At 44.4% G+C, this 71790-nt stretch overlaps 1 protein-coding gene across 1 annotated transcript; it reads left to right on the top strand.

The window, feature by feature from the left end:
- The first annotated feature begins 39580 nt into the window (after positions 1–39580).
- On the top strand, positions 39581–59005 carry GATA6 (GATA binding protein 6). The gene is made up of 7 exons (XM_027731246.2): positions 39581–39635; positions 40952–41880; positions 45235–45401; positions 48682–48807; positions 50197–50284; positions 50420–50526; positions 58611–59005. Exons 2-7 carry the CDS (start codon positions 40971–40973, stop codon positions 58776–58778), a joined length of 1566 nt encoding a protein of 521 aa, XP_027587047.1. The 5' UTR covers positions 39581–39635; positions 40952–40970; the 3' UTR covers positions 58779–59005.
- Positions 59006–71790: the final 12785 nt, after the last annotated feature.

The raw sequence follows: 71790 nt of genomic DNA, 5'->3' as shown, positions 1-71790 counted from the left end.
GAAGAGGAAATAAACAGATTCAGTCGATTTGCAATATAATCATCATCTACATGATGATGCCTCTGTTTTGTGTTTTATGACTGCCAGCTCTGTAACTTCCCCCTTTCAAAAAAACAGAGATGGAGCAACAAGAGCTTCCCCAAGAGAAGTTCATTAAACAAAGCAGGCTGGAGAGCCGTCTGCCCCTGGCACTGCTGGGAGCCCTCAGGGTGTCCCTCTCCTGGCTAGGGCTGCCTGCCACCTGATGAGAGTGGCATCTTTCATGTTGTCTAGGGCAGCAGTCATACCCAATTGCATAATCAAGGTCACTGGAAAATTACACAAAACTTTGCCCAGGTCTATTGGGGAAAAAAAAAAAAAAGTAAAGCACTTGCAAAAAAAAAGAAGCCCAAGCACCCAAACTTCTGCTCATGCTGCCAACTTGCTACTCCGTGTGAATGGCATGTACAGTGCCAAGCTGCCGCCTTATACTTTCCCGGAAACCTCGATGACAAAATAATATTATCCACATAAAGGCAATTGAAAATTTTCTCTGGTAGCCACATGAAATCAGCCCTGTGGTTTTCCCTGTCTCTCCTTCAGCTACAGTTTCAAGTAGATAACAATGATGTGCAAATACAAGAAGTAATAGTCTCATGCTTTGCATCGCTGAGTGCTGCCCTTCTGAGGACTTTAAGTGTCAGGACAGTGAGTTTGGTTTCACATGCCCTTAGGAGTTATCAAGTCTTTCCAAGGCTACTTTACAGATATAGAAAACAGTCAGCTTGAAAATCTGTATATGAAAATAAAGAGAAGAAATTTCAGAATTTTTCTTCAGAAAAAAGAATTCTTGGAGAATTTTCTGTTATTCCTCTGACATTTTTATACTTCGAATTGTGAGAAAAAGAGAGTCATGGACAAAGTCTTCTTCAAGAAGAACTTGTAGAGTGAAAGAAGCCAGGGCTAGAAAGTGAAGCAAGGAAAAAGTCCTGAAAAATTGAAACATTTTCTTTTTTTCTAAGAAAAAACTGAAAAAGGAGCCTCTGAATGCCTTGATGGGCAGGTTCTGGGTGGCAGGGAGGGTACAGGTCCAGCCCTGTTTTCCCAGCTGGACTAGCCAGGGCCATGTTTCCCAGCTGCCCCCGAGCATTACTGCCCCCTGCTTATTCAGTGGGGACATCCTCCCATCAGGACAGGGCTTTCTGCAACACCCAGCTCTCTGTATTGCTTTGTTGGAGAGGGTACCCCATACACTGCTGGTTTTACACCACCAAAATCTACATGCTGCAAAGGTCCAGGTGGTGGTGTGCAAGGCATCAAATCGACCCTTTGAAAATCTCATGCCTTTAACCCTGAATTTACATTTCTGACTAGCCCCTCTTGCAGCCAAGTAATTTCTGGGTAATTTGAGCATGTCTCCTTCCAATTTCTGCCCTGTATAAGCTCTTCTTCTTACAGCCTTTCCCAGCTTCCTGGGGGTGGTTTGATAACTGTCGGTATTTCTGGTCATGAGAATATTGTTGGCAGAACTTTTAAGCTTCTCTTTCCATAGACCCTGGTAAACTAATAGTTCAAAATCTCCATTGCTTCATAATTCCTAGAGTTCAGGTGTGCTAGAAACAAAGCCATCTTTCTCCCCAGAGTGGAAGGGCTCTCTCTTTCCATTCTTCACATCATACATGGAAAAATGGGTTGTGTCTGTCTTCTTAACTTTAGAAGCTTGGAAGTTTAATGAACACTTTTCCCCATTTTTATTTGCGAGGAAGCTGTTAATAAACACTCCCATCACTTTCCTAGACAATGTTACGTCACCTAAAAGACAAACTGACCCCTTTAATCACATCCTTATACCAGAGGATTTAAGTGCAGTATAGGAATTGAAGTGAGGGCATGGTTCATCCTACTGAGTCTGCTTTTTGCTTTTGTTTTGCTTTTTAAATTGACATAGTGGATATAGATCCTTATGCTCAGGACACTGAAATTAATAGGGTCGTACTGCTTATATAATCTCTGATGGACACTTTGTTGTGTCTTCAGGTTGTTTAAATTGCCATCATCTAATTGCATGCTGCAGAAAAAAAAGATCCATCTGAGAGAGCTCCAAAATGCCTGTGGGCACCTTCCCACAGCTGGCAGGTGAGAAGTCGGGTATTCCACTTGATGTCAGCTACCAGTGCTTCTGTCATCACAATAGAGTCACTTTCCAGTTTATTAAGGAATAAAACCTCCATTACGATGTAGTAGGTCAGTCTCTCCAAGAACTTACTGTTCCTCACTCAACAGTTTGATCCAAGTTAAAGCTAGGAGTGGAAAGCCGATAGGAGCTAGCATATGGAGATCTTCTTCTCTTTTTATTAAGAGAAGCTGCAGCAGGCCCAAGGAAGTGCCTTGCTTAGCATTTGTTTCCTTCAAGGGCTGTTTCTTGTGGTTTAGGTCTTGAAGGCTTTCCTCTGCCCTCATGAGAAGGGGTGGTTTTGGTGGTGGGTAGCTGGGAGCTACACAGAGCCAGCCATGCCTCCCTGTTCCCGTTCCAGCCACAGAGTGCCTTTTCGGTGGGAATTTGCAGGAATATGGCAAAACCCCCACCTGGCCCACTGGGGTAGTGGGGCGGCCCTGGGGCCATGGGCAGGGCAGGGGCCTAGAAAGCCAAAAAATTCAGGAACTCTGCTTGTTTGGCTGCTTTGTGTGGAGATAGAACAGTACCAGCTGGGATATACCCCTCTCACACATACCTCGAGCGTTTACTGTCACCCTCACAACATTTCCTGGATTAGCAGAATGGCTCTTCAGCTATAATTTTTGTTGAAATATCTTGCTTTAGACCTAGAGAGCACCAATGAAGGCCTGAAATCTGTAAATCAGCTGCCCCTTGGAAAACAAATCATTGTGGTGGAGTTTTGCCAAGCTGATTTTCTGTGCTCATTCATTTTTAGTTTTCACTTTATGACCTGATTTAAACTGACTATGCTCCAACTGTACCAGTTGCATCCAAGATATGAGCCTGATTTACACTTTGAAAATGCGAACTGCTCCCTGGATGCATTTCCAGGAGGAAGAAATGCTACAAACAGGTTGTTCGGCAGCACCCATAGACCCCATAGACCAGAGCTTGCAGGTTGCCTCTGCTTACCTGCTTGAGCTGGTGGGATGCTATTACTGAAGGAAAAGCTGTGATCTTCCCATGAGATACAGTAAAAGTGGTGTCTTCCAGGGAGAAAATTACTTGACAGCTCCAACTATGATTGCCCAGTGGCAAACTAGAAGATTAGAAGATAGGGTGGAATAAGAGTCTACAAAGGTAAAGAGGCACTTGGAAGAACGGGTAACAGAGGAGACATGATGGAGAGGTGACATTAACATCTACAGTCGGTGAAATGGCACAGGTGGAGAGACAGCATCTATGGCTTGTGAGAAGAATGAGAAGAAAACAACGGAAAATTTGATAATTATTTAATTGCCCATGTAGAACTCACCTCAACAAAATTGTGCCTTCACCCAGGACATCTGCAGGGCCAGTGTGGGATCATGTGGTTATTATAATGATGTTATATTTTCATGTTAAAAAATATCTCTAATTTTTAAGAACACACAATTATTTACATATATCATAAAGCTTATTTTTAAAGAAGAGCTTTTCTTCAAAGGGAAAATGAGCTGCCTTGTTATTAATATTGCAGTGTCCTTGTTTGCCAAACTTGGTGAACAAACAATATCACCATAGAGGGAATAGTCTTATGTACGGAAATACAAAATCCAGGACTGATATATGTGCATGACTGAAAAAAAAAGAAGCTGGGTTTGTAAAATTCTCTGATTTCACATTTGTCCAGTCATAGGATTAAGGAGACTTAAAACAGACAAAAAAATTCACATAAGAACAATTGTTATAGCTTCTATTAGAATGGTATCATTGATATCCTCTTTAAAATGGTTTATATTGCCAAAAGCAGAATGAAGAAGCCTTTGTGTAAAATTGCATTGAGTCACCTGTGCTAAGACTGTGTAAAGTGCTTGGAAGGGCCGCTGCTGGAGTTAATGGGACCCTGTGTATTCCAGCTTCAGTGAAATTCCAGGTACATTTCTCCAACGGTGAATAGCAAGAATGGACCCCCTTTGCAAGCTCTTTTATGTGGATAACAGTCAGTAATGGCAATTATCCCACTTGTTAATCTGAGTAATAATCACATTGGCCCATCTCTGATGTTCCTACTAGTACTGCAGTTCCCATTCATGTAGTCAGAAGCAGAGGTGATCACAATCCCCAGTTTGGGTATGTCCTTCCTCCAGGTGGATCCCTGGAGAGATTGTTATCTGCATTTCAATGCCTCTTTCCTCCTTGCAGCTGTAAGCATCTCGAGCCACATCTTCCTAGCTTCTTCCTTGCCTTTGCTGTTTCCAAGAAGTCATCCTGCTGAGATATCCAGGAACTGAATGTGGTGCCAGGAGTGTTGTGAGTTCCCCAATAAGACGAGGGACTGCATTTTACAAGGGAACGGTTGTGCAAGGACGGGCAAGACAGATGGCTGAACTTGCAGAACGAGTTTCAGCCATAAATGCTCTGAACACCATAAACGTTCCGAGGCTTTTTTTTTTTTTTTTCTTTTTGAAAGCTGAAATATATTTGGGAAGTACTTGTTCAAACTACAGACTCAGTCAAATATTAACAAGTGGAAACTAGGGGGGGGTTGGGGGGGAAGATACTTTGAAGCGCTCAAGCATGTGTGGGTTCTTGCTGTATTTGCCTAACTGTAATCACTGGGGCCACACTTGCGACAGGCTAAAATGTTGCTGTGAATAGAAAGTATACCATAAGGGTTCTCAAATATGAAAGTGGGGCTGGAACAAAGAGCAGGCACCAGACAGACTTCCCCTGTTAACGATTACTGGCCGGTCGCCCTGGTGCCAGCAGTCTCAGAAATCCCGTCAGGAGCAGGCAGCACTATCTCGCCCAATGTGATGGCGCTGCTTTGAAACCCTGCCCACAGCCTTACCGTATTCCTCGCTACTGCCTTATTGTGGGGTAATGAACTTTATCGCTTCGATTTTGAGAGTGTTTGCTTTAAAGATGATTTACCACACTTGACAATTACCAAATTTCCTAAATTCAGCCTGAGGCATTGTTGTTGTTGTGTATCTTGTGCCATGCAAAGCAGTACCTTGGCCGCAGCTTGCAGAAGGTTGCAATCTCTCAGTGTGCAGGAGGTTGCTCTCAACACATGCTGAAGGTCCTCCAATGATGAAAGTCCTTCAGTGCTGCTCCAACCCTCTACAGTCCTGTGGCTTGGCATGTCAGTGGAGACATGAAAACCTTCTGACTGAAGGGTGGAAGAAAACAAAGCTGTAACCCAATCTTGCAGAAACGTCAGTACACTATTGGGTTAGAACTCTTCTTGCTGTCTGTGTGTGAAGGACATGAGCTGCAGGGCTGGTGTAGCAGGGACAAACACACAGCTGAAAATCCTCCAGATGGAGCTTTCAAGGTTTTTTTTAATTTCTTTTTTTTTCTTTTTAAACCGTATTTTGATCCTGTTAATCAAGGACTTATTGTTTCATTTATATTTTGTTGGGAGAACTACCAAAACCTTTATATTAGAATATTTGACAACAATGTCAACAACATTTCCCTGGACTGCTGCTTAATGTGCTTTTATTATTTATTTTCTATGCGTTAATTCTTTTAATATGTTCTTATTAAAGTCTTCCATGTTTCAGTAATATTGTCATTGTGTTTCTTTTGAAGGAGGCAAGTGTGTGTACTGAAAGATTAGATTATCCTGTTTAAAAAAAAGAGAGAAAAGGGAAAAATGTCTTCAAAATGAAGTACATCAAAAGTAAAAGTAGGTGACAAATGTTAATATTTGCAAAGTGCTTCTGCTTTGATCCTGCATTTCTATTTTTTTAAGAGTTTGACAAATGTGTCCTGTGGTTTGGCTCAAACCTCTTTGCCTAGTGCTTTACTTGACCCACAATCCATTTGATCTTCCACTTGTTTTTCCTTCTGTCCAGGAGACCTCTGGACTTGATAAAGGCTAGTTCTTATCTTCCATTTGCTGCTGTTGAGAGGCATCATTTTTTATTTTTGATTGGATTAGGTTATTGTGCCTGTTTGCTTAAACAGATTCTAAAGAGATATTCATTTTGCTGTTATTGTTTGGTATGGTTCCCTTCCCATTTCCATGCCAGCTATAGCAGATCAAAATCAGGTTTGGCTGATTGATTCTGGCACTAGATGAGAGGAAGACATAGATGCTGAAGTGGCTGACTTGGATGGCAGGCTGCCACTTCATTTCTATAGTACAATTTCCAGGCATGCTTCATCCAGTACCTGAGCTTACAAGTATTTAGTATATCAGACACTTTCAGGGGCTCTGGGAAGGATTCCCCTGTATAAGGATCCTGTTATGGTCTTTGTTTTTCCCAAAGCTACTGAGCATTGCTTCGGGTTCCCTCACCTGCAACCCAGTAGTTAAAGCTGGAGATTGACAACTGGCCACAGATAACTAAAATGCAAGTGCTTCTACAGCCCCCAAACACCCATCTTAGTCTACCCACTGTGATTCCAACCACAGTATTGCCTGTAATGTGTCAGATCTTCCACTTTCACTATGCTGCTTGCACGATCCCACTATTGCCCAGCTCAGTAAGAGCCATCCCATTATGCAACAGCCTGGGCAATCTGGAATATGCTCCTACAAATACTCATGTTGGCCATAAAAGTTGACATTTGACTTTATGGTCTGTTTTACACCATCAGCTCCCTTGTCTCCATCGAGAGGCCCTCCTCCCAAGAAACCATAAACCACAATTGAGGGAAATTTTGAGCTGCCATTTCATCCAAGTAGCCATAAGATCCCCTATGGACCACTCCTCCAGCTCCAGGCATGGGAGCACCTGTCCATGTCTCATCCCCAGGAGCCTCCCACTGTCTTTAAAGAAATGGAGAATAAAGAATAAACTGGAGTAGATAATGCCCTCTTACGTGTCAGCATCCCCCTGCAATCGAATGTGTTCCCATGACAGTGTTGCTGCAGGACTTTGGGTGCTGACAGTGAAGTCAGTGTTATTTATGCTGCTCCCAGGTTTCAGGACAGAGTACATCTGTCAGGGCTTCCATGTGCTGTGCATTTGTTTTCTGGAGACATGTTTAGGGTATCATTTGCATTGCAGATATGTCTACTCTGCATTGCACTCGACTTCTGCCCCCAGAAAAAGGTGAGATCAATTCCTCTACCACTGCAAGAGGCATGTATGTTTTGAGTAAGTGTGAATACGAGAAAAGAAGGGGAGCTCATTTTTAGGAGCAACACTTACAGTGCTTTGGTTAACTGCAGTGGTTAGGCAGGAGGTTATAACAGTTAAAAGACCTTTGCAGCTATATTTCTTGTCTTTAATGGTGTCTTTAACACCTGCCAGCTCTCCATCTGTTTCTTTCTCCCGTAGAATACATGCCATCAAGTGAGTGAAGAAGAAAAGGTATGCAGCAGAGCAGATCAGGGTTCAGGTTTTCATGGGTACAACTGTCTGTCAATTAAAAAAAAAAGTAAAAAAAAACCCACATAAAAAATTCTGGGAATGAGGAAAACTGTGATGATGGCACTCAGAGATTCAGAAAGAGCCTAGCTAGGTAAACACTTCAACATCATAGTGGCCTCCTTTGTGTTTGTCTCTCCCTTTCCATTCCCTCATTTTTCATGCAGAGCTATTTCCTTTTGCTCTTACAAGTACATGAATCCTTCTCCTGTCACCTTTGTATCTTCTAACACTTTACCCATAATAAGGCACTCTGACTTTGAGGGGTGGCAGAATACTTTTCTTCTGGTGAGAACTATTTTGTTTTCTTTAAAAAAAATTTAAAAAAAGGCACCAGGATTTTGCACCTTTCTTATTTCAGGGAATATCTGCAGCCAGATCAGCTATTCCTTTCCAAAACTGTTTTCACAGGCATTTCCTGAAGACACTCTATCAGATAAAATGCTGACTTTAGCCTTTTCTTTGTCCTCTGCATAGAGCTTTTGCAGTTTCTTTCTGGGTTTTACTGAAAGCACTTTTGCCAGTGCATAAGGAGATTCAGTGCCACTGTCAAAGAAGCTGTGCGTGTCTCTGCTGCACAGATGTCTAAACTCACTTTATGAACAATAGCCAAACTAAGTTAAACAACTAATCACAATCAAGGAATTAATTAGATGATTTTTTTTTCTAAAAAGGCAGTCTTTGCAAGGATTCTTCAGCTCGAGGGATGCCTCTGATGGACAAAGGCTGCTGTAATGTCATTTATTTCACCTCTCAGTCTGCAGGAGTCCAAGTGGAAAGTAGAAATAACTAATGCTTGGGGCTGTGCTTAGATCCTCTCCACTGGCTTGCCAGCCTCAGAATGCCAGAAATATTGTCAATCTACCTCTGAACAGGTCCAGTCAATCTTTAACTATTCAGTTGCTTCTGAGGCTGGAAGTCTGCAGCTTTTCCATAATGGTTATCAGCAACTGAATGCAAGATACACTAAGTTACTGCTTAAGTACAGTGCTTTTTTGTGGGGAATAAAACACCCAACAAAATGGCCCAAACCATGCAAAATGGAGGATGTAGAATAACATATAATCATATTAAATATTTTTTAAAAAATACAGTTTCTCACCTCCCTGTATGCTTTCTCCACACACTGTTATCTGACTATACCAATTTCCTCACATTTCCTGAGGTTAAGACAAGGCATAACCTTCATGCCTGGACACTGGTGTGCTCAGGAGTAACTGCCTGATTTGCATGAAGGTATCATTGCTAAAGGGAAGGGTGTACATGGGGTGGAGAGTCCTAAAAGGCAGCCCCACCAAGGATCTCCTCTTTTTCTTGGACAAATGACCTGCTTCATTGTATGTCTGAATGCTGAAGCTAATGGGAAACACATCTTGTAGAAAATGAGAAATTTTGAGTAATATCTAAGCATCTGCATCCCAAGGGAGGAAATAATCCCACTTACTTGAAAGTTAGATGTTCTGTTTCAGCTAATTGTCCTGATTAATTGATGGTCATAGAGATTTATTTGCAAAGAGTGATTTAACCTAGTTTAGTCTGGACACTTATGCTAGGCAGAAAAGGACAGTGAGGAAGGCAGTGAGAAGAAGAATATCTGACATCTCCCTGAAGAGCACTCCAGAGAGCTGTGCATGCCTGTACCACTGCTTCTACTTAGCACTGACATTTTGTTATCACCTCTGACTTTTTTACCTGCTGCAACCAAACTGGCATCCCAATAGTTCAAACTCTCTGTTATCTGCCCAGAGTCTATTGTGGTGCTGGTTTCCTAGTTCTGGTTATAATGTTGTCAGTATAAGTAAGTTCTGTAAGTGCACATGTGGGTTGACTGGACAAGGACTAACTATTTGGTGTTTGAGAAGCTGTCCTGTGTCTCTGCATGGTTATTTTTTACCTCTGGGTCTCCTCTTTCAGTCCAAGCATGGCCCTGCTTGGTGAGGGGTTTCCCAGCATCATCCCTCAGACAATGCCTGACCCACGAGGGGCAATGCCAGCTGTGGCTATCACAGAAGACCCCTGAGGTTGCTCTCATGTGCAGTGGCTCTTCTTGGCACTGAACAACATGGGGAAAGTCTGTCCTTTGCTTTTGTACTTGTAGAAGTGTGAGTGGCTTTTTGCCTTGGCACAAGCAGAGCCAAGAAACCTCCAGGGAGGGTGGAACAGAAAGAAGAAAAGTATGCATAGCAGATTGTAGAATGGAAACTTTTATAAGCTGAGGTAGTTCGGCGTTGTTATAACACCTGTCAAGGGTAGGAAATAATACCTTGACCCTTCCCTGGTGCTGCCCAGTCAGGTGCTGATACAGTGATGGATGTTACTTACATAGGGATAAGGGGGAGGAAGGAGGAGGGGTTCATTCTTTCCAGAGAAATAAGTCAGGTAAAAGGGACAGATTTAGCCGGTTTGGAAAAGCTGGGCAAGAGCAGGAAAGGATAAGCATGTCAGAAATCATGTTAAGAGGAGGCAAATGAATATAGCTTAAAAATAAGTAAGTAAGCAAAGTTAATTTAAAAACCCATTGAAACTTGGAGTTTGAATGTGCATAGATACCTTACATGAGCTATTTTCCATTTTAATGGAAATGCTGTGTCTGACCAGAATTAGCTTGCAAGGTGTAGCGCCATTAAATGTTCAAGCAAGATTTGTAGCCTGCCTCAAGACAGGAAATACTGGAAATCACATGAGAACTTGTGATTTTTAGTTTCATTTAGTTCCCTTTGAGAAACACAAGAGATTTGATCTTGATCCAGCAAGACAAGTAGCTGTGTCTGACTTTTAAGAGTGTGAGTAGCTCCTTTATTTTGTGCGACTAATGCAGAGGATCAGTGTTACAAGGTAGAGAGATACGCTGCAAAATTCTTCTTTTAAGAGATCTTCTTAAGTATCCAGATGTTTGTGAAACATCCAGAATGAGGTGAATGCCACCATGTTGTCAAGTTTGTCCTCATCTCAAGTTGCCTGGGTTCACCCTTTTGCCCAATAAGATGTCACTAATATAAGTTATGCAAGTAAAACTAGTAATTTTACTTTAATATCAACCTCTCATGAATAGCATGTTATTGCCTTCCTACAATTAATTGGTAATCATTGGTACTATCTGAACCTTGTGCATTATTTGAGGTACCTGCATGTTAGTGTTAATCATTGACTGATCAAGGAAAATCTTAAAAAGGATGGGGAAAGGGATGATCTTCTGCCTGCCCCTTCTGATATTAGAGTTTGTCTTTCTGCTTGATGTCAAAAACAGCAGGTTTGCTTTTTGTTGTTCTTTTCTGCAGATGACTGACGTAAGAAGGGTCCATCACCAGCTTGGCCACCTTTTATGCTCTTACCCTTCCTAGAATTTGCCAAAGTGGTGGCATATAGGGCAGGAAGCCTGCTCTTGTTTTCACAGAGTGGAGCCATGGGATGTTATACTTCTCTGAGCCCCAGCCTTCCTCCTTGCTCCCTCATCTTCCCTTTGCTGCCTCCTGTTGCATTTGGAGCCAAGAAGCTCAAATTACTTTAATTTCCCCAGTTTGAGTTGTATCACTTTCCTCTTCCAGTTGACTGCCTCCTCAGAAATGGGCAAGCCAGTTCTGCCAAAGACCAAGTGGTGGAGGCTGTGAGGGTCCTGGGTAATTCGTGTCTTTTATTCAAGGCTTCCATAACTCCCTCAGGAAATGGCCTTTATTTTGATCATTAGTGCAGCCATAGCCAACACCCAATTTGCCATAGGTCTTTCTGCTTTGTGCATGAGAGCTCTGGGAGTTTGATATTCCTCCTTGCTTGCTTCTCCCATGATCTTAAACAACAACATAAGATTTCAAGAAATAAAATGAGGTTTTTCTTTTTTCCCCGAATAAATGGTCTTCCATGAAATGTATCTGAAAATTTCCAGGAGGCCCTCTTGATTTTAATCCATGACAAACCCTATAGACCCAGTGTTTTTTTATTGAGAGCAACTGAGGAGATCCTGTCTGCTTTGCTACTTTCTTGCCTTACCCCACATCCTCCATTTTCCCTCTTGTATTATTACCTTAAACAATGTCTTTTTGGAAAGCATACTCTTTCTAAAGGTGCTTTGTTAAAAAGCAAAACAAAAACACAAAACCAACAGCAAATAACAAACTTCCCCGAAATTCCCACAGAAACAAATAAGACAGCTTTGAAATTGGAAAGCACTGGCACACGGTGCCACTAAGCCCAGATGTTACAGCCCTGGGAAACCACAGTTGCCCTCCAGTTGTTCTGCTGACCTATTTTTCACCTTCCATTTGATGTTCTTCCATTGAGCCCCAAGGTTTCCAGGCTCAAACAGCAACATCCACAGAGACCCGCTAATTGGCAACGGAAGACTGGAGTGTGTACAGAAGTAATGTTCCCTCTGCTTCCTCTCCGTGTCGTGTATCTGAAAGGGCTCCCAAGGAAGGTGGCTATAATGAGAAAGGTGCATTAGGCACTATATGCTGATAAGTGTGTAGACAAAGGAACGCTGAGAAAGGCCCCGCTGAACTGGAGCAATTGGCATGTACAAGGATGAGGGGTTTTTTTCCCCAAGACCAGGAGCTGCTTTTCCTTGTCCCTCAGCTCTCATGACCTTTCTGGGAAGAGAAAAAGTAGGTGCCCCATGTACATAGTTCCACATACCCTTAGCTAACCCTCAAACTGTTTTGCAGGCAGAGGACAGCTGAGCTCTCCTGTTCCAGCAAAGACCCTGAAACTACCTCTTTCTCTGCATCTTGACTCTCGGTGGGTGCCATCAAAGTAACCATGCCATGAGAATGTGTCCTCTTTGCGCTGCTCAGTGTTCATGAAGGACAGAGAGATGGGGATCAAGGGGGAAAGAAAAATGTAGTCCTTTCTCATTTCTTTTTAAAGCTATACATGACTCTTAATGTTACAGTCTTACCAAGTATTTGGAGAATGTGTTTATTGTCTTATCTTTGGAAGGGCCTTAGGCCTACTGGATTTATTATATCGTTGTTTCTAGAGGAATTTCTGTATTTTAAACTACCCTCTGGGCCCAGGGCTGTATCAAGTGTTCAGACACTTTCATTGTGTTCTGGTTATTATTAATATGTATTAATTTTTTTTAATGTCCTGCCACATCTTTGTTGTTGATATCACAGAACTGATTTATCCTGTCAGATACTCCTGGGTAAAGCAGCTCATGTGAGTATCTTGCAGCATATACAATTTGTGTGAAAGCAATTGTATATGACCTTCTTTGCATTGTCCTACCAATGACCCCTGCTGTAATCAGGCAGAAATCATGTTCCTGAAGAGTGGGAGGTATTACTGCTTCCATGCTGGCCTGTTCCTGGGCCCCTGCTGCACAGACATTGTCAACAGTAACAAATTGCTCTGAGTTATGTGCAGCAGTTTAGTGATGTGGATCAGTTATTTATTAGAGAGGGAGCTGAGACATCAGCAAAGGGCCAAAGTGTGAATAAAAGAAAAATTCTTGATCAAATGAAACGAAGCTGCGTCATCCAGCAGGCTTCTTGCAAACCTGATCTCTCTTCTGGATCTCACTTTGTTTATCTAATAGGGGATCACATGCAGAGTTCTGAAAGTAAACCCCTTACAAATAAAGAAATATCCCCAAGGGCTGTGCATAAATGCGACACAGTTGAAGTAAATTGTATTTCCAGAGGTGGAAAATCGGTGATTTATTGTTTTGCTAGTCACAGTTTCCTAAGTTCAAACCTGGATGTGATAGTGATTGCCTTGCTCAGAGGCACCTTTCAATTCCAAGATATATGATAAAAATAAGGGACCTCCTCCCATGCACTTGGAAGGACAAGGCAGCTCCAGAAGAGCAAGGGCTTTGTCTGGTAAAAGCCAGGTCAGTGGAGGTCACTGAAGCAACCTTGATTGCCAAGATCAGAAAGCCCTGTGTTTGCTTTGACTTGGAAAGGAAACTTCTAAGTTTAACACTGTGCATCTATGATGTGGACATTTCAAAAATGGGAGAAGAGCTCTTTATGGTGACCCTTTAATAGTAGTATTGATGTGCAAAAGTGATGCCAGTAGACAACTGGTCTGCAAACATAATGAAGTTTCACCCTCCTTGATTCAGTTCAGTTTGCCCAGAATAAGCTTCTTCTTGGTCTCTTTCTTCCCTTCAGCGGTCACCCACAATAATGCTCAGTGCATTTGCCTGATGCAGAATCCTGAGGGGCTGGAGATGCTCTGGAGAGGACACTGTCAGCTCCTGGAGAGCAAAGGGCTTCACAGGTAGATTGAGATGTGACAGTAATGTGACTCAGACCTGAAAAGATCTGAAACAGAAGAGTGGGTGGGAAGAGGTGTTGATGCAAACTCCAGTGCAAAAAGCAGGCTATGCTGAATAAGTGCTTCTCTTTCCTGAGCCCCTGACTGGGCACCAGAGAGACTTGTGCTTGTGTGATGCACCACAGTCAGATGGTTTTCAATTGGATCAGCAACTCTGGCACATGACTCTGGGAACAAAAACCCAAGGAACTGGTGCTGAGCTCTTTGCTTAAGTTATGACTCCAAAATCCCACAGCACACTGGGGAAGTGACTTCCATTAAGATGGATAAATAAAGTAGACTGTCACATTTATAAATAGATGTTGGTCTGTGAATTCCGTTGGGAAAAAAAATCAATGTGACCTTAATAGTGGCTACAAACTGCATTTGGATCTACCTAACAACTGTGGGGATTGTGTCTTCAGCATAAAGGTTTAAAATAAAAAAGGAGACTGGCTTGGTTCAAATTGAATCAGCTCCTCCCCAACAAAAACACTACCAAGACCCTGGGCATCAGTGAGGTTTTTGGTTATCAGCTTTGGAGGGGCTGAGAGGCTGAGGCACCTGCAGGGACTTGTTGCTGAGGCTTCACACCCATACGTTGCTCACCTGTTGGCCACCTGTATGCAAGGCAGGGGCTGTGCGTGCCTTCCATGGAGACAGCCTCTAGCAGACCTCTTACTTGTGAAATTGTTCATTCTGTAAAAATAAATTTTAAAAAAATTGCTTTTTTAATTATGAAATTTTTAAATACTGGATTATCTTTCTTTTTCTCTTTCTCTTCCCCTCCCCCCCTATTATTTTTTTTATTGAGTAGTTTAATAAGTGAACTCTTTCAATTTCCCTCCTTTTGCCTTTCCCTGATGTTTCAACATTTCCTCAGCTTTGGAGGTGCACCAACCAGTTAAAGCAAAAATAGGTGGATCCTGGATATGTTTCAGTCACCAGAAAAGAAAAGTCTGTGGAGGAGGGCAGAAAATTTCCAAGTGTTTTATAACTACAGCTCCCAAAATCAGATGAAAAGAAAATCTGGTGAGATCTGAAAACTAGAAATAATGTTGAAAGTCCAACTCACCTCTGAAATAGTACTTCTTTTATTTGGACACTGTGAGCAGCAACACATAACATGCTTCTCACCAACTTGTGAGCATGTAGTGAAAATTTATGGGAAGCTGCAGCATTTCCAGTCCAATATAATGGACTCTAATGCTTTTTTTATAGACATCAATAACAATGTGTCTAGATCCACCCAAAACCCTAAAGTCAAATAAGCTTTGAGATGGAAAAGAGGAATTTCGTTTTTCCTCACTTTCACTGCTGGGACAGACAGCCTCCCTCCTTTTGAGGTAATTTAATTTTCACATTATGCTTTATGGGATATCCTTTATTTACCTAATGTTTTCCTGTCAAGTCTTTTCAGACTATGAATCTTGTATATTTTATATACACAAAGGTGACTTTTCCTTCCTTTAATGACCGCAGCTTATCAGTGCAGGCAACCGATACTGGACTCATAAATATGTCACTCTTGGGTTTGCGGCAGCCCCTTCTCCTTCATAAGACTACTCCTTGCTGCTTGCTCCTCCCTTTAGTTCACTGCATATCCATGGTCTGCTCGTCCCCTTGATGGTGTTGGATTCATCATTGGCTGGTATAAATAAAACACTGATTTAAGCTATAGGTGAAAATCATTGTGAAAGGAGCACACAGAGGAATGTAATACAAGGTCGGTGGAGCCAGCGCCTTCCGACTCCAATTAAATATTTCCTGTAAGTCGGTGCCAATTGTGCATCTTGTAAGAACATTTGAAAGCGGGAGCTTGAACTCTAAGGGACCCTCTCGCCTCGAAACCTGTTTCCTGTTTAACAAGATTTAACAAGTACAACCAAACATGTGCCATCAGCAACAAAAGTCATTGTAAACGGCTCCAGTGTGCAAAGGTGCTGGGTTTCCTCTCGGCCTCAAACACCTACCGACCCCATCAGGCTGTCACAGAGCAGCTGCAGCAGAGTGGCACAGTGTCCTGATGCCCAGGACTGGCACAGGCTCAGAGTTTTGCTAAGGGAGGGGGAAGAAAAGAGGGAGAAGGCAGCCTTTTTCAAGGCGGTCAAAGCTTGTTGGGTGAAAGCTTCAAGACTTGGCCTTACTCTCCCAGGAGTTTTCTGCAGAGGATGCAACAACATCCACTCTATTCTGTCTGCCTCTTCAGCTTGAAGCACAGCCTTCCTGCTACAAGATGGCTCAAAGACATCATTGTAATCAAAGACATCAGTGTGGTACTTTGAACAGGCTGTAGCTCAGGCTGAGCTCCCTGTCCAGGCAGAAAAGATGGCCAAAGCAGAGATCAGCCAAAGCCAGCTGTTGATTGTGCAATCAGATATGGGGAAACTGGTCATGAGAGCCCCAAAGTTTAGGGGGTCCTCCTGATTGTGAATGCAGTGGGGACACTGAAGACATGTTCACTGTGGCCAGGCACTGAGAACACAGTCCTGCTTCCTAGAGAGCTGTAAGTGATAGGAGATGTCTATACATGTGTGTGTGTGTGTGTGTGTGAGTATATATATATATATACAAACACACTCATATGTAAGATAAATACACGTGCAAAAAATGTGCATGCTTATATATTTACATACATCTAACTGGTACAAATTTCTCTGCACTATGTATATATCTCCTACCAGAAGCTTTTGTAGCATACTCTCTCTACCTCTCTCCCTAATTCAAAAGGTCTGGTACTTGGGATGAATCTTCTGGTTCTCCTGAGTAACAGCAATAGCAATGACGGGAGCAACAATCCCGTAAGTTTGCTGAAAACCACAGAGGCATTCATACAATGAAAGATACATGTTTGACCAAATTTTCCAAGTGCATAGCCCACACCTTGCCTCTCATCTGCAATCAGCTACTCTTTCCACCTCTGCCATCCTTACAGTAGCCAACAACCAGGGCAAGGTCTGCAAGCAAAGGGAGGACAGGGATGGAAAAGAGCAGAAGAAACTAGGTAAAGTGGAGCCTAATGTGATTGAGACAGCTATGTCCTTAAAACTGCTCACACACTGATAAAAGTATTTCAGCCATGGATGTTAAAATGAGAATAATTTTCTTTAAGGAGGTCATGAACCTGATATATAAGAGATATTAAAAGTTATTTTCTCATTGTCAGGGAGGAGGAAAAGCCTGGGAATTTGATGCAGACTCCTCAGCTATCTAAGTGGGCCATCCTTTATTTGAAATTATGGGATATCGTTCAAGTTCAGAGAGGACAGCACTCTTCTGAAAGAAGTCCTCTAGGTCTTCTCCCAGATTGCTTGGGTCATGCTCAGACAGGAGCCAACTCTGTCCTCTCTGTCTCTGCGATGAACGGTGTCAAAACAATGGGCCCATGCCTTCTTTGGTGCCTATGAGGTGTCTAGCTTCATCATCCTAAACTGACTCCAAAATCCCATGTGAAACCAAGACACTGTACGACGATCTGCTGACTTCAGCAAGGCCATCCATGCTGGCTTATCACAGCACAGGGGCAGAAGTGCAATGTTCTGGGATCCTGGGATCTGGCACAACAAGCAAGAGTTTTGGGCACTTCTCCAGGGCAGGAGCCTGCAGGAGGAAGGCAAAACTCCTACTTGTGAAACCAATGGTTCAGTCATGCAGCTTGGAGGAGATCTCACAAAATGCCCATGTGCAAAGCACTGGCACAGGGGAAGACTACACGTCATCACCATCCTTAAAAGGGCTTTGATTTGCAGTAAATTTGCACCAAAGGGCCATAGTAGAAGTGCTTCAGGCACCATTAAATCATGACAGCACCTGTAAACTGAAGCTGAGGTGGTTCATTTGGCATTAGATGCTGGATACAGGAAGGAGGCGAAGGAAGTATCTACCAGCCTGAGGAGCCTGATGCCTCACTAGAAAATATACAGACAGTATAAAGAAGAAAGGAAAGCTGTAACATATTTCCCTTGTACAGATGGGAAACTGAGGCATGTTGAGACCCTGTTCTCTGAGAGTGTGACTTGGATTTATATGAGGTCTCTGGAGCACAGCTGGGCATTAAAATCAGAAACTGTGTCTTATGTCTGTACTCAGGAGGAGGAGGGAATGAATTGACTGGCAAACATTTCCAGACAGACGGTGAAGCGGATTAGTACAAAAGAGGATGCAGATCTCGGCTGTTCAGCTGCCAGCAGAAAGGAGGGGGAGTATGGTTAGGCAGCTGGTTGAGAAACAGGTGCAGAGAAGGTTTCCTGATATCTGTGCTGTCATCCTGCTTTGAACCCTCAGCTCCCTAGTAAATCTTCCCTCTTGGAACTCTCTCATCAAAGTTTCATTTCCTTACGTTCCTAAAATAGTTCTTGATAAGCAACTTGTCGTGCTGGTAAAGCCCTTTTGGTTACTTTCCTAGAAATCTATTTTCATGTTTTCTCCCTGGGCTTCAGCTGCTTGCATTCCCATTCGGGAAAAAAAAAATGATAAAAAGAAATCCAGCCAAGGCTTAACACAACAAGAAGGTGAAATGTTTATGTTTAGTAGCACAGCAGGACCTTGTCTGTCAACTGAATTTCCAAGCAATGCCATAAAACTTGTACCTAACCATAGAGCCAGGGAGAAGAAAATATGAAAATATACTCTTAGCATGTAAAAGATCTGCAGGAAATACAGACTTTTCACTTTCAGTGGCTTCTTGCAGGGCATTTTATCTTCACACTACAGTTAGAGATGGAATAAAGCACAGGTGCTCAAGCTGCTTAAGGCACAAGGGGAGCCCTTGTGCAAGGCAAGTGCTCTTTCCATACTCAGTTCAGAGACACCCTGGGCCTGCACTGGCATAAGGCTCCTGGGCAATCCCAGGTGCTGGGGGAAGCAAAATGGCACTAATTGGTACTAACGTGACTAAATGACATTGTAACCCAGTCCACATCCAAATCATTCTCCCCGTCTCATTGAAAAGTAATGTGGAATAGCTGCTATCCTCAAATAACGAATTGAGCCAGAACTCCTCCCTCGGCTTTCTGATGCCCACAGCATTATGTTGCCTCATGCCTCTTGCCTGGAAAAGGTTTTAAAACATCTATGAAAGTTTGCCTAGGGGAAAGTTGGCCTTCCTGCTTAGCAGGGCAAGAGACTTTTTCAGAGACTCATAACACTGTGGCAGCCCAAGACTATTACAGGAATGGGGGTGCTGGAGGGAATACAAAGTTTGTGGGTGGGGAAGCACTTGATTGATTGTGAATCTTTTCAGGTCAACTAACTAGCATTCCTTGGGGCAAGTGAAGAAGTCTCTGTATAAAAAAGCTACAGTAAGAGAATGAGAGGTGATTTTACTGGCATGGCACCAAAAAGGGATAAAAAGTTTGATCTGGAGTGATTGGGGTGCATTATAGTAGAAGAGTGGATCATCTGATGAGATTATCCAGTTCTCTTCCTCTGAGTTCAGACAGAAGTTTGCAACTTCTAAGGACCAGGAAAACAGGTACCAGAACTGTTGATTTTTCTTCTGGATGATATTTAGCTAACTTTAGGTGTCTAACAACAGAATAAATAACTAGTGCCAATTCTGAGGCTGTTGTCAGAGAATTTGTTTTCACAAGACGTGCCAGGACTATTTCATAGGATGAGAAAGGCTGAATGGAAATTGTGCTAAAAGTGACCTGCTCGTGGCAACCCTACTTCTAATACCTTAGCAATGTGGGGCAAAACTGGAAGCCTGATGCAGGTAAGGGCTGTCTGGAGCCCTCAGAACAACTTATCCAGCCTGTTCCTTTGGTCCTGGTATCTTTTTCTCCTGGGAACCTCTTGGCACGCCAGAGGAGCTATTCTGGTATTGCAACCTGACACATTTGCCATTTCTTTCAGGACTCCTCTCACTTGAAGATATAGTGGCTGGGAAGAAATTGCTGTTTCCCCAAAGCATCAATCTTTCCAATGCTGATTCCCTAACCAGCCCAGATGCCTGCACCATTTTTCACAGGTGACAGGCAAGGGACATGTGTGCACATACATGCAGCAGGTCTGGAGCAACTCAGTGTCTCCAGGAAGCATCGGAGACTGTGCCTGGCTGTGTGGGCTTGATGAGGAAGGGGAGGCAGTGCCCAGACCTCTGCTCCTAGTTCAGGAAGGTACAGGACTTTTCTGAATGGAGATGTGGACAGAAGTTCACAAGCTTTAACAATATTCCTAAATAGATAAGTCATCACAGTGTATCTACCCCACTGGCAAACAGCATATTTCTGTTTGATTTTCATGTATTTCTTCCCACTCAAGTCTCACACAAACAAAAAACAGTGCCCCTAACTTAGCCCAAAGGTGACCTCTGGGCAATACAGCCTCAGAAGTACCCAAACTGCACACACCCTAAACATAGACACATATTTTTCTAGAGTCAAGAAGTCTTTTGTGTGGGTTTGCAGCAACTCAGAGGCATTTGGGAGGGAATCAACCAGGAACCAAGACAGTAATACCTCTAGTGTGCATCAGATCTTAACAAAATAGCCTTGTACCCTGCTTCACCCTTTGTGCTCAGAAAACCACCTTGTAACCAAAGCCTTGTTTCCCTGGAATCAGAGAGATCTACTGTATCACAGACTGTTCTAGAAAATCACATTCATTTGGCCTGACTACAAAGTATGGATCAAATCACCATCTTATTTGGGTTAATGGTAGCTTCTCATTGTTTCTCACAGTTTCTCATTAGGTCTCATGGCAGCACAAGAAAGCTCCATTCCAAAATGCACCTAGGAGTTTTATTTATATTATCTTAGAATTTAAACATTTCAATATGGAATATTTAAGCATCAATACTGTATAATTTTCCAGTTTACTGAAGATGGGTTCCCTAGTGATTGCAAGGGGCTCCTCTGTGGTGCCTGAATACCATTAAGAATGTTTGTTCCCTCTTGTCTTAACCTTAATAATTGCAGCAAATTGATTTTAAATACTGAATCAGGAAAGCCTGCAGAAATTAATTACTTTTTTGTGCATATTGCACATATTAAACATGCAGAATGAAGAAAATTTAGAGTCATCAAAGTACAATTTCCAAACAGACTTGCATCATTAAAAAGACATTTAGCTTCGACATTCAAGGTTAAGTTTGTTCCCAGAAGATGAGGTAATTTAGTAAAATAATAAAGCTCCCATTAAACAAACCCTGTAATAGAACTGAGCCTTAGCGGCTGCAAAGGAAGGAAACTGTAACTTCTGTCAAAGCACAGAGATGAGATTAGCGTTAATAAAGCATTCCTCACAAAGCAGAGTGATAGTATATGGGAGAAGGCACATCCAAATAACTCTCATTTCCACAGTGTTTCCTCTCAGATATGGGCTTTTTAATTAGCCATCGGAAAGAAAACTGAAAGTGTACTTTCTCCTTCTCAGTTTCTCCCTGACTATTAATCTCTGTGCTGAAAACAGTGCCACCAGTCCATCTTATTGTTATTAGGTAGTGGAGACATAAAAGAACTACATTCATCGTTCTTATCGCAGTCCAGAGGTATTTCCTTTGTGTTATGAGGAGTATTTTGATTAGTTTTGGCTGTGTCTGCAGGGAAGACACTGTTTACATTTTCCACAGCTAAAATAATTTCTAGAAATATAGAAGTTCGTTCCAGCACTCGCCAATATTTATTGGTGGGCTTTAATTTCTGAGAGGTTTCATTGCTGTGCCACAGCTGTTCGTTTTTTAACTCCTCTTGATTTCATGACTACATTGACAGTGGATTGTTCCTGGAGTGGGCTGCTGATTTTTAATGAATCATTTGTTTGATTCATCAAGGATGAAACTTTTCTCCCCCATGAATGCCTTATCCATTGACAGATGTGGACAATCACACATTTGCAGAGCCACAGGGGTCGTCCCTTGGGAAGGACCTCAGAGGGATAACAAATCCGTTTTTTCCTATGTCTTGCCTTCTCCTAGGGTGTTTAACCTCCTTTTAAGAGCACAGGCGATGGCAATTCTCCAGTTTTCTCTGGTGGATCTTTAACATTGCCTGTACCTTTCATCTGCCAACAGAGACAAAATATTCCTTTTCTCTTTGCAGCAGCCTAATTTGTATATTTGAAGCCCATTACCTGAAGACCCACTTACTTTTTCCTTCATTTGATGAGTCAGCCTTGAAATACTCAGTTTCATTTCAGACAATGCAGCAGGTGAGACTTGAGCCCACATGGCAGTTTTAGGTAGTTGCCGCTGCCAGATGTTCTCACTCCTGCTTGTGCTTCATGTTCTCCTGCAGCCAGGATGGTACAAGGGAACCACTCACAGTGTTGTGCTGGGCAGGAGCTGCTCTGCCAACCCCATTTCCTACACACAGCCAAGGGTACGCACACAGGCAGACAAGCAGTTTGTGGCACTTTGGCCTTCCAGTAGGAAAAGCTCCCTGGCAAATCGGTCACAGCAATTCAGGATGACATAGCTCTGTGGTTCCCTATGGCTTTTTACCACATGGAGGGGAAAGGAAAGAGTAATGTTCTCCTTCTCCTGAAATAAGATATGATGGCTGGGCTGACAGCCCCCAGGTAAGAGCCATGACAGCACCCAAAGCCCAAAAGAAAGTTTGCAAGAAACATTGTTGCTCACGTGTCCCTAAAGTCTCATCAGAGAGAGACAGGGAAAAAAAAATACAGCACTTCACAGGTATGCAGGTTTTGCTTGAGGGAGCTGATGGGAAACATAACCCACTTTTGGGTATAACAGGAGTAGCACACTCACATTTACCCTTTTCTTCTTGAGGCTGCTAATTTTGCATGACTGAATTAGCTGAGGAAACCAGATTTTAAAAAATCAAGTGCTGGCAAAGTTCCTGCTGACTCAAGGAAACTCGGGACTGCATTCTACTTTGGTTTATCTTTTGTTTCAGTCACGAACTTTAAGGGAGCAGAAGGTTTAGGAGTGCTAACTGGGGATCACCAAAAGTCCCTAAGTTTAATGATAACCTATATTATTTTGCATGTGGAAAATGAAAGGGAAAAAAAAAAGAAAAACAAGCAACAATGTAAATGGCCCCCTGATTCATGGATTCCTGTCACTTTGGACATTTCCTACTCTGGCAGACTATGAATACAGCTGCAGATGAAGGATCAGGGTACACTTCACTGTAATATGTTTTCTGGCACTGTTATTAAGCCATCCAAGTGCTTTTCCTCTAATAGCATCCAAGTTGCTATTACTCTAAACCATACAGGTCAGGGATAGGCTTACGTACAGCAGACCCAGGACAGCTTTACTTTCCTACTTGAGCCATTGTAGCATCTCACAAGGGGTAGCAGCCAGACACGACCAACAGAGATGAAACTTGCTGCACCTCAGGGCTGTGGAGGCAACTGTCAGCACCCAGGGCTGACACTGGCACCCAGGAACTCAGCCACTGGGTGCCTGAACCACCCACTGCTTCCCTTTGTCACCCTGTATCTCCAGCCTCCATTGGATATTCAAGAACAATGCTCCTGATGTAAAGGCACGTAGATACTGTGAGCTAACCCTGTATTTGTGGAAGTTCTGGAGCAGATTCCTTCCACTGTTATAGCATATGCCTCAGAAAAGTCTTTGTCTACTGAAGAAATCTCCCTGTGCCCTACGATCAAGAGAGTAATAAAAAAGGTATCTAAACAATGTGACAACAGTGCATAGTCGGCAGTGCTTGAAATCAAAACAAAGCCTTCAGGGAGCAAAACAAGCTTCCCATTCTGGAAAAATTTCTGATCTCCAGTTTCCCAAAATGCCATGGCAAAACATTATTATCTTGGATCTTCCTGTCTCTAGCATGTGTCATTGAAATGGCCTGAATGAAGTTGCTATTTGTAGTGTGTAGCTCATGCAAAGCCTCTATCAATGAAGCCACTTAATCGCTCTTCTTTGGGATATTACGCAATTGGCTCTTCTGTAGTAGTTCTTGTCAAGGCTGAGATCTCATGACTCACTGTCATGAGGGAGGCTTCTCCTTCCTGTCAGCCATAATCATAATCCACTCACTCTTGAGTCTCTGCTTGCTCCTGCAGAGGGGAAGACACCTCCTGACTTTGTTGCTAGCTTCAGGAATGCACCAGAAATGATTGTATTCAAATGAGGATAGAAAGGTAAGGCTCCTATAAGAAACTGCAGGATGGGGGTAATGGTAGACAAAATTCCTTATGCTGTTCATTAATATTGAGTCATTTATCAAATAACTGTTTGGGAAGTATTGCTACAGTTCAACTGGGAAAGTCTATAGCCAGTGTTCTATTTCTAACAGATGCTAAAGTAGTGCCAGATAGCATTGTCACCCAGAGAGTTGCCTCTTGCATCATTCGTAAATTTAACCCTTACCAGAGGCTACCTCAGGCTTGAGCCACTCTGCCATGAAACCTCATTGAGAAGCCCTGTTCATAAGTGCATGGTTCTACTCATTCCTCCCCTTTAGTGTAAAGCAGGTGTTTTAAGCTCTGTGAATGTAAAAAGTGTGTTTCTAAATGAAGGCTGGTATGAACAATCTCCCTTAAAATCTAGAAAATTAGTTGTTCAATTGATTCCATTATTAAACTTTCTGTCCAACAACACACTGCTAAAATTCAGATGCTCACTTCAATTCGTGTTAAAGGTATTTAGATTTGAAGGTACTTAACATGTTGGATATAATAATAACAACAATTTTAAAAAAAAAGCAGACGAGCTGCCTTATACTGCATTTTTTGGGAGGTGTCTGTAAGTGGCAGCTGTCAGGAATGGGATGTGAGGTGAGGGAGGTCTTCAAGGGCTCAGTCTAGCATTTCTTTTCTTGCTGCAGATTTTTCAGGTCTCTCTTTCTCCATACTCTACCGTCTTTCTCTTTTTACCTTTTTTCCTTCTAGCTCCAGCGGAGGCCCTCTCCTCCTTGCTAGGTACTGAGGCTGTGTACTGCCTCCCACACTCCATCTGAAGCACAGTGTATTGGGTTATAAGCCATCTAGCAAAGGGTGTTCACTTCAGGTGGGCAGTCAAGCTGAAACACAGCTTCTGAAGATTTGCTGCTTTGGTTATACCAAATTTTGTGACAGCTCGTGAGGTCTGCTCCATCATGGCTGCTTCCTGCTGGCCCAGCAGCTTCAGTAAGACAAAGGGAATAGTAGTTTTACCTGTGAAGCTACCAAAGCAGCTTTCATCTCTTGCTCTGTCAATGTTTGCTGGCTCTGCCAGCTACCAGAGCTTTTTCCACTGCATACCTATAGAAAAAAAAAGTCCAGAATTTTTTTTTATGGGGTTGACCCAATCTGTCAGTCCAAGAACCACTTTTACAAGATGTGCGTGATGCACACCCACCTCAATGGTGGTGGAACAGAGCCCAGCAAAGCTCTGCAGGGTGCAGATGAAACATTCCCTGGCTCACAGTGAGACAAAAAGGTGATAAACAGCAGCACCTGGGGAGCATTCCCCTTCCCACCTACCACCACCACCTTCTCTCTCTTGAAAACACAAACAAGCCAATCCAATTTGCATTTTCGTAGCTGGGAGTGATTGCTAGATTAATGAGCACTGCTATTTATATCTAAATAATCATAGTCCTAAACAACTGCTTGGAGGCATCAGTAGGGAAGGCATGTTTCTGGGCAATGATTTTATGAGGTTTGGGCAGCACTTGCCATCAGACGGAGGAAAACACGTCTGAATTACAAAAAATGTTTTACCATATTTTGGACAAACTAAGGGAAACTGGAAGAAGAAAGTTATGCTAGCAGTGTATGCAGACTTGGCTAGCTTACCAGAGTATGCTGGCCTTAACACTGTTCAGAGGAAATACTTTCGCTAAGCAGCTTCCTTTAACCATCTTCGTTGCCACAACTCTGCTTGGGACTTCAGCATTATGCTGTACTGCCCAGATACATAGGGTACCCATCATTGTTCCTCCCAGGCCAGAGTGTGTGAAGAGCCCTTGCAAGCCAGCTATGCCCTTGCTGCCTTTGGCTGAGTTTCTGCAAAGAGATTCTCTTGGCTTAGCGTGGAGCTTGCAAAGCCACTTAAATCTCTCTGACCCCTTAATGAAGTTTTTAAAAGGGCTTCATAAATCTTCATCACTAAGAACTGCTTAAAGCCCTGCAGGGTTTCTCTAGTGGCACTAACAACTAGAACAAGTAGACAGGCTCAGGTATATTTATTGCATTCATCTTCATTATTCCATGGGTTTTCCTTCCTTATAGTCTTTTACACAAGCTGCAGCCAGGAAAGGGAGCTCAGGAGTGGGAGCTCTGATTCAACACTGACATGTCGGATCAGTCCTCTTCTTGGGAATGTTTTCTGTGCAGGCAGAACTGTATGTTTGTCATTTATCCTTCCTTATTTAAATCACCATGTTGTTCTTCATTTGGGAAAGAACCTCATTTTTGCCTTTCCTGTGAAAACATACCGCAGGTCACAACCTGACAGCTCCAAAATGGATTAGTTGTCTGCCTGCCCTTCTGGGTTTTTTTTCTTGGAATTTTGGCTGACTTTGGTAATGGCTTTTTACGAGTAGCATAAGTATTCTCTGAAATAACTTGCAGCTTGATGGATATGTAAGGATTTCTAGGAAAATACATTGTTTTTTAAAAATTTTTTTGCATGCCATGTATCGCGCTCTCCAGAGTGTGTAGATTCTGTATATTCCATGCAGGTTGTTTGGTGCTTTACCTCTGTGAAGTGAGGACAGAAAAGGCATGAAGGAGGTTAACAGATAAACAGAAAAATACTCCAGTGCAGGTAAAGTCCCTGAAATCAGTGAGACCCTTTGAAGAAATAGTTCCAAGGCTAATTCTGTAGACAATGGACTAAAGCTCTATTGAGTTCTTAAAGGATTGGAGGTCTTTGTAGTCCAGCCAAGCTTGGGCTACTCCATTCCATCACAAAATCATGCTTTTGTGAGCTAGATGATTTTCAAGGTTGACTTTTAATTTGGCATTTTGTTTATGACATGAGGATACAGTAGAGTGCCATGGAAGTGCTCCTTTAGAGCCATGGCGATGTCATATTATTTTAAATTTATTTGCATTACAAGAAGGTCTGCAAACCTCAGGGAGGACTGGAACAGTGCACACGGAGCAGAAGAGAAGCCATGTGCTTGTGCAGGCAAACAAGGTCTTCTTACTGAAAAGTTTGACACTGAAGTCTTAAATCCGCCAGAAGTGCCAGTCATCATGATTAACAAAATCATCCAGTTTCCTAGTCTAGGTCAAGACTGGCAGGAAAAATAAAGGCTTATGAACATGGTGGAGGCTCAAAAGTCAGACTGTGATGTGTATGTAAGGTAGGTTGCCTGAGGCATTAAAGGAGATCTCCAAACTCACTTGAATTGGTGTTTCTTCCATTGACTTCAGTGGATTCTAGACGATATCATGCTGTGATGCTGTCACATGTGAACCAGTCAGATAATTGGTTTTAATATAGGAAACTGTAGGATGGGTTATGTGATGCACCGTATTGTCTGCTCTACAATGTATTGGTTAATAACCAATGTGCTAGGGACACACTTTTACCCAAATGGATATAAGATTAGATATTATCTGACTTCCCCTATGCTTAAAGGCTATGCAAGTTCACCCAAGTGCTTACACAGGTGTTAACAGAAATTCGAATTGGGCTGTAGCTTTCAAGTCCTCAAAAGACAAAAAGCACAGGCAGGGGACTGAAGAAGTCAAAGGGCCGCCATAGCCTGAGGTCCATAAAACGTCAGGAAGTTGGAGAGATAAGAAAGAAGATTTTGGCAAGTGACTCATGGCCTGTGCTTTAAGAAAAGATGGAAGAATCCAAAATGACCTGGCAGAAGTTCTTACTCAGTCCTGAGTCACATACACAGCTCGATCCTTTGCATGTAAGCAAAACATTTAAAGCTGTGAGCCTAGGTGCCTTCTGTCCTGTGTCCAAGGTATTGTCGCTGACCATATGCCTGCTCCTAACCCTGTCCATTTAAGCCTTCTCCTGACTGAAAGTTAGCCATCTAAATGTCTTTAAGCCTCATGAGTCAGCTGAGGCTTCACTTGCACTGTGTTTTCCAGTGATATAGCTCACATGACTGCAAATCACTAATGTAAATGAACCAGGCTGGGGTAGGAAAGTAACACTGGTCCAGCACTTCTGCACTAGGAATTTGGAGCAGAGATGCCTCATGGCTATGAAAACAGACAGGAAAGGCAAAGTTTAAGTTCATACTGTGAACCATCATACCATAGTCCCATGATACACTGCCTTTGGCAGCTAAGCTGCTGCAACCAGCTCCTGCCCCAGATGTTTGTTTCCACCTCTGGCCTGCAGTTTGTCACCTCCTCAGTCATGCCAAAACAACTGTGTGTACAGCAGTGCTAAAATCAGCACACTGAGGTGATGGAAGTTAAAAATAAACTCTTTGTGGGAGGAAAAGAGGGAGAGCTATTTTTGATTGTAATAATTTCAATGGTCTTTCTTCCAGTGTGGGCTCACAAGGAATTTCATTAACACAACTGGGAGAAGGCAGTGGATTGCTGCACTGGCTGGCACTGGAGTGACTCCTCCAGGCAGAAGATTCCCTCCTGGCAGAGAGAGAAGATTTTTTTAAGCAAGGATTGCATCAAGGCCAATGTGCTATAGAATTGTACCTTCCAATATGCAGAATTATGTCTTCCCTGCCCGGTGCAAAACCAGACTCGGGTATCCCAGGCTCTCCATTTGTTATTCTGTCTCCTAGATCGTCTTAGCATTCATTTTAAAAATTATTGTATGCAAGCCAGCATTACTACTAACAAAAACAAATAAAGAGACACTGAGGTTTTTTCCTGTTTTATAAACAAATACCCCTTATAATCATTCTGAATACTAGCCTCCTCCACAATTTGTTATAGTATGGTTAGATGTCACCCATTAAAGTCTATTCAAAATGCACAGTAAACTGAGCATAAAAAACATCAGAAGAGATTTAAAAACTGTTTTATTTAATAAAGTTCATTACATGATCAAGAAATGAAATACTTATATGTTCCTTAAACAGCATTAAAAGTTAAAGGAAAAACATCTGAAAAGGGTTCAAAATGTTGCAGTGTAGCTACAATCTGGAAATTCACAGAATAATTCAGCAACTTACTTTTGTTTTGGCCTTGGTCATTTCGGTGCTTTGATGAGCTTCTCTGTGAACAAGTAAGTGATATGTGCAAAGCCTTGGTTATCTCTTATGTTCAGGCATCTCAGTGATTCGCTTCTGTTTGAACAGGAAACACATCTACTTGCATCCAAATGCTTCTGCACCATTGAAGCCTGTAAAATATAGACAGCTTTCAAACTGCTGTCCTCTTTTAAAATAAGTACTTTTTTGTGTGTGTGTTTTTATGTTTTTCTATGATATTGAGTGAGTTTCAAAGCTCTTCTCAGGAAAATGGGGCAGTAGTTTAACTTCCAGCACACAGGAAAATGAAGTAGTATCCTGAGTCCCACACCAATGCATCCTTCTTTGGGACTCATGATCCATGTGCTGGATCACACCAGTCTCTGGGTGCTTGGGTGTATGGGCAGGATTCAAATTGAAATTACTAGGGTCTGAGTATGTTTAGTATATCCTTCAATTCTCTTTTAATAAAGAGAACCAAGGGCATAGTGACTCAGTTTTGTATTTAGATGATATAATTGTCTCATGAACTCTGTACAAATTACCTCTTCTCTGTATTGTTTTTGCAGCGCATTGTTTTGCTTGAATAATATGGCACATATCCAGCGAATATTGCAGTCAATAAAGTACCTTGGTTTATAGTTTGATGGCCCACAAATGAATAACTGACATCAACAAGAATAATTAAGTCACTGCCCTTTTTAGCACCATCAGTACTCTTCATTTAGAACACTAAATTTATTTTTAATTATTAACACATTTCCTTAAAAGCTAATTTTTGTGGGTTTTTTTATTACCAAGAGGTAACCACAGATGAACTGTTTTGCTCAGCTTTCAATGAATTTGTGATTCTAAGGTTGACATTAGAGTGTAATGATGTAAAGGAAATTGCATTTTACTGCATTCTAATTAAACAGGTAAACTTGTTGTAGGCCTTTCTCCAGCAAAAGTCCCATAGGAGTCTGGTCCTTCATCAATAGATTTTATTTTCTTCTTGAGCTTTGCACAGCAGGTTTCTGTCTTCCAAATACAGGACTGATAAAATAATTCAATCTGTTAAACAGCGTATTTTTGACATTCAGACTGACAGATACGGGAAGTATCATAGTGCTGAGTAACATAAAGGATATGCATTGTTATTCCTCTTAGTAAAGTGTAATTCTAGGTGTACTGGATTCTGCTTTTATGCAAAGAGTTGGGTTGGTCCAAGGTAGCCTGTGAGCCAACTAGAGCCACTGAAACCCCATGGGTTTGTTGGCCATAGCTTTGTGCCTGCTTTAGGGGTATGGACCCAAGACAGCACTTCTTCCTTGTGCTGAGGAAGAGCACATTTGGGGGCCATGTTTTCACCTGGGCCCTGCTGCCGTCCAGGGATGCAGGGACTGAGTTGTACACCCCATCTTCCAAGCAGCAAGGACAATGGTGGGTCCTTCTCTCCTTGTATTGCACCTGGGCAATGGCACTCCCCCTTGTTACTGCAGCTCTTGCTGAATCCAAACTTGTATTTTTTCAGTTCACTTAGCTACAGTCACAGAGCCCTGGATAGTCCCCATCACTCTCCCCCCTTCCCATCCACTTAATATATTTCTCCAATTCTACCCTCAATCATAACAAAATGTTTAACATATCCTACTTTCACTGTAATAATGCTGACTAGATCCAAAAGGCCCAGACGACGTGAAGAATTCACCCAAAAATACTCACATTAGCATTCAGCCAAGCTCTTGTAGGGTTTGTCCTGCTGACTTGGTCCAATCCTGGTTAATTCATAGGGCTTCCTTTTCCAGTTGAGCTTTAATTGTTTGCTTTCCAGTTCTCTCCATGGGCTCAACCTAGTCAGCTCCATGCTCCACAAGTCCAAATGCTGAGCTACGGTTAGCATATTTCAGTATAGAATATTTTTACCCTTCCAGTAGCTACAGGTCACAATCATTACTTTGTCCTATCTACACTTATTAAAGGAAACACTTGTGAAAGATATGTCACCTTCTGGACCTCAGAGGTACATGTAGTTCCAAGCAGGCACAAGAAAAACATGTTTTCTCCATTTCTTGCAAGCAGAAATTAGGTTAATTTCTTTGGAAAACTCCTTCTAAAGGAAACGTCATTCAACAATTCTGTTGAAGTTATCAAAAGCAAAACCAAATTCATTTGAAAACAGCATAGATCACAGATAGAGTTTGTGAGATGAGTAGGAACTGTTCTCATAGGTAGTAAGAACTAAAATAAGAGTATAGCATTAATTCTCATTTTAGGCTGAATTATACTCCTCTCCAGTTCCATGAGTGAAATATCTTGGAACTTATTCATGTTAGACTCTACCTTTTCCAGAAAAAAAAAAGTTTTAAACTTTCAACCCAGAGTACAGACAGCAGTTTCAGCCAGTTCAGGGGTTGTTGCTTTCCCTGTGTCCTGCTGTCCAAGCAGAAAACAAAAGTTTTGCTGTAGTTTCTGGTGGCTAAGCAGGGATCAGGAGCGGAGGTTCTTGGTTTCTGGTTCAGGCATGACAGACATTTCCTACCTACCCAGGTGTAAGCCTGTTACCAAAATGAAAGAGAGAGGAAAATGCAAACCGCTTTGTCTGCCTTCTCAAGATGAACCTTGTTGCTAATTTGATTCCAAGTTGATTTTCTTTAAAGGGTGAAATAATTCAAAAAACAGCACAAAAACTTTATTTTGGATAAAATGAAACATTTTGATTGATATGAGCTTTTTTGAAGGCAAATAGTTTGGCTTAGTATAGAAGATGAAACACTTTGATTTAAGTAGTGCTACATAAAGCTGTTGTCACTACAGCCCAGCTGGAGATCTGTGGGGAGTGCTACTGCATAGGGTGTCACATATGGGGTGCTTGGAGGAAAGCCGAAAGTAGCTAGGGAAAAGTTTTCATCTCCCAGCACTCCCAGGCTCTGACAGTCCCACCTCTGTTGGATTTATCTGTGGCACCAAGAGATGCCACTGATGTCAGTGCTCACTGTTGTCCTTTCTGCTGGGGTCACTGGCCCCCGGAAGTAAACACAATGTAAGTTTATAAGGGTGTACTGGCCACAGAGCTGGATCTGCCATCTTTAGTGTCCATGCAGCAGCATGACATCTGCATCATAAAGAGGTGCTGTTAAACCTGACAGAGCCTGACATAAATCACAGAGAGCATCTACATTACCTTTACTATTAAGTTCATTACAGGAACTATGGTAGCTGCTGAGTTAGGGCTGATTGGGTTTGTTTGGGACCAACAGCTTCCGAGCTGTGACAGCAGAAAACTTGGCATTAGCTGACCAAATATGCATCTGGAGTTTTTAACAGAATCTGCTTAAAGCCAGCTTAGTTAAGTTAAAACCATGACTTGAAGGGCCAAGTGGCAATTCTTGTTGTGAACTTCAGAACGGATCCATTAGCAAGGTTTATTGCCTAAAGAGGAATTTCCATGGAGGTCTGTGGCACTGGCTCTTCATGCTTAAGTCATCGTGGGACAAATTCCAGCTGAATGAGCAGCCTCAGACATTTTTAGTATCTGGAGAAATGAGCAGAGACACAGAAGCAGGGCTTCTTTGTAAGCCCTGTTTCACATGCACTATCAACAAAAACAGCCTACAGTAACATCACAATGCAAATGCACTGCTGCAAAACAAATAATACATGTGAATTTATAGTAACACTGGGTTGTTTCTTTGTGGTTTTTATTTTTTTTTTTTTTGCATTATTTCACAGGTGAATATTAAAGTTGTGCATGGCTAAACTTATGTTTGATGGTCACTGGCAAATGCTAAAAGCATGATCCACATACCATCCATGATGGATGTGGATGTTAGTACAGGCAGAGGATGTTAGCAGCAACCCTCTGAAGTTATCCTGTAATACTGTTGCACGGTGTTATCTTTAGAGTTTACTGAAAGTGAGCAGGTCCTTTTTTTTTTCTCCTTGGAAATAGTAGTTGCTCTACAGCCTGCCATCACACTGATTTACTCTGAGGATTGTTACTTCAGAAAAAGGCTACTGTCTTTATCCACATTAAGGATACAAAAAAACCCAACCCCCCACCAAAAAAAAAAAAAACAAACCTCAAACCCGAGTAACATCAGAATTACACCTATCTACTTTGTTACGGTGTTCCATCTGTAATACTAAAACTATTATGTCCATTAAGAAAGATTAATTAAGAAAGTGTTTGTATGCAAAAAATGCAAAAAATAACAGCATGAAAAATGCCTTATGTATATCAAACTACACTACTTCTTGCTCATCTAATTAGAATTAAAAGAAAGTCGTTTGACTCCTTAAAATTCAGTCATCTGTGACCTTTTAAAATCACTCAATAACAGCAGGGGAACAGTACATTATAACCACCCAGTTTGGGGACAATCGGCTTTTTAACTGTTCTTTTTATTGTTTGCAAATACTGGTGTCCTTTAATATTGAATTATGAATTCAACATGAGCAGCAACAACGGCTGCATAAAACCAACCTTTTCCTAAAGTAATCGAAAGGTGCGACTTAATTGCACGCCCTCTTTGGTCCTGGAGGCTTAAGCGAAATGGATAAACACTGCCAGTGATTACATGAACGAAATGGAATTGCGGTATTCCCACGGCGAACGTATATATTTGTACTTTTAACTGCAAATAGAAGGCTGTGTCCGCGAAGCCATTAACACCTAGGGTAAGAAAGGCAAAAGGGAAGGCGTCGCGTCCCCGGAGGTGAATTAGCAGCATCGCTTATCTTCGGGCCCACGGGGATGGGACCCGCACGGCCGGGAACTGCCTCCGCGGCTCCCTTCGACACCTCCATCTATCAAACGAAGGGCAGAGACAGCGTCTGCGGGGATGATAGGCCAAGGGGGGTACACCCATTTTGCCTGTCGGTGGGGCCCCACACGTCTCGTCGGAAACCTCTCCTCATCTCCTCGGTCTGCATGCTACCTCCCGTGGCATTGTTAACGCATACCTTCCGAAGGCAGGAGTCATCCACTTACTTTTGATAGCAGCGCGGAGCAAGGCTATTAATAGGCTATCTAATTACCCCGATCTACTAACTCTGAAATCTCTGATTCTGTGATGTGGTTGTTTTGATTTGATTTTCCAATCCAGTAGGGCTTCCATTTATAGAACTGGTCAGACTCGCTCTGGAAGATATTATTTTAACGTTTAAAATCAACTTTCATTCCAAGCAGGAACAAAGTCCTCAAATTTTGGCATTTCTCACGAAAGCAACTAGTGAAAACATTATTAGTTCGGATGGAGGGAAGCGATTTGCTTCGCTAAGATTGCGAATGTCGTTGTTTGGAGTTTTATTATTATTATTATTATTATTATTATTCGGCTCTAGGTCTCAGACATTTCGATAAGGCAGGTAAATGGCGAGAAAAGCGGTTTCAAAAAGAAAGGCGAGAGTCTGTCGCGATGCCAAGAGAAACGGAGCGGCCCCGCCGGATCTCAGTATGGACACGCATGAAACAGAACTACTCCCGAAAAATGCTTCCAGGAGGACGCATTCATTTTGTCCTGAGGAAAACATTTAACTGGAAGATTTTTATCTGTTCTGATTGTTCATTTTATTTCCTGGGCAGAGAAGTAAGAAGAAAACTAAGGCAGGGGAGTGTTGTACGGCAGGTTTCGATGCATAAAACGATATTTCTTTCACGGCAGTGGCGACAACCGTCCAGGGAGCAGTTGGTGACGGTGGATTTTGCCTCTGTGGGGTGTGGGGGTTTTTTGTTTGTTTGGTTTTGGTTTTGGGTTTTTTTGGGGTTTGGGGGGTTTTTTTTGGTGGTTTTTTTGTTTGTTTGTTTGTTTGTTTGTTTTGTTTTTTAAGTGAGAAAGAATGAAGTCTCTGCAACCTGTGCTGCGGGAATAGGGGCGGAGGTAGGACAGCTGATTGCAGATCGGATTTGATATCGCCTAACATCCGTGATAGGGAACGGGGAAGGATGAAGAGAAGCCCGGCGCTGAAGCGCTGGGGAGGAGAAGCGCGGCTCCGCCATGCTCCGCATCCCTCCGTATCCCTCTCTCCCACAACAACTTCTCACAGCAAGAACACCCAGAAACTTTCCCCCGGGCTTTTCGTGTCAGATCCAGCAGAAGAGAGCCCTGAAAGCCTGCCCTAGCACCCAGGCAGGAAAAGACAGTGATCCAAGGGGTCCCCCATGGCTCCGGCCCGGGGAGCGCGCCAGGCTCCCACCCCGCGGCCCCGGGCTCTCACCCTCCCGCCGCCCTGTCCCCTCGGCGAGGCGGCGACACAGGGTGGGGGCTTTTCCTTCTGGCCTTGTCTCGAAACGGGCTCTTTCACCCGGGGCGCCAGAAGCCAATCCACACACAGAGTCGAGGTACTTGATTTATCTCCACAGTTGTGCGCAGAAAGGGGTTGCTGCAATTATTGTGTGTGTGTGTGTGTATATATATATATATATATATATATATATATATAGTATTCTTCACCACAAGGCATAAGTGCAACACAGGCCCGATGCTTCGTAGTAAGGGCATGGAGGTGTCCGTTGATGAAAGAGTCAAAATTAGGCCATTTTAGTCACTGACCCTTAAAAACCTTTAAAACTGCCGAGAAGCAGTACAACTAATCCTTAACTCATTTTCAAAGTCCCCGTGTATGAGTTTGGAAAGAGACAAAGCGCATATGCGCCCATTGGACAGAAGCATCTAAGTCATAACTATGTTTTTTCGGGTGCTGCGTGGGTCTGCCTCCCAGCGACCCCCAGAGCTGGAGGGCATCGCCTTCGTCCTGTGCTCCCCAGAGGGGCTCAGCGTGCGGGTACTGCACTGGATCGCCGGCTCCAGGAGTCAGGTTACGCAGCAACAGGAGCCTCCTCCGCGCGTTTTGTTGATTTTAATATCTCTCTCCTTTTTTTTTTTTTTTAAAGGTTGAAATCAAGAACCAGCCGGACCTCGGATACTGGAGGGCAGGCAAATAAAAAGAAGCTGTAGATCATTATTAAAAAAAAACAAACCAACACACACAAAACCCAACAAAAAACCAAAAACAACAACAACAACAACAAAACAACCCCAAAAAGCAACACACACAAAAACCCCAACAACAACTCCCCCAACCCCCCCAAAAACAACAACAAAAACAACAACAACAAAAAACCAAACCAAAACCAAAACAAACCGCAAAACCCACACGCTCGGACACCTATTGCCTAAATGTCCATGTGGGCTCTCTGCTGCCTGATGCTTATTTGAGCGTCAAGGGTTGAAAGACACCGTGGAAATCACCCAAAAGCACGCGGCACAAGGTCACAAGTGACGGGGAGGCTGCTTACTGCAGTGGGGAATAACCTTCTGCCCCACTCCCCACCGCTGGGCACGGCTTCAGCCCAGGGGAGAGCCGAACCACCCGGCAGGAGCGGGCAATGATCCTCGGAGCCTGGTCAGGGTGTCCTGTCCAGGGCCGGGGCAGCCGCGGGGCCCGGAGTCTGCTATCTGCGTCCAGCAAAAAAGGCTGGAGCTCAAGCCCGGCCTGTGACCACCTGGGAGCCCTTCGCTAGGAGTTTCGGAGAAAGTAAAAAGAATCCCTCCTCACCCTTGAGAATTTGGGTGTCCCCCTTCCCCACGGGACACATCTGGTCTATCGCAAAGGGCACGTTCGCTATGCCCGCCCCCGTCCTTGCTGTGCTGTGTACCGTACGCTACTGCTTTGGAAGTCAATTTGATTAACCACTACCCTGAGCTCCATAGGGCTGTCCCGCCCGGCCCGAGGTGGAGGTGATGGGTGATGTCAAAGGCCCCTATCCCTCTGAAATGCCTCTTTCCCGGTGGATGCGGATTGCCCCGCCGGCTTCAGCCGCGGTGCCTGCGGCGGGAGCGTGAGCCCTACTCGGAGCCGGCCGGCCGGCAGCTCCCCGCTGACCTGGGCGCGCCTGAGCGCTGCCGGTGCCCCGATCGATAAGTCCGCTTCAATGTCACAGCGGCTGCGGGATGGAAACACTCCGTATCGTGGGGTGGCCTTGATAAAAGTATATTTTAAGTAGTGCGGATAAGCGAAGGGGAGAAGAGAGGCGGAGAGGTGCCGGCACGTCGCCCGTAATAACCGCTGCGCTTATCAGCCCGGCCTAAACTCCCCAGCAGTTTCTAAAGTACATTAAGTTACATAAACACGTCTCGGAAAAGAACACACTCCAACCTGCGATAGTCACCGAGGTGACCCCTCGTACCGCCTCACACCCGAACCCGCCGGCCCCCCGCGGCCGCAGCACCGCGGGAGCATCGCGGCCTGACACGGCGGGCGATGCCCGCTGCTCCCGGGGCGGCGGAGATGCGGCCGGATCGAGCCTGCCCCTCCTCCCTAGTGCATCCCTGCAAAGGGATCACGTTTGCAGAGACCCAGGAGTGGGGGAAGGAGCAACTGCTCTGCACGTGCACATGTCTGTCCCCCAACCCTTTTTTGGGAGGCTGAAGTGCCCACAAGGGAATTTGCCTTAATTGGATACGAAACTCTTTTTTTCCCCAATCTGCCTTCTTCCCTCTTTGGCCACAGCGATCAGGAGCGACGGTTACCTTGCTGGCACCACCTTCCCAGCGGTGTCTTCCCACAGCGAGCATCCCCCCGGCCGCAAAAATGCTTCCACACATGCACCCCCGGGTGCCTAACCCAAGCCCGGGGCAGGAGATACCTGAGAGCCTCCCGGAGCTCCGGGGCGAAAGTTACGTCAGAAGAGTGGGATTTGGGAAAGGAGTGACGTAATGGAAAGTTAGGAACCGAAGACTATATTTGAGCGGTTCGAGAGCAAACCCGAAACGGAGAGGAAAGGGGTGACTGAAAACGGTTTCCCACGCTGGTCCCAGTTTAAGCCGGGTTTTCTTATCGTATCTGTCGGAGGAAATAAAATGAAACTTGTAGCCCGGCTATAAGGTAAACAGGCTAATCGGCAGTAAAAAAAAGGAAAAAGAAAAAAAGAAAAAACCCAAGGCGCCTGAAGTGTAAAACACGGGTCACTTTGGAGTCAGGGAAAGAGGCGCCCGCCTGGCCAGCGCGGCCGTTCTTCTTCACAGCCACCATCAACTTTCGGGCAGACACCCCCCGGCCCGGGCAGGTTCCCACTCCCCACTCTGGGGTTACATGGGCACCGGCATGTGCCGCTGGCTTGAAAAAAAACCCTCACGGTATTTCTCGCATTATATGCACCCTTACACGTGTTTGAAATACTCTCGGGTTTAAATGGAAAAGAGGTATCCAAATGACTGAAAGGAAATGCAGGGTTTAAAGCCGATAGCTCGGCGCTTTTCAGCACACAAATTTGCAGTGGCAGCACCCAAGCTGGGGAGAAGTCGCGTGGGCATCGATTCCCGCGTCTTCTCCTGCTCTTGTCGCACATTTGCAGGTAAAAACCATGGGAAAATATTTTACGTTGCAAGGTGGGATCGGAAAACGAGCCGGGCTCTGGCAGACAACGAATCCCTGCCCACGATTGCAAAAGCTTATTTTCTATTTAATATTGAACCCGCTAAAATACACCTAAAATAAAAAGAAATCACTTCAACCTGACAGGGTGATCGATATTATTTAAGGATATTATTTAGAGACAACTGACAAGAAAGAAGTATAACCTTTAATCGTACAATTTAATAGAGAAACGGTTTATCGAGAAATTGATTGTTTTCCGACCAAACGTCTGCCGTGCTATACGACAAAAATTAACGCGCATAATAAAACTTCCAAGTCACAATCGGTTCACCCACGCCGGCAGACCGGATGGCTACAGCCAGAGTTTTGCCGTACCCCCAGCACTGCAAATTCTTCACCTCCCGTTCACCTTGCCTGGAAAGACCGAAAGAAAAGCCGTGCCTACCCCAGGAACGGCAGCACCGCGCATCAGCAGGTTTGGGCTCGGTTTCTGTCGGGAGGGCTCATGCCTGCCGGCTGCCGAGAGCCGGGCTCTGCTCTAGTTCAGCCTTTAGCCGCCGATGACTCTCTGTACAAACTGATGATGACAGATATCCAACTGATAACCTCTGGTGAACGAAGTTATTTTAATTTCCAGTCACTTTCCTGCTAAGTACCATATCAGTTTGTACACAGCTGAGATAAGAGGGCTGGGGGGGGGATAAGAAAGAAACGGAGGGAAAATGCCTACCGCCAGCTGCTGGGATGGACACATCCCACAGCTTGCTTTGGCTTCACCTGACGGCTGGGGCAACTCAAGGAGGAGCCACATTTTTTACCCTCGGATAGCTCTTATTTTAAGGAGTAAAAATAGGGAGATTTGGAGGAGGGAAACCTGGTTGCTTAGGGCGAGAGCCAAGCACACATCCTTCCGGGTCGCTGCCAGGGGATGCTCGCTGCGATGCCGGGAGGTGTGAAGAAAAAAAAACCAAAACGCTGAATATTCACCATAAAGAAGATATTATCCGGGGAGGAGGGAAGAGTGTGTATTATTTCTGGGTAAAAAAAAAAAAAAAAGGAAGTGTCATGGTTTGAAACCATGGCAGGAAGATAAAAGACTGTGGCATCTGAGAGGGCAGTCCCCTCTCTGCTCCTTCCCGCTCCCCAAGGAGGGGTCCGTAGCCCTGTAGCTGCGGGCACCCCACCCCCGGGACTGCGGCGCGGCGGGCCGGCTGACCGCCGGGACTGGCACCCCTGCGGAGTCCCGTGTTTGTTTAGGGCTGGCCGAGCCCAATCAGGGCCGGCTGCCTGCAGTTTTCCGGCAGGGCTGCGAGAGGCGCCTCCTCTCTCCTTTTTATACATGAACCGGCGGCGGCCGCCGCCGGACTCGCCGCCGCCGCTCACGCCCGCCGCACTGGATTTACCGCCCGCCGCGGCCTCGCGCCCCAGCCTCATGCGGGGCATCGGCACCAGGTTTGGCCCCCTTCTCTTTTCTTGCCTCGCCGCGATTTCCCTTGTTCTTCCTCGCTCTTCTGCTCCTGCCTCTCCGCCCTCGGCCGCTCTGAGGGCAGCGCGGCGCAGCGGCAGCTGCGCCTTGCTGGGGAGCCCGAGGGATATCCGATGCCGGTGCCTGGAGCCCTTATCTGCCGGAGCCTTATCTCCCAGTTACCTCGCAGGAGGGAGAGACGTATTTGGTGCCTGTCTGCGAGGGGGCTCTGTGTGTGTCCTGTATTCTTGTGCCTATGGCTATCTGAAGAGCCCCGAGGTGGGCTGAGAGCGGAGAGCCTCACCGCCCGCTTCTCTTGCTGTCACTTCTCCGCGTCCCCTTTCACTTTCTGCCCCTTCTCCCTGAGGCTGGGCACCGGACGCTCTGTGTCCGTCTGTCTGTTCAGCCTCTCTCATGCCGGCGGCTCCGAACTGAGACCGGTCGACTCGGGACGGGTGTCAGCCCCGAGAGTTGTGCTCGGACTGGAGGCAGGCCCTCAGCCAGGACTGTCCGCTGGCACCAGCCTCCGCGGCAGGCACATCCCACCCGGCCCGGCCCCTGCCCCGGTCCGTGTCCCGTCGCCGCCGCGCACACTTCGGCGCCTGACCGTGCGCATCTCCCGTCTCAGGGGTGCCTTTCCCTCCTCCTTCTCCTCCTTTCCGTGACCTTGGGCTGGAAATAAGCAAACAAGCGAGGCGATGCGCGGAAAAGCTAACATTGCCCTCCGGAGAAGTAACCTTAAAGGGATCGCCTTACTAATTGTTTTCTCGGTGGAACCGAGTCAAATGACTCATTCATTGAAATAATCATAACAACGACAGCAGCCAAGGAAGGGGCTGCGGCACAGACAGGGAAAAATGTCCCTCGCCCCCCTCTCTCCCCACGCCCTCCCGCCCACCTCTCCCCGGCGTGCTTCATGTTCAAATCCGCAGCCCGGGATGCGAAAGGAGAAGGGAGCAGCCCTCCCGCAGCGCGGGGAGCGGCGTCGAAGCCGCAGCCCTGGCCCTGCGGGACTGGCGACTCCCGACCCCTGTTGATCTGGTCTGCCCGATCCCATACCTCCGTGGGGAGGGACAACAGCGCCTAGGCGACATGACTGATTAAGCGTTCAGAGGGTCCAGATAAGCCCTGATGAATCTCATTACGGGAGGGAGACGGGCTGTCCTGTTTGCAAACTTTGTTATTATTGTTTCTCTCTCCCCCCCTTCCCTGCTATTCTGTGTCCTCCTTCCCCGCCCTGCTCTGCGGACCCCCATCTCCACTCCTCCTCCTCCCCTCCTCCCCTTTCCCCATCCACACCCAGCGGCTAGAAGGGGACCTGGATGGCCGTGGCTGAAGGCGGCTGGTGCGCGGTGAAGCGGTGCGCTGCGGACACCGGTGTTCCCTCCTGCCCCTTCGCCACCAGGGAGCCGCGCCCGTCTCCTCCTTCGCCCCCCTCCTCCTCGTCTTCCTCCGGCTCCCAGGGTGAACGCGGCTCTTCCAAGACTCCTCGGCCGGAGACCGACGACAGTCACCGGCCGGCCCCGCTGCCGCCCCCCGCCGCCGAAGGCAGGTCTCTGCTCGCCCCCTACGTGCACTTCGGGGCCCCCCACCCCTCCGGCCGGCTCAGTTGGGAGGACATTCTGCTCTTCGCGGACTTAGACCAAACCAACAAGCTGATCTGGTCCAGCCGCGGCCCCAAGCTGAGCGCCCTCGGCGCCGAGCAACCCGAGGAGATGTACCAGACCCTCGCCATCTCGGCCGCCCAGGGCCCCACGCCTTACGACGGATCTCCGGGAGGCTTCATGCACTCCACGCCCAGCTCGCCCGTGTACGTGCCCACGACCCGCGTGGGCTCCATGCTGCCCACGCTGCCGTACCTGCAAGGCAGCGGGGCGGCCCAGCCCAGCCACCCGGGCGGCGGCCACGCCGTCTGGTCCCAGCCAGCCGCGGAAAGCCCCTCGTACAGCACCGGCGGCGGCTCCCACCCCTCGGGCCGCTTCCCCTATTCGCCCAGCCCGCCGGTGGCCAACGGGGCCTCCCGGGAGCCCGGTGCCTACAGCAACAGCCTGGGCGCCAGGGACCAGTACAGCCCCCTGGCCCGGCCGCTCAATGGCTCCTACCCGGGGCCCTACACGTCCTACGTGGGGCCGCAGCTCACCCCCGCCTGGCCCACGGCGCCTTTCGAGAACTCCATGCTGCACTGCCTCCAGGGCCGGGCCGCCCCCATCCCCGTCCGGGCACCCAGCGCAGGTAGGACCCGTCGCCGGGGGCGCGGGCAAGGGCGGGGCGGGGTAGGGTAGGGCAGGGAGGGTCGCCGCATGCCGGGGCTGCCCGCTGGAGGGGCCACGGGGGTGCCGGAATGCGCGGGGTTCGCTGGCTAGGTGGGACGGCGTGGGGTGGCCCTGGTGCCTGTGGCAGGATGGCAGTCCCGACATCATGGCTTTTTGGAGTGAAGGTAGCTCTCGTCGTTCGTGTTGGATTAGGAGGGAACACAGCCCCCCAAAGCGGCGTTGTTTGGACTACGGCGATCGGGGTTACAAACCCAGAGATCCCAAAAGGAATTGCCCGGTTTAAACCTAGTTTTTAGTTTTTCCAAACCCTTACGTTCCTCCTTTTCCTATGTGTGGTTATCTGGCCGAGAAATGGTGACAAATTCACTGCAAATTGGTTTTTCTTGTAGCGTGAACGAAAATTGCTAGGGCTCCCTTAACCCATTTTGGATTTTTTCAACTACAAAACACTGCTTCGTTAGAAGAGAAAACCAACAAAGCAAAATCTCGGATATGAACTAGGAAATCTCATTTATAAACTGCTGTTAAAATACAACACCTCCTGATGGGGTTTTGCTTTCGTTTCCGAGGTGTCCCGTTCTTATTTTTTGTTTTAGTGTGGGAAGTTCTTGGAGTCATTAAATTAATTGTAGAAGTGGAGGCTGAGCTGCAATGATTTAGTCAGAGGTAGAAAGATAAACGATTATTGCAGTTTCTTTTGCTTTAGAATATATGTATGTATATATAAATAAAGGTGTATAGAGAGGTGTGTGTGGGTATGTATACATATTTTTAGACATTATGCATATATATTATGTATATGTTTTTATATAGATGTGTGTATGCATACACACGCGCATACACAGATTTGATCAGCACTCGCTTTAGTCGTAAACTACCCACCAGGTGGGTATATTTTATAGACACCGTGATTTTCTTTCAGTGCAGTGTTGTGGATAATGACCCCATGGCTTTTTATCTTTCTTCAGGGGTATACGTGATGCTCGTCCCTTCTCTCGATGGTACCCGGTAGATTTAAGCATTTTAAGCTTCCCACCTGGTGTTTAATAACATAACAGAGAGAAGTAGTGGTGCTAAGAAAAGCCGGGTCTCAGGGTGACGCGGAAGTTGAGTTTTTAACTCAGTTTCCAAAAATTATAAAACTAGACGATGAAGGAAAAATAAATCTGTTGGGGTTTTCGTTGTTAGGTTTTTTGTTGTTGTTTCTTTTTTTCCGGGAGAGACATGGGGTTGGAGAATCTCGCGGAAGAGAGAGAAGGATGAGTAAGAAGGAGCAGAGAAGGGAAGGAGGAGGGCGCTGGAGGAGGTTGGGGCAGGAGTGCCAAGCCAGCCGCGGAGGAGCACGTCAGCTTCCCCTGGTCCCGGGGGTCTCTCTCCTACCCTTGTTCCCCAGTGCTGGGAACCAGTGGGGCACGAGCTAACCAATTTTTCGATGAGGGAAAGGACGGGTGTCAGTGGAGCCGCATCGCGGTGTAACGCGGAGCAAAGCAGTCCGCAGTTCCTGGGCCACGCGAGTTTTCTGGTACTACAGTGCAAAACGCGCCAGCAAAGCCGAAGCCACGCATGCTTCCTTTTCAAAATTGTAGGAAAATTGTCAGGGAAATTGTAGAGGAAATATATTTTTTACGGTTAACTATTAGACAGTTTGACAAAGCTTGTTTAATGTTACTCGTAGAGATATTAAAACAGTATCTAACATTAAAACTTTATTTTGTTTTCTTTGAAGATAAATGTATTATAACGCGGTAAGAGAAAAAATTTTTTTAAATGCCCGAGAATTATTGTCACGGCAGAATTTGTTTCTGGAGGCACGAAGGCAATGTTATAAAGTAAATAGCTGAGACAAATAACTGTTTAACTTCAACGTCCTTGAAGCCTTAAGCATTTTCCTGATTAGTCTTCTATGGCGCTTTTAGTGCAAAGATTTATTAATCTTAGCGATGTGCTAAGAGCTACACGCTGACAATGTCAGTTGAACTGTGCTCTCTGGACTGTGCCGTGTGCCCGTTCCTCTTTAACGCCTAATAATTTGCAAACGAAGGGAGGAGAGAAAAGTATTTGGGTGGGTGCGGGCCAAAAGGCCGTTTCTTTCCCAGCTGAATGCCCGCCGTGGCACCTCAACCCTGTGTCCAAAGCTGCTCGAGGTTTATAAGCTCTTTTTCGCTATACAGCGAAACGTAAAAGAATAACCCAGTGATGAATTAAAGCAGATAGCGGAGGGAGAAAAAAAAAGAAAAAACAATCAATGATGAAGCTCTTGAGTCTGAAACAGACATTCCCAGCTTCGACTCGAAAGCTGCTGTAGAAATCCAAACATCTCCTTTTTTTTATTTCTGCACAACGTGGCACCGTCCATGTAAAAACCGTGTTTATTCCTCCCTCCCCTCCCTGAAATATGGGAAGTTGAATCAGAACAGGGATTCGCAGGGGTGAAGGTGTCAGCTTTTATAGGTGGATTCTCTCTTTTTTTTTTTTTTTCCCCCGTGCATTTAGACCTTATTTTCCTCTCAGTGTTCAGTAACTATGAAAGCAGGAGGCAGAATACCGCGTATTTTTCCATTTCCTCCGTTTCCTACCAACTAGTTCGAATTTGACCAAATAGCCGAGGCAAAGTGGTCGCTGCCCGTCGCTGCCTTGGCACACCAGAGCCTCAAACTCTGCCTCTAAACTTAAAGCTTTACTAGTTGCGAGGCATTTAAAATAAGAGTCGGGGTAAAAAAGTTCTTGCCCAGCTTCGACCATGGGGAATATTGGGTAAAACGGCCACTCCTTATATCTGGCTCCCAGGGTGGCTCTGCAAGTGGCTTTTCTGGCAGGCATCTAACTCCCCTCTCTGCTCCCCTCAAAAGCCAAGCGCACCTCCCTTTCCACCCGGTGGGCACCACGACGGGGGTTTCGCCCCTCGAGCGGACCCCAGCCGGCTTTCCCAAGGGCCAAATCCCGACGTGAGTGCAAGGCGGGCCTGGAGTGACCGCTCCGGCGGGCCGGTGTCCCCCAGCCCGTCCCGGGGCGCACCGATTCCGCTGGGGTTTGGAAAGCAAAGGCTGCGCTGGGGTCGGTACATTTAAATAAACAGAAGGAAAAAAAAAAAAAGAAAAAAGGGGAAAAAGGGGATGGATTTTGTAAAAAATCACCTCATATTCGCCGTCGCTGCCGGGGAATTGCTTTTCCGAGGGCTGAACAGCGCCGGTTGCTTGCTCGCACGGGACCAGACCTTCGGCGCGGCGGGGCCGGGGCCGCGCTATGCGGGGCTCCGCTGGGCTCCGCGCCCGCCTGCGGCCGTGCCCCACCGCCTCTCCCTTCTGCCTCCCAGAGCTGCTGGAGGACCTGTCCGAGAGCCGGGAGTGCGTCAACTGCGGCTCCATCCAGACCCCGCTGTGGAGGAGAGATGGCACCGGCAACTACCTGTGCAACGCCTGCGGGCTCTACACCAAAATGAACGGCCTCAGCCGACCCCTCATCAAGCCCCAAAAGAGAGTGGTGAGTGGGGAGGGAGGGGAGGAGGTGGGCGAGAGGAGCTGGGCCCCAAGGAACCCCCAGTGAGCGCTAGCCAGGGAGAAACGGGGGGCAAGGATGTGGGAGAGCAATCGGAGTGTATTAGCCTGGTGGTCTGCCCAGCTTCAAAACCGAGTGGGGCTCCTGACCAGTTTTGCAGACCAAAGTGGTCACGATGAGGAGCAAAAGGGCTGGCAGCCTTCTGGGAACTGCTTCGGACCCACCTTCAGGCCTTGCGCTGGCGAAATCGCCCTCTGCGTCCCCAGTGAGCTGCACACGGGGCATGGGCCAGTCTGGCTTTTTGAGCTATGAACCCCATCAGTGACTTGGAAGAAATTTGTGCTGGTGATGTTGGGCATTTCCAAAAGAAAAAAAATCAAGGTTGGAAAGTGTTTGTTCAGAGGGCTAGGAATTTCTCCAGACCTGCTTTGTTTGCTGACAGCTCGATCCTTGGGAATGTAAGCAAGTTTTGTATATAATTCAAAGAAAACCAATTGTTTAAACAATGATAATAGCCTTTGTTTTGTTTTACTCCAAAGAAATGAGCGACAATTTTTCTAAAAATATACTCATAAAACTAGGGGGGGAAATAAATAGTACAAACCAGAACCCCTGTTTATAACTCAGGCTGGCACTGAATAGGCAAGGAGAAAATTTAACAAGCGGGAACTGCACATTATGTTTAGCAAATCTGGGTGGAGGTCAGCAGTGAGAAAGAATATGCTCTTCAGTAATGGCTGTTACCGAGCGAGCCACAATAAATCACGCCGGTATAATCCAAGCTGATGTTTGGACCCCTGTGTATGGAGACAGTGTATCAAACCCGTCAGCTTTTCAAGCGCCTTTCAGTCACGCCAGCTGCTTCGCTCCGTGACTATATTCCTTGTGTTACAACATCTACCGCTCTTTATTTCACAGCCGTTTGAATTTAGGGTCCTTACCGGAGCGAGGGGAAACAAAACGAACGATGATCCGAGCAGACAGTAAGCGCTCGAGAATCAAACCGCCCCTGCTTAAAGTCCTTTTTTTTAGCCAAAGAGTTAATTTAAGCCAGACGTTAATTACTGCTAGGTGCCCGTTTTTTCTATCTGGTCGTTCAGTAAATTTCGTGACACAAGGTGTTATCACGGGCAACAAAGGCAGCAGCGGAGGGAACAGATCTACTAATTGTCTCACGCATCAGAGCCCCACTGTCTGTGGCATCCTGGCCCAAGGCAGATTTCAAGTAGCTGATACTCGGCTCTAGCATTTCTCTATTTCTTCTTCTTCTTTTTTTTTTTTTTTTTTTTTTTTTTTTGGAGGAGGAGGGGTGGGGGTGAGGAGACTAAAGCAGAGTCAGACTACAGCCTGATTTCAGCCCGACACCTCAGCGAAATAACTCTGAAATAGCTCTGCGTAACAATCCCTACCGAGTACCCTGCCCATAACTATAAATCAACCGTGGAAATACGTAGGTGAGAAGAGAAAATGTTTTGAAAACGCTAAATATGTTTAGATTGCCCCGAAGTTTCTGACAAAATTCCTGCAGCAGAAAAGTCGTTTTAGCTTCAAAACATGCCAAAATTCCCCTGTTTGTTTAGATACGGGAATAAGCTAAAGCTATTGAAATAAAATATATGAAGATTTATACCAGGCTGCATAGGAAAGAGAAGGATTTAACAGAGTGAAACATCTGACAGCATTTCACTAGCAAAGAAAGAAAATGAAGCATATGTGTTTAAGACCAGCTTTCTTTCACTCGATGCACATAAAACTCATATTGAATCAAGGGTGTGATTTGAACACTGTGCGCATACGTATTTAATAGCGAGGTCAAAAATTTCGTGAGACTTGGATTTTTAAGATTAAAAACTATATGTGTGTACTTCAGCCTATATTGCACTTGGCTGGGTGGTTTGGTTTGTTTTCAGTGCAATTAATAATGGATTACTGATTCAAGATTACAAAATTTGTATTTAATCTGGAGCTCTTTCGGAGCTGCGGTGTAAAATGATGGCTTACTGCTAGAGACACACAGATAAAATTAAAGAAACTCAGTTATTGGTCTGGAATATTCTTCGTTCTCAAAACATTTTTATCAGTTTCCCAAGTGGCAGGCAGATCTGCGGTATCAAAGGTGACCCAGTTACATCTAACAACCCAGCAGTAAATGATTCAAGAGGAAGGGCATTGTACCCTTAAGTTAGTAATTTCAGTTATAGGTGCTTTATAGTCAGAATAAGATTAATACAATCCTCTGAAACTGACTTCTCCATGTAAACTTGTTCAGCTGCCAGACACAGAGCTAGGCACAGATTTTTTATGTTTTTTTTTGACAATGCGATACTTTGAAAAAGACTAGATTTATGATGTAGCTGGAATTCTTTGCTTGTGATGAACGTAAAAGAGATCACTTGTTACAGAAACTTTTATAACCCATTCACCTTCATTTCACATGTTTATGAGGACTGCCTTCGCTTATGATATACAGCCTGCGGCCATAAAGCTCTAGGTTATACGGTTATTTCTGATACAAGATTGCTTCATCTTGGCTCCAAACTCCAGGGAAGAGTGTCATAAATGGCTTGTTTGCCATGGGGACCTTGTTGTCACCCTCCAGTTTTTCTGCTGGTTGAGGGGAAGCTCTGCTCTGTAAAACACACTCCCAAGGCACATTGCTTTTTGTGTGAGGATAAAATGGGTGATGATAAAAAGATCTTTTTACAGAGATAATGCTGTTGTACGTGTTACCCCTCGGATGCCCAGGAAAGTTTTTCTCAGCTGCAGTGCCACTGAAGGCAAGTGATTAAAGTGACTGATTTTTTCCAATGAGTTGGGAGTATCAGTGGCAGGATCAGAGCTGACTCTTCACCCACCACACAGGGGAGAGTGCGCTGAACTGGCTGGAGAGGCGGCACAGGGGTGATGTGCCTTCTCGTCAGCTGGATGGAGCTATAGTGGAGATGTTTCCTCGCTGTCCTGCTGGAAGAAGAACTAATGACTGGAGATCTGAACACAGGTCTCTGGGTCAGCAGCTCCCAAATATGAATTGTGCCTCTGCCGTGACTGCCTGGGGTTGGAAACTCTCAGTATTTCTTCACATCAGCTTTCCACTCTCTGAAATGAGGATAATTCTGTCCTGATTCCGGGATGTTGCTGATAGATATGACAAAAAAATCTCATACTATCCCCACCATGTGTTAAAGTACTTCTTATAAACCATAAAGACATAAACCATGTGCTCCTGCCTGCCTGTTGATGCACGTTTGCCTGTGCTTACCTCCAGCCTTCGTCGCGACGGCTGGGCTTGTCCTGTGCCAACTGCCACACCACGACCACCACCCTGTGGCGCAGGAATGCGGAGGGTGAGCCCGTCTGCAACGCCTGCGGCCTCTACATGAAGCTCCATGGGGTAAGTGGCTGCTTTACTGAGGGAGATTTCCTGCCAGCTCTGGTGCTCCTTTGGGGAAGGGGGGGGTCCTCCCGCTGGCAGGTACCTGGGATCCTTGGGGGCTGGCACTAGGCATCCTCAAGTCAGGGAGATGTTTCTGTTGATCCTAATGGTGTTGACTCGTGGCTTGGGCCATGGAGTTAAAAAACGGTGCATAAAACAACTGAAAATTGTGTGACATTAGAAAATACGTATACCACTTTAGCATGCTGTGCTTTTGACAAGTTACGTGTTTGCCACTATAGTCTCTCAACAGATTTTTATAAAGTAACGACCTCTGGATGAACAGCAGAGGTCTTTTTGCCACTGGGATTTAAAACAGCTCTTCAGTGGGGAGAAAAACCCTAGACCTTTAATAAGACAGTTTTTCATAGCTATGCCAACAAAACTTCAAATGTAATTCAAGCGATGGCTATGCCAGCAAAACTTTAAATGCAATTTCAGCCTTTGCTAGGCAATAAAAGATGAAAAAAAAAGCTCTATCCTGAATGTGATGGAGTACGTTTTAGGTGACACCCCTGTGGATTGCGTTATGGTCAAGCAAAAAGTGTTTGAAGAGCAAGGGCGTTAGGAGTGATTGAGACATGGTCTAGGCCTCAAGAAAAAAGTAAATTATGTCACTGGTTTAAACATTATAATGATAGTAAGCATGCACCTGAATTGTCTTTCCCCACACTGGTGTTGTCATTAAGTTAAAATATATTTTAAATCGACTTTTTCTGTATAATGATTATCATTGTGATGACACAGAACACAACAGTTATTTTTGAGCACATATAAATTTATCAGTATAAATATAAATTTGGAAAATATAAATCTGTATTAGGGGCAGAACTGCTTATAAGAAAAATTACTAAGTTGATTATGGCCTAAATGTTCCATCCTAAGACATTTACTGGTGATGATCTGGTTTGTGCAGCTGGTCCACAGGACGAGGAGTATTTTTTCTTCTCATATCCATTCTTCCTTTCCAGAATCAGGCACTGGAGATAATGCCTAACTGACTGAAATAAACAGTCAAGGATCAGATATACCCCATCCAGCCTAATTTCTTATGACCTATTCCCGAATGATGCTGATTTTCCCTAAATGTATGCTGTTTTTCTGTCTAGCTTACATGAAGAGGTTTCCCTACTTTTTTTATTCATCTAAAACTTCCCTTGAATCAAACCATTGCTTTGCCCAAATAAAATGCAAACTTTTTATAAAATCTGTACTGTGGCATAGGAAAAAGTGAGTTGCTATAGAGGCATTTTCAAAGACCACACTTGATCTTGTAGTGTATTTTGATTTTTTATATTAGGGTACATATACAACTCTATGATTGGTGTGGAAATTTAATTTTTTCAGGTTCCCCGACCTCTTGCTATGAAAAAAGAAGGAATTCAGACGAGGAAGCGAAAACCTAAGAACATAAATAAATCAAAGGCATGCTCTGGTAAATATAAAAAGATAAGAAAGTGCAATAGCAGTAATTTATAGTTGTTTCGGTTTTTTTGGTTTATTTTCAGGGGTTTTGTTTCTTCTCTGGCTGGAAAATATTTCTTTTTAATACCAATTGTCAATCTTTCAGGTAACAGTACTACTGCAGTTCCTATGACTCCAACATCCACATCTTCTACTAACTCAGATGACTGTAGCAAAACTGCTTCTCCCAGCGCACAGACTGCGGCCTCTGGGGTAAGTGTATCTGTAAGCAGGCTGATCACTGTGCAGTGTTATCACAGCTTTTATCTTATCTAACAGAACAATAATCTAAATAAACTTTCCAGTTTTGTTAGCTGATACTGGAACAAGATTTTCAGAGGATATCACATATAGCTGTAAACAGAGCGACAAGCTGAAGTACTTTACAAACCTCTTCATTAAGATCTATATAATTGTTATGACTAAGTTAGCCACAGCTTAACCCCAGACATTTTGTTTCGAGATGTTTAGGTTCTTTAATTTCAAAGGTTTTTCTTTAGGAGGGAAGACAATAACTCATGCCCAGCCGATCCTTTCAAGAAACAATTGTGCATGTACCCCTTTTTTTCTGATATGATTTGATAAGAATTTATAGTTCCAGGCACTGCTGCTGATGTCATGTTTTCAAAAGCTATTTCATATATATATATATATATGCATTTTTACTCATTATCCCAAATACCTGGTAAACCCCAGCAAAATGTTGTCCTGCTGTATGAAGTGAATCATAAAAGCTTTTTTGTAAAACTAAAATGTGCGATTAAATCTCGATCCAGACCCAGTTGAAATCAGGCTGGAGTGTCCTGCTGATTGCAGTGCACAGCGGTTCAGCCCTCTCCCCACAGACAGCTCCTCAGGGGTCAGATACTCAGCATCTGGCAGCACCGAGCTCCAGAGTGGCACCAGAGGACTGCTGATCATCCCCTGCTTTAGTTTTTATTTTATGTCTTGTACTCCATCCATCTCAAACTTCCTTTCTTACTCAGTTAGCATGTGGGATAAATACTACTGCTAAAGTTGTGAAGCTTCATGTAGATTATTTACTAACCCCTTGGCTAGACTTATCTATATCCACACTCACTTCTCAGCCTTCTGTATCCCTTAATCTGCCACACAATTTCTTTGAAAAGCTTTCCTAATGTGGCTTTCTGTAGCTCTTTATTAATAAAATGAAGACATTGTTTATGATAACTATTTTTCCCAACATCCAAATTACTTTCAATAGTTTAATTTCTGATGTGCAAAGTTTCATTGTACAAGGGGAAGAAAAAAACAATGTGATTGTTTGTGGACTGACAGGGCCACCCAATTTCTGGGGCATTGGGTTTGGGGTTTGGATCCTATGAGACTAGGATATTACTAAAAGGGCTTGTCTTTGACATGAGAAAACCCTGTCAATCCAATAAAATAAACAGATCACATCAAAGAAAGAGAAAGACCAACTGAAAAGTGAACTGTTTCAGTTTCAGAATGAGTTTCAGACTTCCCCAGTGAACTACTATGCACTATTTTAGGCTCTCCCCTAATACTTGCAAAGGAAAAAATGTAGCCAAATTTTCCTTAAATTTTCCTTACATTACCTTAAGCAGTACTAGTGACCCTGAGCAATATGCTGAGATTTATATAATGGGTAGAAATGGAAGCACAATCCCAGCTGAGACCAAGGCAGCTGTGTAGGCTGTGGCAGTACGGCCACGTGCTGCCTGGGGAAGGAGAGACCATATAGATGAGATCCCATTTCCACTATGCTGTTGCCTTCTTGGCTGGCTAAAGCCTGACTTCCTTTCTGTAGTCCTTCTCCCTAGAAAAGTATATCAAACATGTTATTAATAATCTTTATGTTAGAACTGTAATAGTACCATTTTTAATATGATTCTGCTGTGTGGAGTTTTGTGGGTATAAAACCTGCACAGCTTTATCCTCACCATGATTTGATCAGATGTGCCTTGCATATGCAAAGCATTTGCAAATACCCTCCCTGTCATGAAAAATTTCAATGAAAGGAAGTAATGGAGGGAGGCTATGACACACTGAAGAGGGGAATTTGCAGCAGCAACCCAATATATGGGCATCCCCCCGACTCCCTCCCAAACTGTGTGAAGGGCTATTGATCTCCCACCCCTCCACCCCAGCCCTGTAACTATGTAAATGAAGACATCATAACTATGTAAATGACGTCTTCATGTTCTTCACTTGAGCTCCTGGCTTTGTCCAAGAATCTGTAATTCAAAGCACTGAGGACTGGGGAGACTGGAGGTTGAAATTAGAAGGAGGTGGCTGTTAAGACTGGATCCTGTTGCTCCAGACATAATTTGACTGCAAAGGATGCAAAATAATTTCTTAGGGACCTAAATCCCTAAGGACTGGGGACTGAACACTCATAAAGCCCATTGAAGTTGTCATGAGTAAAGGGGTGTCAGCATTTTAGAGTGAGGCAGCCTCTAATCTGATCACATGCTGAAGTAGAGATACTCTACTAGACTTCTGTTTTCCTTGATTATTTTTATTTTTCCCTTTTGAGTTGATCCATTGATAGGTCAAAGGTTTGTAATTATTCCTAGAATAGGCAATGGCTTTGCACAAGGAGAATAAACTTCTCCAGGTTATGTCAGGAGGGAAAAAACCCTCAGATGGATGAATCCAGTCTCTGTAATCTTTGGTCACTTTAACAAGACCAGCATTGATTTCCAGTTACTGGTCCTGGTGACATAGCCGAAACACGGGCACCTGCTGGAAGAGCAAACCTGGCTCATTCCCCACGTTACACAACAGGCATGGCAACTTGTTTTTGTTTTGTTCTGTTTTCACTTCTCTAGCCTTTATTCTGTGAAGAGGGGAAAAATGCCAGATTGACATTAGGCAGAGAAATCTGATGACGTTTTAGAAACTGTTGTGTGAAATTCACAGCAATATTGTTGCTAAATGAAACAGAGAAAATGAATTCCTGTACTGGTACAAAAGCAATTTATTATGCCTTTTATGGGAGGCTGCCAAAAAAGTTTCCAGTTATGTAGAAATCTAATGGAAATGAAATTCAGCAGAATTCATTTGTGTCAGTAACATTCACTTTTTGCCCTACCTTTCTTTATCTCTGTTAAAGTAAAATAAAGAAGAGAGGGCAGACAAAGAGAAGGGCAGCAATTACTCTTGGCAATGTCTTTGAGAATATCCATTTCATGGAGGGAATCTTACATGATGCCAATTTTGAGATAAATTAGCAAGAACCTTAAATGTTGATTTTACGTTCTAACTGAAGTTTAAACATTTAAAAGATATGATTAATGAATTTTTGTGAGGGCAAAGTTGATTTCAAACATCCAAAAGTATAGAAGTGTTTGGATCGGAGACATTTTGTTGTCCCATTGTAAAGGGACTATTTGCCAAATTCACATCTGGATCTAGGATTTAAGCCCATTTCTGTTTTCCTAAGAAGTATAAGTACTGGGTGTCCTGTGTTACTAATATGGAAAGGGTCCAGCTGCATGATATATGAAGTTACTTTACATCCCTGTAAAAAGAAGATTTGAAGGTTTTAGACAGTCTGCATCTGCATCTATACCTGGTTTGCCTTTGATGCTGCTGAAACTGTACAGAGAAAAGCTCCACCAAATAAGTTACTAAACAAAGGACACGGTCTGTAGTGCAAACCTGTCCATTTCCATGCAGGAGCTCCAACAACTGTGATAACCAGAAGGACTTTATTCCCTTATTAGGATAAAAGGCAGCATGAAACCTGCTGTAAAATCTGCTTTTTATGGCAGGACATGGAGGCTCCTTGAGCCAGGCCTGATGTCAGGAAAGGCTCAGCAGCGTTGAGAAGTCTTTTCTGTGTCCTTTGCCTCCAGTTTGGAGCTTTCTCAGAAGGACCATAATCACACACCACGGAATAACACAGGAGGTAAAACAAGTGCTTACTTCCCTTGGAGGTTTACTCAACCTCCAAGACCAAAGAGGATTGGCTCTTTTGTGTTTCAGGGTGGGAAGTAAGAGAGCTGACTGAGATGGCCTTGGCAGGTGGTAAGCTAGGAGGAAAACGCAGGTTTAACTGTCCCCAAAATGCCGAACAGATGGGGCTGGATTATCGGGACAGCTTCTCCTGCATTTGCTTTCTTTTGTTTTCAGAAGAAGATTCGTGATCTGGTTAGAGATGGTATTGTTAGCTCCTGTTCAGCCAGCAAGTGGGTAGGACATTCATGCAGGGGAACCAGGCTCCATACAGTATGTCCCAGAGTCTGGATGAACCAGAGACTCGATCTCTTAAAACAATGTACTAGCCACCTGGATATTGGAAAGTTGAATGTCCTCTTCAGATTATCTGATGATAAGATTTCAGTTGTTATAGAATAATTTTGTAGCCATTGAGGCAGTTGCCACGAGAAAGGCTCATCAGCATGGTTGGTAGGACTTTCATCTGGAAAATGGGAACACGGTGCCTCAGTCCTGGTATGAATAAATATTTATCTAAACCAGGTGGAATAAGATCAAGAGGAGGTATGAGGAACACGGCAACCATACCAAATAGTGTGGTAGACAGGGCATTGTGGGAGATCTGTCACTCTAATTTAAATCTTTCTTGGTCTCCTACCTCTTCTGCATTAGTCCTCACTCCTGGACAAAATGGGAAGCTACTTTATTCCCCCCCAGTTTCATACATGGAGTCATTAATTTTCTTTGCTCTGTGTACTTGTATCCAAAAGAGAGCATTTCATTTTTGTATGAAACAGAAGGAAGCAATCCATCTTTTTTGTTTCAGTAGGGAAAACCAAGGAAAAAGTATTTTTGCTTCTACCCCAAAATTCTATATGCATATGGACACATACCTTTTGCTTGGTTTTGTTTTATTGCCAAAGCAATAAAGTCAGTTACTCATACAGCCCTTGACAGCAGTGGGGTCATCAGTTTTCCAAGCCATGCTGGAAGTTGCCTCCCTTAGGAAATTAATGAAGTATTAACCACAGATTTATGTTGCTATAATACAAAGGAGAGATTAGAAGATATGTAAACTTACACGTCTGCCGTATAAACAAAAGGATCAATTGGACTAATGAGAAATGACAATTTTGTGTACTAAGAGGGTCGTTATATGAGAAAAAAAAGCCGTCATTTTGCAGTGCTGAGACTTGCTCTTCAGAACCCGGGGAGTGACAGTATTGGGAAAATGTGCTTCTGATGAGGATGGCAGTTATTGCAGGGAGGCTGAGGCTGGAAAATTAGGAACTCCACTGTTTGGCACAGCACCTTATACGCGAAAGCAGTCTTTGCAAATGTGTTTTGGCTGACTATGGTTATCATTTAAGTGTAGCAAAACTCAACTAGGCTAACTGAGGAGGAAGAGAGTCTCAGCTGAGGCTCTGCTTATTACAGACTTAGTGTAATGTCCAAAATTCATGGAGCATTTTGAACCTGTGAAATGGATAGAGCAAAGGTCTATCCATTAGCGCAAAGGTCTGGATCAAGGCCCTTCACCACCCCCTCCAGCTGTCCTTGCCCAGAGCATTTCCCTCTTGCCTGCGGAGGTGTGGGAGAAGGCCAGGGGGAAAAGAGTCCCTCTTCTCTCCCTACTTTCTGTGGTGGGCAGGTGGTGCAGAAAGGAGTGGATGGAAGAAAGCAGGACTCTTTCAGCCAGAGCTGCTGATGTTGACCAGCACAGGCTGAACAGCCTGGTTTTGATCTGGAGCAGCTTCAGTAGGGATAAATTCGGCTCCAAGGTGCTGACAGCAGGTTTGGGTACGATCTAGGTGTCTGAATCGCTCTGTGGCTCTAGCTGAAGTCTCCCTGTGCACATGGTGGGCAGGTCCTCTGATCTGGACAACCTGCCGGGGGAATGACTCCTGACCAGCTCCTGCTGGTTGGGTAAAAAGAACCTTTGCAGATACAAACACAACCTTCCAGTTTGTTTGAGAGGCAGTGTCTTCCCAATGGGCTTCATTCTTTTTTTCCTCAGGAAACTGACCGTCAATTGATTACCTATTCTATTACCAGATTTCAACAATGAAAATAAATGCATTACCTTTTTACTGATAGAGCCAGTTGTTGTGAATTAGATCTTGTTGACTTCAGCAGCATTGTTCGGTTTATTTATTCTAGGTGACAAATGTCTTCTAATAACTAAGTGCAACTTCTGTCATCTTCCATCCCTTAAAGCTGGAGAAGTAAGAATAGAGGTAGGAAGGCTCAGAAACAGAGCCATGATTCAGTCACGTCCCTTTTCATGAGCTAAAGTTTGTTTTCCATGTCTCACTTTGGGAGCTGCCCAAGTTGCCTGGATTTGTCATGACATTACCGGGGTGGGGTTTCCAGGCCTGGCAGCCCTGCCCAGGTCCTGCCCATTCTGGCTCAACAGAGTCAGGATCCGGCCTTGGTTGGGCAGGGATGGGCAGTCTTCAAACAGAACGTGCCTTCATGTCCTCCCTTCTGGGGTGCCCGAGAGGGGTACCTGATAATCCCACGTGGAAACTGTGGGTCCATGCATGCCACCTTTGTAGGGCTGAATCAGGAAAAGAGTGAATTACGCTTTGCAAGCCTGGAAAAAAACAGGTACTGATAAGGTATTTGCCTACCGGAACAACAGTGGCAAATATGGGCAAACGAGAACCTTTCAAAGCAGCTCTTAAGTATTTTTAGCTCAAGTTGAGCAAACACTGCTCAACACTAATTTAAATCCTTCTTCCAAGGTGGGGAGATGACTCTGAAGCTGTTAAAAATTATGTATTTTGTGCTGATGGAAGTCTATTTGTTGTATTAGAAATAAAAACAAGGCTTTGGAAAGCTAGGCTGATGCAAGACCAAAACCAGATGAAAAGGATGACATGGAACCTGCCTCATTGAATTCTCCATGCACAGTCACAGGGAAAGAGGATACAGAGATTCATCATCATTGGTTGGAAACTGTATATTTGAGAGAGCGATAAAACATATTTCTTAGAGCTATTTGGCTGGTTTTGGGGGACAGGCAGTTTTTCTTTCCTTCTCTGCGTTTCTGGGTAGTGACTAATGGAGTGGGATCGGGGTTGATGACTGGGTGGAAGAGTAGTGGCTGTCAGTCATTTTAATGAAAGCTAAAGAAAATATTGCAGTCTGTGTTATTTCAGAAAAAAATGACTGCTAACAGTGAGAATATCTTTCAGAAGGTGAGGTTTTCCTTGGGTTAAGCATGGCAAAAAGAACCCTGCACTGCACCATTTGGAAATTACCTTTGAATAAATGAAGCTTTGCTTTTCCTATGTCAGGACTGCTAGCTTGGCACAGGTCCAGGAGAGCCAAGAGCTCTACTCTTGTAAAATGATTAAATATGTATACTTTTCACTTAAACAGCAGGCAGGAAGCTTCTGCAGTCAGAGTTTAGGATAGCCTTTTTTTTTTTTTTAAGGAATTTCATCCAAAGGCTATCCATTAACAAGTAAATTAAGGTTTTAAAGTTGACATATCCAAGGGTTAATTTTGCATGAAGTCAGCTCTTAAACATTTCCTTTATCAGGTGAAAATGTTGCCCCTTCTCTGTCTGGCACAGTGAATTTTTCCTCTTTAGTAGATCTGCTCAGACTCATGGAAAAAATGATTGTTCCTTTGTCTTTGTAACTCTCCATTTCTCTGTTAAAATAAATGGACTGGTTCCAGTGCAGTTCAGAGGTTCATCTTCGTGCCTACCAGGGCTCTCCTGCACGTTATCTTGTATAGGCAGCGGAACAAAAAGTCTCCTGCTTCAAAGGCATAGTGTTTCTCCGCTGGAGATTAAAGATCATCTCCTTTAGTGTCCAGGGATGAAGTGGTCGTGGCTAGCATTTTGAAGGGTGAGGAATGATTTTAGGCATTTCAGGGTCTGAGGGACTCAAAGAAGGCTGATTTCCAGGAGGTGTTCCATATCTACTGCTGGAGAATTGGGATGTATCAGGCTTCTCCAATTGTGGAAGAAAAACTACAGGTGCCACCACTCCCAGATCACATTTTTGGTGTTGTCACTTATGTCTCTTCAGTAGGGGGCAGCGGGACACACACACACGGGCTTCTTCACCACGGTCTGATTTCCAGGTTTTTGTGTGCATCACGAGCTTTCTTTTCCACCTCTCCAAACACAGATATCTCTCCCATCAACAGGGCTCAGTGACTGGGCTGATGCTGAGACATGGGTTTTTTCAGGATTTGGAGGCACAGGGGCAAGCAGAGGGCAAACCCTGTTTTTCTGCAGAAATCCTGGGATAATGACTGTGCCCTGGGCCTGCTGTGCTCTCACTTGCACCCAGTGTGGTGCAAAGCTCACCTGCTCAATGCCTCTCTCTTTGTTCTCTCCCTCCCTCCAGGCGAGCTCGTCAGTGATGTCTGGCCCAGGAGAGAGCACCAGTCCGGAAAGCAGCAACCTTAAGTATTCAGGTCAAGATGGGCTATACACAGGAGTCAGCCTGACCTCCACGGCTGAAGTGACAGCATCTGTGAGACAAGATCCCTGGTGTGCCCTGGCTCTGGCATGACCTGATGTGAGGGAAGCTGGATCCTGGTGCTGCATGGCAGCCCCCAGATGTCCACACACAGTTTCTCCTGTGGAGCGGTTGCAGCAGAAGCAAGAGTGCTGGCAAAGACCATTCCTCTGAAATAGTTTTTGAGCCTTGGTGGCAGAGGTGTTTTTCAACCTCTGAAAGAGGCTCTGCCAAAGCATCCAGTTCCTCATCTATGCAAGAAAAATATAGGGAAAGCAAATGACCACGGGGGGATAGCTAATGCAGCCTTACAATCTCAAAAAAACCCTCAAAACCCCCAAAACAAATAAAAAAAAGAAAAGAAAAAAGAAAAAAAAGAAAAAGAAAAAAAAACCATATAGACCTAGACCTATTGACGGGTTCCAGAAATACATCTTCAACTTACCCAGCAGCGCTGCCTTTCTGATTGCATAGTTGTTTTCACTCTCTCATCGCCTTTTCCCCTAAGAATTTGGTGGAAGCCATCATTGTCGGGGAGGAAGTAGCAAAGACTTTAATTACCAGAGATAGTGAGATACTTTTTAATGAGTGACAGAAGTGCGTGTGGCTTGAGTCGGCACAGACTTCTTGCACTGAACATTTGATATCTTTGCCCTGTCAGACCTCTTCCCTCCTTTGCCCTCCATCTTCAGTGTGCCTTGCTCTGCTCCTCAGAGCCCAGCTATGCCCCTGGAAGAAATCACAATGTTTGGTACAAGTCCCACAAGGTCCAGCTGGTTAAGGAGATTTTGGGGTTGGTTTTTTCCTGGTTTAAGATATTTACTCACTTTGCAAGACTACGATATAACTTTTAAAGTACACTGTGACTGAGATTTATGAAAGTTCATATTTTCTGGCTGAACTGTATAGAGTCAGTCAAAATTTGTAAACAGGGTAGCAATCAGATATTTTTCTTCCATATATACAATAATTTTTTTAAAGAAGTGCAATTTGCGTTGCAGCAATCAGTGTTAAATCATTTGCATAAGATTTAACAACGGTTTTTATACGAATGAATGTAAACATTTTAACTTAATGGTACGTTAAGTAATTTAAAAGAAAAACTTAACTAGGCATCCTTAGGCTTTTTAGCTCAACAAAAATGCATCCACTTTCTGTATTTCCAGTTGTTAAAGCAAGAGTTTCAAAGAACAAGCCTTCTCTCAGGAAAATTGCCCTAGCCATTTGCTCAAAAGTGTTGTACAAAAATGCAAATGCATCCCCAAGGCTTTTTTTGCCATTGAGTAACTGTGTGCTGGAAAGAAACAAATTGCAATGAACCTTTACTACTACCTAACTGATATATTTGTAAATACTACAGAAGATATCTTGAAGGCATCTTGAAAATGTAGGATGCAATCTGTATAGTGTGACTGACATATAGTTAGGTTGGTTTCCGTTGGTTTTTAAGTGGGATGTCATTTGGAAAGTTGTTTCATCAGAGCTTAAAAATAAAAGGGTATCATTTTGAGATTTTTTTTCCTGTACAGTGTGCCTTCTCCTTTGTCTCAGACACAATTGTTAAGCTACATTAAAAGCTATGGAAATGTACCTGATACAGGTGGCATGTCTGATGGGCTCCCCAGAGGTCTCCAGCTGAAGTGCCTGCTCTGTCTATCTAAGTCTGCATTGTGTGTGGCTTTTCTGCAGCTTCCCTCAATGTACCCTCTGATGATATGTAAAACTAGGGCCTTCACCTATGAATGTAAGCTCGACATGGGCACATATGAGATTTTTCTGACGTCTGGGGAACTGAGCCCATGGCCTGTGAGGACTATCATGGTTTTTCTTGGCCTTCACACCGTAGCTAAAGGGTCTACTCAGTGATGAGTGGGCAAATACCAGAATGTCACCCACTGCAGACACAACTGCTGAGTGGCAGAGCATTTGTGTGCCTGCTGGCATCCTCTGGTGACCAAAGGTGAAGGGCACCAAAAACTGATGGCACTGCTGCTGAAAAGAGAAGACAGTGAATTTTAGATACTGAGGGAAGTGGAAAACCTTTTGCTGGCTCTGAGAACTGGTCCTCTTTCTTCATTGCTCAGCTGACTGGAGCAAGACTTACTGCCATGTATGACATTTCCAGCTATGTCACCAGTACTGTTGGACTTGGAAGCCAGGATGCCCAACCTCCATACCCAGTGACCTGCAGAGTGGCTGCAATGCATCTTTTTGCCTCTCTGTGCCAGATCTTTTTTTAGGTGAATTGTGGTAGCTCCTTGGCCTGCAGTGAAGCTGTGCTGACTTGTACCAGCTAAGAATCTGCCCCTTGGTTTTCAAACCTCGCCATTGAGGCTACCTCCTTACCCCGGGGGTATTGTGAGGACCATGGAATGAATGATGCTGTACAGCTGCAGCAGGAAAACAGCAAAAAGGAGTCAGGCCAAGCCTTACCTAGGGTTTAAGTTGCTGTGGCCAGCCAGGAGTGGGGATCACTCAGCCTTCCTGGTGTGACCTTCGTGCCACACTTGGTACTGGGCTACCTCACATCCTTGCTGCCTGTGGGTTGATATGGCCAGGTACCCCAGCCCTGCTAGCCCTGGGGCCTTGGATCTTGTGATTTACAAAAATAAATACCTATCTAAGTGCAAGGTGAGCCATACAGAGAAACACTGTGTTTAGAAAGCAGCAGATGTGGAGAAGAAGGTGAATATCCTTTGGTTTGAAGCGTTTATTGACTAAAATGCCCTTACTTGTGATTTTCCAGTAAGCTGTTGCTAAGTGGTGTTGCAGAGTGTTCAGCCTTAGCTAGGGTCGGCATCCTTTTTTATTTCCCTTTTTCTTGCCAGGGTGAAATTTGGTGTGCCAATTCTGAAGAGCCTAGCACATAACTCATACTTGCTGGGTATGTCAGAGCTGTGTTTCTTGGAGTTATCATAAAACAGGAGGTTTAGAGCAGCATATTCCAGTTTTGTGCTGCTGGTTGCTGATGCTCTTGCTGGCAGCCTGTGGAAGGCCACATTGCTTTGAAACACTGTGGCACAATTTAAGAGCGCTCCTAGGAGGCCCTGCTCCCTTTTCAGCACCACCTTGACCCAGGGTCTATCTTAGGGTGGTTCCTACAGTCTTGCAGGGAACATATGAACCTTCCTCTTGGATCTGATGATGAAAATGCTCTTTTAGGGGGAAAAAAACCATAGAAAACCCCCAATATTTCATAGGGAAGGTATTTCCAATTTTTTTTCCATCAACAAATCAAGAATGGAATACTTTGCCTCCTTGGACCAGAAGCAGTGCTATCAGGTTTTCAACCCTCTGTAAGAGTAAAGGCAGATGCAGTTCCATGTTGCCTTACTGTATAGGTGCTAAGGAGCTCAAAGCCAGGTGCCTTGTTATGATTTTACATAGAAAAAGATTGTAAGAAGAGTGCATCCCTACTTACCAAAACTCCTCTCCAAGTGGAAAGGAGCTGGATTGCTGGAGCTGCTATTCCTAGATGAAATAAAAGTTTCTTTTTTTCTTTTTTTTTTTTTTTTTTTTTTTTTTTTTTTTTTTTTTTTTTTTTGCATTTTAGTCTTGCTGAGCTGGCATAGCTCTCTAAGTGTGTGAGCTGGACTTTGCTGTGGCTCATACATCATCAGTATCACCGCTTTCCTCTCTTATCCCCATTTCTCTTCAGTGACAGCCCTGGGGTGGGCTGAGAAAGAACAAAGAAAGAGTTTGACTGTGAGTTTCGGTTACTAGTGAGGCTGAACAAGGCAGATTGACCCCAGAGCATCTCTTTAGTACTGTCATGAAGCTTCAGAATTGACATTTGTGGGGGAAAAGAAGGCATATGGCTACTTGTCACTTTAGTACCTTTTCTCTGAAAACAGTAAAAATTAAATAACCAGTGTCCCAAAGCATCTGCTTCAGGGTCCCCCACCAAACAATACTCGAAGGCTCAAATTTGCTTGGGTGGCCCCCCAAGATCAGACTGCTCCTGGCCACGTATGTTACTCTGGTATCCAATATTCCCCAGGTCCTAGATTCTGTTTTAGTAGTCTTACTGACACCCTCACTCATAATTTTTTTTTTTCCTGGTCAAATTGCTTGAAATAAGTTGAAATCCGTACTGTGGTTCAGAGTGGTATTTTTCAGCATGGCATTTAGGGTGTATACTGCTGTGGTTTGAATGCTGTAGAGGTACTTGAGGGTGCAACAGCTGCTGGGTTTTGGTTGGTAAAGCAAAGAGAAGCAGCCTTGGATGCTGCCCAAAGGGAGTAATGGGTGCCTGTCTGTTTCTAGAACTGCAAGTGGACTTTGTTTCATGTGAATGATCAGCGGGCAAGGACCTGTGTGTGAAGTAAGGAACCAAAGTAGCTGATTTGCTGTATAGAACTTGGGTAATATAGTATCTGTTCCTGCACAAAAATAATGTAACTTCTGCTTCTGTCTAAGAGAAGAAGAGATTTAAGAGTAACACCCTGCCCCTGCTATTGTGAGCCTTAGTTGAGCATAGGCTGCAGAAACCCAAAATGTTCTTCAACTCTTCTGTGTGCTCACAGCTCCAGATCTTCCTTTATCCAGCTGTCATGAACTTCATTCCTCACAGATCCTCCAGTTCCTAAATCTGTATACACTGGACATTCCAGGGTTGTGTCAAACACACTGAATTCAGTATTAAAATATAGGGCAAGGGTTATTGCAGTGGGCCAGCAAGAAGGAAACTGAGGGCTTGAGGAGCAGTTTCATGTGCCTTCTGCTCCACATGTTGCAAAAGGCTTGAGATCTTCACTGTGTATTTGTAATGTGTTTTGGAAACACTTCTTAATCTTTCCTTAAAGAGATCTGATGGAAGTTGGTATCATATGTAGGAAAGGGGAGTAGAATTTCACAGAATCACAGAATCATTTAGATTGGCAAAGACTTTTAAGATCATCAAGTCCAACCTTTGACCTATAAATTTAGGTGCCTGGGTGGATACGCAGTCAAACAAGAGTTGTCAAAGCAATGTTGTAACCAAAAGCGCTAATGTACCCCTTGAACAAAGAATCAGGAAAACAGTGAGTTGGAGTAGGGAGGTAATTTTACTTTGGAATGCTGCATCCAGACCTGGCATCCACATTTGAAAAGAGTGTTTAAAAATTGGCAAAGGTAGGGAAAAGAACCATTGAAATGATTGATGAACTGGGGGAAATATCTAGTCTTGATAAATTTAAAGACCACAGTCTGCTTAGAATACCTAAAAGAAGACTAAAATGCGACTGGTATAGTAAGTCCCTTCATGGAGAGAAAATGATAGGTGCTAGGAGGCCTTTGACCTTGTAGAGAAAGACATGGCAAGATCTAGTGGCCAGAAGGTGAAGCTGGATTAATTAAAACGATCATTTAGCTTCAGCTGAAACAGCGAACATAATTAGTGATGGGAGCAAGGGAGGAAGACGAGTGCTCAATCTCTTGTTGCCATTGCAACAAAGCTGGCTGGAAGACCAGCTTTAGCTGACCAAAAGTGACTGGGTTCAGGACTGAGCGGGTTACATCTGCTGCATCATGATTTATAGGCTGTATTAGTTTCCATTTTGTCTGAAACCGTATAACTTTTTGGGATGAGACCCAATGCTGAGATCTTGAATTTTTGTTGTTATTAAAAAAACTATGGCACTCTTCCTGAGAGCAGTGGTAAACACTGTGGTGTTTTGACCCAGTTTCAGCATAAGTAATTATTTTTTTGCTTACCTAAAACATCCTACTTCCTCTCCAAAACTGTCCCACATCTTTATTGTTTCCTGTTAAATACAACCTGAGTTCTATAGAAGAAAAGGCCGCGTTTCAAAGTTGAACAAACGAGACATGAAATTCTGTCCCGTCTTATGGCATAGCACACAGACAGCTAAACAGCTGCTAAACAGCCCCTGCTCTTGGAGAAGCAGGAAGGAAACCTTTTCTGAAGACTGTGGTCTGCAGGTCTTCAGTCTGTGACCTTTCGATGCTGTGAAGACCACAGCCTGAAGAAGGAAGAGAGGCATGTGGGTCGTCTTACGAATGTAGCAATTTAAAAAAAAAAATCAGCATGATGGGAGGTTTCTGTTAATGCACTGAGCCCCACTTGGGATCCAAATTCTACTTGTTCCTCTCATGGGAATAAATAACACGTAAAATAATGCTGCATTTTGTGCCTTGCTTGCAGAGGACCCGGTCTTGTGGCATGAGAGAGTGGGGATGAGCTTTGTCTGTTTGGCTGGTCATTCATCTGATCCCTTTGCAGTAGAGAGGAGCCCCAAACCAGCCAGGAAGATCCTGGTGAGTGCTCCCACTCTGAAGGGGTTTTGCACAAGCTTGGCAGACATGCCTCCCAGGAGTGGCCTTGCTGACAGGAGAGGGTGTGCGTGTTTGGCCAGGGGCCTGTAGAGGGGAGAGGGAAGGAGGCCTGATGGAGGGGAGGTGTGCTGTGCCTCAACTGCAGCATCATTAGGAGCTGCTCATGGGCAGGCTCTGCTCACTGTAATTCAAGGTACCTGAGGACCAAGAAGCTGAAACTGGCCTTTTCTGAGCCTGGAAGGACCTCTGGCAAGCTGGGGATCCCCATCTTCTATGTGTGTGGGTGTGCGCGCACATGTGTGTGTGTGTGTGCACGTGTCTATGTTTTCTTAAAATTAGATCTTTTACTCTCTGGGTTTTTTCTACCATAATCCACAATTGCCTGTGATTGTTCCATTTTACCTGAATCAAAGTTTATTAAAAATAGTGCTGGGATGATGGGCCACCTCTAGATCAGTGACAGAGATGAAAAGTAGCACCTATGAGGTCTGGGCAGACCCACCTGTCCCAACACTCTGTACACCCGGCCTGGGGCACCTCTTTGACTTTTCATGAGTTGGACAAGAAATAAGGCATACCCTCTGTTCTTCACAGAGTTAATGAAGTATGTCACAAGATTCATTTAAGTTTATTTTATTTTAAACTGTTAGGAACTTTTCAGCCTGAAACAGTCTCCCAAAGACAGCAACGCTCCCTTCTTTATAAGAAGATGATGTCCTATAGTTTCCAATAACTTTGACATGTTTTTTTTTTTTTTTTTTCAGATCAAGGTGAGAGCCTCGGTACTGGAAAATAGCATTACAATTTTAACAAAAGGGAGAAAAAATTGCTCAAAAGTCTGACCAATAAAATGTTTATTCTTATTGCAACCACCAAGTGATACCTTCAAGGTATCACTCAGAATAGGCATGAAACAATTTTACTCTGTAAACTTCAGGAACTCTTAGAAAACTAAAAAAGGCGAGTTCTCAGAAAGCATTGTTAGGATTAAATGTGCTCAAGGCAGAAGGAGGCAAAGGATGTCTTTAGAGCTCCCACTTTGTTGCCCAGTCTTATGCTTCGCTCTGAGTAGTGATAAAATTCCTGGGACTAAATGAAAGCTTTGTATAAGTAGGAAATTCAGGAAAAACAGTTTGTTTTTCTAAGCCTCCATGATCAGTTTTCAGCAAAGGTAAGAGACTTTAAGCATAGATTCCAGCAGATTTGGGTTTTGTAAACAAGATACTGATGTCTTACCATTTCTCTGTGTCCAAGCTCACCAGGGAAGACATGGACAGGCACTGACAGCTGTGTTCTGTACCTCTTCTCCATTGTAAATCAGTCCTGATCCCACTGCAGGATTAGTTTTTGGCGTGCATTTTTCCCTTATGCAGGTAGCTAGGGATGTGAGCTGGAGCGCTTGCATCAGGATTGGGCAACAGGGTCAAATCTGCCACTCTGCAAAACCCTTTCTTATCTAAAGCAAAGGATTAGAACTTCTGAAATGAGCCACATATAAGAAAACTCAGGGAAAAACTGAAAGAAACTCCTATTTCACACCTGTTGTATACTGAGGCACTATGGTGTTCGTGTACACTCTGCTTTTCCTGTTCTGGGCAACCTGAAAGGTGGTCAGGATGCTTTAGTCATGAGTCAATGTACTCCATTGATGGGGAAACCTATGGGAGTGAAATGTTAACTCTGAGGTTTCAGCTGTACACAGCTGTGATAAATCTTAACCTAGCCTCTCTATTCTTATAGACTTACACTGACATCTTCCATATCCCTCCCAGCCCTAGGCCTGCTCTTGCTCCCCTTGCAGTCAGGAGTGGAACTCCGCACAGCTCAGTGGCATAGGTGAGCTCCAATTTATAAGGAAACTTCAAAAGAGACAAGCCCAGCCCTACATTATGACCAACTAAAGCAGGCAAGCACATGGGAAGCAGCAAGTAGCCTGGTTTGAGGTGAAACCTGTGTTAGCAACAAAGGCAAGTTTGACACCTTTGTAATTAATGAGGCAGCTACTTAGATCAAGCCCCAGTCATTGGGAGGAGCCTTGTAAAAGGCAGAGGAATTCAGGGCAGGCTTCAGCCAGCTTTCCCAAGCAGTTTGAGCTGGCCAGTCTGTGGTTCAGGGGCTTGCCAGGTGCCAGAGCTATCAGGCAATCTTGGCCATCAGAAGCCCTGACTACCACCTGTACCTGGGGGAGGATATGTTAACCCTTTGCTGTTGGGGCGTTAGATGTCATACTCCCATCCCCAGCACCCAGGTGGTGGTGCAGGAGAGCGGTGCTCCTCTGGGATGCTGCTGAGAGAACTTGCACTTCAGGCTCAGAAATTCGGTTTTGAGCAAAAATGGTCAGTTTAAAGGATACCCCCGTGTTTAAAAAAAATGTGTGTGCTATCTACTCAGCGTGGGTGGAAAGGAAGCAAGGTAGTAAGGGTCAGATGGAGCTCTGCTAATAAAAAGCATTGCAGCAGAAGGCAGTGGGAATATACCTTTCCAGGGAGAAGATTTCAGATTTAAGATTAAGGACAGATGCAGCGCCAGAGAAAAAGCAGGATGAACCAGAAGCTGTAGTGTGATCAGAAGATCAAATCTTTTCAGCAGAAGTTTTTGAAGATATTTAATTTGCTGTTCTAATTCCATGAGTTGAAAGTATCTGGTTTAAAAAAAACCAACAAAACAACATTTTCATTACAGTCAGGCTTCTATGACAAGAATACAAATATTTTGCAGAACCTCTTTGGTTGAGAAAATGAATTTTTGGTTGTCTCTTCTATTGATAGCAAACTTCTTAGTGGAGTTAAGGGAAATTTATAATTTGCCAGACTTCTTGTTGCAGTAATTTTGCAGTAATTTTGGCATGTTCTGCACTTCCCTTGCTTGCATCTGAGAATACTTTTAGACACTGACAGACACAGTGGCTACATGCTGTCCTGAAGACAACTGCCCCCAAAAGAGAGTCCTCCAGAAGGGCATAACCTGGCCCAGAAAGTCTGAGTTTAGGGATGTGTAAAGGAAATATAGCCCAAATTAAATGATCTTTTAGGTAAAATCATTCTAAGCAGAGAGGGGACTTAGCTATGTAAGCAGACAAGGTAAAAGCACTGGGGAGAGACAGCAGTGACTATCTGAGCTCTCTCAATCACCTAACCTCATCAGCCATGCTGTCTTCAGCCTCATCAGCAGGTGAATGGGGGCAAGAGGAAGCCACCAACACTGTATTTTTTGGCTGTCATCCTCAGCTGCAGGATGGCCCCTGATACATGAACACCGAGGCTGTCTCTCAGTCAGCAGGCTTGGACAGTGTGCATCCTGAGAGGGCTTCCCTGGCCCTATGGAGAAGGGAGGTTCATTTTCTAGACACAGATAAGATCACAGAACAGATTCACTCCTCTGCTCTGTGTATACTATTACGCTCCTATGAATTAAGCATGTAGGCAGGAAAAAGGACAACATCCTTCTACTAATAAATACAGAGCAGATAACTGAAAGAATGAATGTGAGAGATTCACTGTCTGAAAAGTTAAGCAGTGTACTTGAGGCCTGCAGTATGTTTTTAATTAGCATTATTATTTAAAGTGAGCAGTAGTGAAAAGGCTCCTCAAGTTCTCTGATAGCATATTCATTAGCTAATCAACAGAGCTATTATTTTCTCTGAAGTATGCCCTACTTTGTGGTACTAAAGTGCACACACTGATTTACTGGTAAGGGTAATTAAAGGACATGTCATAAACACCACTGACGTCATGGAATATTGCTCTTTAACCATCTTTCCAGTTAACTCTTCCACATGGAAAAATATGTTTTGCAGCTGATCCTCACCTGGTATCAAGTGTTCATTCTACATCTTCTAGCATCACTGCGGTTTTGTGAACCCATGGCAGCAGAAGATGTAGTTTTACACTTATGGCTTCCCACACCCATCAAGTATATGCATTTGAAAGTGTTTCATACCTCAGAATTTGCAAAATCTAATGGAAATCTAATATATAAGGGGAAGGCCAGGTAGTTTGGAAGATCTATAGCTAAACTAGGCATTCCAAACATATATCTCTATGTAGCTGTACATATGGGCTGCAAAATTTGGATGATCTTCAGCACTGAAGTCTGAAAATTGGGGGTGCTTTGCATCCCGTGGAGCTGCTGGCTTGTGAATGCTGTAGTGGCATGTGGGTGCATAAGTGAGCAAGAGAACATCAACCCAGGTGGTTCCTTCTTTTTGCTTGCTTTGCCTCCTTCCTTCTTCCACTCCTTCCCTTTTTTTCTCCCTCTCCCACTCTGTTCCATCCTATGCATTTTGGTTTGTTTCTTCCCAGCTACACGTTTGTCTCCCATATATTTTCTGGACAATTGAGGGATTGGAAAAAAATCTTTAAATCCGCAGCACTGTATAAAATCAATCCCTGAATTTTGTCCACCCCATTTATTAGATTCTTCAATACAAGAAAGTTGTGTCTGTCTTTACTGAAGTTCACGTAGCGATATGATTCCGCATAGCAGCAATAAGTAGGTCATAAAAATAGAATGGATAATCATCTTTCACTCACACAAATGAAAGAAGAAAAAAAAAGATATATATCAAAAAGAAATAAAATGCAGAACACTTCATTTCAGAATATGGCAAAATATTTTTAACTGTATATTTTAAGGGTATGTATTCCTGTTTATCTCAAAGATGTCTATTTCCAATGCAGATGACTGGCTTTATTTGTAATTTAAAGCAATAACCAAAGTTCTGTTCTGATTATGAATTACTCACTTAAATCAGTATTTGCTCTCTGTTCAGATGAAAATTATCAAACACAATGGGATAAACCTACTTGTACAGCCAGGGTGCTCTCATGTTTTCCCATTACTTTTAAGATGCAAAATGCTCTGTCCTCCCTCCATTGCTGAGACATACAGTGGGGTTTGTTATCTCCATTTTATGGATCAACAGGGATTAGAAAGCCTCTGTAGTTTCCCTAAAATTTCACAGGAGTCATTCATAGAGAAGACATTTACTGAGCACCTTCTGGGTCTCAGATGGTGTCCCCGATGGTGGACTCACCAGTGCCAGGACACAGGCAATGGTGTGTGCCAGCTCATATTACTATTTGGCATGGTTTTGGTTGGGACCACCTACACTTTCCCAACTGCTGCCCATGGTTAGGGAAAAGCAGCTGGGCCAGGGACTGCTCCTGGTTTGGATTGCTGCCCCCCCTGCTTTGGAGGGTGAGAGCTTAGCTAGAGGAACACGGGCTGTACTTCGCAGTACTCCTCCTTTAACTGTTCCCTGGCCCATTTTATTTCCCAGCATAGATACAGCCACTTGGCACATATTTGTGGTGTGTGTCGGTCTGCTGGCACGGAAGTGACATATTTCAAGACTTGTTGGTGAAGAAAGAAGAGTAAACATGATATGAAATATGGATGAGTCTTATGTGACCCTGAGCCAAGCCCTGCCTCAAGACTGGGGATATGTTTTCATGAAGGCACGTGATTCTCTGCCCATGCAGTGTCAGCACAAAGCAGAGATAGGCCCCAACACGTGACTCTTTAGTGACTAGTTTGAATGGAAATGTGTGATTTCTGAACAGATTTATTGTGCAAGCAAAAATGTATTTGCTAAAGATTACAGCAGTGTGTTTGCTCTGAATGCTGAGCCTGGGAAATAAAGACTGCTCTGTGTGACTTACCATAACACAGTGAAATAAGGTCTGTGGTGACAAATACCTGTTTTAACTTTGTTAGCCCTGTCCCATGGTCTGTAGTGCAGGGATCAGGCACTGGAAGCAGAGCAGAGCGGGGGGTGCAGAGATCTCTCCATGGCTCAGATTCCAGCTCCTGCATCCCCTGTGTATGTGGATGATAGACCTGCTAACCACTCATATGGCCTCAGGGTCTGTGCCAGGAGTGGAACCTACATGCCCATTGCTCCCAGACCTTTCCAAAACACTTCTCTGCACCATGTGTAGGGGGACATTGAGGAGCTCCTTGGCCCACCAGAGTCCCTGGAGTCCTTCCCTCATCTCCCTCATCTGTCCTGAAGTTTCTTTCTGCCGACTCCCTCTCAGGGTACCAGGGACCCAGGAGCCACTGCTGATGAGAACCAGGACTCAACCTGGTCATTATTGCTTCAGATAGTCAATATTATTATTATCTTTATGTTAGTGGTATCATGTTGTATAACTGCACAGGTTTGGAAGATTTGTGCAGGAGTTACGACTAGGATTCTGCTACTGTGACCATTATCCCTGAAATGCAGCAGCTAAGGTGCTGAGTCCCTTCCTCTTCAGAGCTGTTTTGCAAGGTGGGCTTATCAGCATTTCCACTGAGGATAACTCGTAGGCCACATTTTTCTAATGTGCAACCAGCCTTCTTGGTCTGAGACCACGCATGTTCTGGGAGCGTGAACCACTTGGGTGGGTGGACAGAGATGTCTCAGGCTTTTTGATGAAGGACAGTGTGCCATTGGGGGAATTTTCACAAGCCAAAATCCACCGTGTTTCTCTTGACTTTTTTTTTAAGTTTTAAAGCACGCAAGTGACTGATCTGCAGCATGTAGACCCCAGTTTGGTTTGGAACTGCGATTCAGACACCCTTGCAGACAAAAATTAAAAACCATGATCTTATAGGCGTACTCGGGGTCAGTCGATAAAAATAATTCGTTTGCCGGTGTGTTGGATCCAGTTACCAGTTCCATCAGTCAATTTCCCTGGCAGAAACACTCCTGAGACTTTTTTTTGCTGATACTCTGCCGCACTGTTTGGGAAGAGAAACACAGCCAACTGGCAAGTTATCTTGGCGTTGTCCTTGTACA

This window comes from Pipra filicauda, unplaced genomic scaffold (assembly GCF_003945595.2).
Source record: "Pipra filicauda isolate LSUMZ 115617 unplaced genomic scaffold, ASM394559v2 scaffold154_size2910363_pilon, whole genome shotgun sequence".
NCBI lineage: Eukaryota > Metazoa > Chordata > Aves > Passeriformes > Pipridae > Pipra > Pipra filicauda.
This window is presented reverse-complemented; position numbering and strand designations above follow the sequence as displayed.

Coding starts and splice junctions, on each gene's coding strand:
- GATA6 (XM_027731246.2), top strand. CDS start 40,971: ATGGCCGTGGCTGAAGGCGGCTGGTGCGCGGTGAAGCGGTGCGCTGCG. Junction 41,881..45,234: donor CGTCCGGGCACCCAGCGCAG/GTAGGACCCGTC, acceptor TCTGCCTCCCAG/AGCTGCTGGAGGACCTGTCC. Junction 45,402..48,681: donor TCAAGCCCCAAAAGAGAGTG/GTGAGTGGGGAG, acceptor GCTTACCTCCAG/CCTTCGTCGCGACGGCTGGG.